We start from the raw sequence: 72,089 nt of genomic DNA, 5'->3' as shown, positions 1-72,089 counted from the left end.
CTGAGTCTGAATCTGATCCAGCTTCTGAAGTTGCTGTTGCTACCAACCCAACAGCTACCTTTGCATCTTCATCAGCTTCCTCTTTATCAGATCCAGATTCACTACCCAAATCATCCCAGGTTGCCATTAAACTCTGCTTAATCTGCTTCTTGAATTTGCTTGGTTTGAATGTAGACCTCTTTGATTTGTCCTTTGACTTTTCTCTTTGAAGATCAGGGCATTCAGCAATGAAGTGTCCAGGCTTCTTACAGTTGAAGCATCCCTTCTGATCTTCTTTCTTTGAGCTTCTGGAGTTACCCCTTTTGGCGAGAAACTTTCTGTTCTTCTTGGCCAGATATTGAAGTCTGTTTGAGAGCATGGCCATTTCAGCAGCATCTGGTTCAGAATCTGAACTTGACTGTTCTTCCTCTTCAGATTCAACCACTTTGAGAGCTTTTGATGACTTGCCTTTGGATGGAAGAGCTATTGATTTACTCTTCTTAGTAGACTCATGTTCATTAAGACTTAACTCATGAACTTTGAGAGAACTAACAAGATCTTCGACACTTAAAGTGTTTAAATCTTTAGCTTCCTCAATGGCAGTCACTTTTGGTCTCCATCTGGCAGGTAAGCTTCTGAGAATCTTGCTTACATGATCAGAAGCAACATAGCTCTTCTTTAGAATCTGTAGCCCAGAAACTAAGGTTTGAAACCTTGAGTACATCTCCTCAATAGTTTCATCATCCTTCATCTTGAATAACTCATACTGATGTACAAGCAGGAGAGCCTTTGCTTCTTTGACCTTCATGCTCCCTTCATAATTTGAACAGAGAGAAGCAAACATAGCTTTAGCAGTGGATTTGTCACTCATCTTCATGTACTCTGCTTTGGGTATGGCAGTGACAAGAGCTCCTCTGATAATATGATGCTTCTTGTAAAGTTTCCTCAGTTCTGGAGTATGTTTCTTTCTATCCACAGCAGCTCCTTCTTCATCAAGGACTAAATCACCAACACCATCTTCCAGAATATCCCATAATTCTTCATCAAGGCTCATGATGTAACTGTAAAAGTTGGTCTTCCACCAAGAGAACTCTTCAGCATCTCCATTGAACTTTGGAACTTTTCCAACACTGGTTTTCTTACTATCACTATAATCATGTGAGACATTTTTATAGCTAGTATCACTAGAACCAGAACCATTAGGAGGAGGAGTAGTCATGTTTTTCTCAGATCTTTGACTGTTGCACGGTTAAGTGTTATACAACAGACCAGGGCTCTAGATACCAATTGAAGGTGAGAAAAACACAAGAAGGGGGGTTGAATTGTGTTTTGAAAAATTCTTCGTTTCTCTAAACAACTGAATACACTGATCAGAAGCTAAGTGAGACAGCTTCTGAAGTGATGATCAGAATCTAAATGCAGCGGAATAAAACAGAGAGAGAGAAGAAGAACGACACAAAGCAATTATACTGGTTCCTTCCACAAACCGGAAGTAGTCCAGTCCCCCTTGCACTTCCAAGGAGATTTCACTATGAGTAATATCTGATTACAAATGCTCAAGCACACAAGCAAGAGACTTCCAATGCTCAAGCACACAAGCAAGAGACTTCCTTTGCTCAAGAACACAATCAAGAGACTTCCTGCTCAAGCACAACTGCAAGAGACTTCCTAACTAAACAAAATTACACAGAAAATTGTTTAAGGTTGAACACTTGATATACAATCAGAGGTGCTCACAATACAAATCAGATACAGACTCAATGGACTTAAGAATTTCTAAGATATGACTTTGAGACACAGAAATTCTAAGTGAATGTAGAACAATTTCAGCAGAGGTTTGGTACTTGTGAAAATCTTGTGAGTCTTTCGTTCAGCGTTCTTGCATTACCAATTCTCTAGGTCTTCATTCCTTTATATAGAGGTGTGAAAGAGACGTTGTGAAATTGCCAGCACACCAAAGAGTCGTTGTTGAAGCTTGATCTTTCACCAATGATCTTTTGCCTGATTTGGTTGTTGTCCTATGAAGAACAAATTTGAAATCCATTCCTTATCCAAAGGAACATCTATGCAGGCGAAACCATATTCTGGAGCTGTTTTCTTGTCCTGTAGCGCGGACACAAAACAGAGTAGTGGAGAACGTGGTTGTACAATTCGTACAAAGTACAATGTCAACGCTTTCGTCCAAATTGCAAACACACGCCTTCAAACACCTTTGAAATGACCGTTGCAAACTCCACTAATCCTTTGTTTGTGTTTTCGAATCCAATAGACAGCTTTTGCATTGATAATTCTTCAATTCTTGATTCTTTGCAAATCCAGTTGATATTCAGCTTCTGGTGAAATGGCTTCTGATGAGGCAGCTTCTGATGATGCAGCTTCTGATGATGCAGCTTCTGATGAGATGACTTCTGCAGCTTCTGATGATGTGGCTTCTGGACCTCTTGTCTTCAGAAGCACTATTCTTCAGGAGCAGCTTACTTCAGGAGCGCTATTTCTTCAGGAGCAGCTTGACTTCAGGAGCGCTTTTTCTCTTCAGTAGCAAGTTGCCTTCAGGAGCGTCCAAGCTTCAAATTTTTGTTGTTTCCATAGCTCTTTATTTGCTCATTCAGAACCAATGATGATGTAACTTTATAATTATGGTCCTGTACACTTGAACAAATATTAGCTAGTCCAATTTACAATTTTTAATACCTTGTTATCATCAAAACTCTTTAAGGTTCATTGTTAAACACATTTTGTTCCAACATTCACATGGAAATCCTCTTTGGAGAGACCGTCGTTGAAAGACGTATCAAAACCGTGGCTGAGGGAAATAAAACTTGTAGATGAGGGACCCTTGGAAGATTCTTGGATACAGGTTGCCGTTGTTAGGCGTGTCAGTGCTGGGTAAACGTTGGATGTTCGCATCTGTGATCAATGCTTTTATATCATTTTCATTCTTTCATTCTTTCATTTTTCAATCCCATTTTTGCCTGAACCGCCCTTAAGGGTTTTCGATTCACCGGGAATAAATTCTTTTCATTGCCCCATTTTTGCCTGAATTGCCTTCATAGGTTGTCAATCAGCGGGGTGCTCATTTTTGCCTAAGCCGCCCTTCCGGGTTTTCAACTTAGCGAGCTTTTTATTTTCATTTTTCATTCTGTTTTTTCATTCTGTTTTTCATTCTTGCCATTGACCACAGATCATCCTGGGGAGTAACCTTCTCGTAACATGTATTGAAATAGACATTGACACTCATTTATTCATGCATGTTTCACTGGAATGTACCCTATTGCTCAGGTTTGCTTTCAAAATAGATGGAAAAAAGATTTTTTTTTTAATTTTCAAAAATGTTTGCTTCAGACATTGACATTATCAAATAGAAAGAAAATGTTTTGTGTATAGCATTGAAAGTAGAAAGAAGAAGTAGAGTTTCAAACAAAAGCACAGGCTCACATTGATGTAGAAGAGTGAAAGTCAGCCAAAGGCCTAACTTCACGGATTTACAAAGCTTGGAAAATGGTAACTTTATTGGTTGGTGGTGCATTGAACACGATGACCGCTACATTTCATAGAAATTTTGAATTCGGAAGTACAGAAGCTTCTGATGAAGATGATCATTGACAGTTGCAGATGCCCCAAGGAGTGATGGTGATTTGCCAGATATAGTTACTTGTCTTTTATTGTCAACCTCATTTTTGCATGAACCGCCCTTTCGGGTTTTTGGTTCATCGAGGTGCTCATTCTTGCCTGAGTTGCGTACAATCTCAGCGAGCTTTTTCATATTCATTTTTTTTGTCCCTAACTTTTGCCTGGATCGCCCTTTCGGGTTTTCGATCCACCGGGAAGCGCATTTTTGCCTAGGCCGCCCTTTCGGGTTTTCGGCCTACCACGCTGTTCTTTTCTTTCTAGACAAAGTATTTCTTGACTATATCGGCATTAACAGGATTTGGGAGTTCAACACCATCCATGTGTGTAAGAATCAAAGCACCACCAGAGAAAGCCTTCTTGACAACATAAGGACCTTCATAGTTAGGTGTCCACTTGCCCCTTGGGTCGGGTTGCTGGCTTATCCTTCTTTTCAATACAAGTTCGCCTTCCCTGAATTCTCGAGGTCGGACTTTCTTGTCAAAAGCATTCTTCATTCGTACTTGATACAACTATCCATGAGCCATAGCATCCATACATTTCTCCTCAATCAAATTCAATTGATCATACCGACTTTGACACCATTCAGCCTCAGTTAATTTTGCTTCCATGATCACTCGAAGAGATGGAATCTCCACTTCCAGAGGGAGAACTGCTTCCATACCATATACCAGAGAGAAGGGAGTTGCCTCGGTTGAACTGTGCACTGTAGTACGGTAACCATGCAAGGCAAACGGTAGCATCTCATGCCAGTCTTTGTAAGTAGTGACCATCTTCTGAACAATCTTCTTGATGTTCTTGTTAGCGGCCTCAACTGCACCATTCATCTGAGGTCTATAAGGAGAAGAGTTGTGATTTTCGATTTTGAATTCTACACATAAAGCTTGCATCATGCTATTGTTCAGATTGGAACCATTGTCAGTGATGATCTTGTTGGGAACACCGTATCGACAGATGATGTTATTCTTGATAAACTTCACTACCACTTGCTTGGTCACATTTGCATAGGAAGCAGCTTCAACCCACTTGGTGAAGTAATCAATTGCCACTAGAACAAAATGATGTCCATTGGAAGCCTTTGGTTCAATTCTTCCGATCATGTCAATGCCCCACATGGAGAAAGGCCATGGGGAAGATATAACATTGAGGGCATGTGGAGGCAAATGAATCTTGTCAGCATAGATTTGACATTTGTGGCATCTCTTGGCAAGTCTGTGGCAGTCACGCTCCATAGTTATCCAGTAATAGCCGGCTCTTAACAGTTTTCTTGACATGGTGTGACCTGTAGCATGGGTCCCAAAGGTACAGTCATGTACATCATGCATTAATTTCTCAGCTTCTTTCTCATCAACACATCTCAACAAGACCATGTCATAGTTCCTTTTGTATAGGATTTCTCCGTCCAGAAGGAATCTGCTAGCCCATCTTCTCAAGGTCTTTTTATCCCTGTTGGAAGCACCAGGTGGGTATTACTGATTCTGCAAGAATTGTTTGATGTTGTAATACCAAGGCTTTTTATCATTCACATCTTCATCCGCATGATCTGGCATATTTTCAATAGTAAACACATGAGCGGGTCTATCAAGACGCTGCACTTTGATCACGGGCACATCATTCCAATGGTTCACGAGAAACATGGAAGACAAAGTAGCAAGAGCATCAGCCATCTGGTTCTCATCCTGAGGGATGTGGTGCAGCTCGACCTTGGTAAAATATGTCAACAGACGTCTTGCATAGTCACGGTAAGGGATCAGCTTCTCATGATGAGTCTCCCATTCACCCTTTATCTGATTAATAACAAGTGCAGAATCTCCATAGATGTCAAGATGCTTAATTCTCAGGTCAATGGCTTCTTCAATGCCCAAGATGCATGCTTCATATTCAGCTATGTTGTTTGTGCATTCAAAAGTTATTCGAGCCGTGAAAGGAATGTGGTGCCCCTGCGGAGTTACAATAATGGCCCCAATTCCTTTACCATAAGCATTGACAGCACCATCAAACACCAATCCCCATTTGCTATTGGGATCTGGTCCTTCATTGATCAGTGGTTCTTCACAGTCTTTTGCTTTCAGATACATAATCTCTTCGTCAGGGAAATCAAACTTAATCGACTGGTAATCATCAAGGGGTTGACAAGGAAGATGCTCAGCAAGGATGCTTCCTTTGATTGCTTTACGAGCTTTGTACACAATATCATATTCAGACAACAACATTTGCCAACGCGCAATCTTTCCAGTAACAGCAGGCTTCTCAAAGATGTACTTGATTGGATCCATTCGTGATATCAACCAAGTTGTATGATTCACCATATAATGACGCAGGCATTTGGCAGCCCAAGCTAAAGCACAACAAGTCTTTTCAAGCATTGTATATTGTTATACCCTAATTTTGGACCTAAAAATACTTGTTCAAATTTCCTTTCATCTTTGATATATGTCTATTACTCTTATTGCCAATTTACTATTGTTTACACTGACATTTTACTCTGCTTTATCTCTCAACTTAGCTTCACAATTCTTTTCAACTGTGTATTTGACCATGTTTTCTTGCATTTCAAGTCATCCAAAAACATCTTTCTTGCATTTTAAGTCATTTGAATTTGTCTCTGATCAATTACATCTTTCTCTGCATTTTATTTCAATATTACTTGCAAAATTCATGAAAAAGGGTATTTTAGTCATTTCCTGTATCCAAACTCATTTTAGTCCTTGAAAATTGTTTGAGTCCTTTCAAATAGTTTGAATAAGTCTTTGTTTCCATTCTATGTCAAAATCCATTTCAAAAATTGCATTTGAAGTCATTTTGAGTCAGTTTAGCCCCTAGGGGCATTTTAGTCTTTTCATGTGTTAAAACCCTATGTAATTTCTAAAATTTGTCTCTGAGTCTTTTAATGTTGCTTGCATAAACTCTTGCTTTAATTCCACGTCAAAACCCATTTTAAAATTGCATCTGAGTCATTTTAAGTCGTTTTAGTCCCTAGGGGCATTTTGGTCATTTCACACGAAATTTTGACAGAGAGAGGTTACTTTAAAGTACCTCATTTAAGTAGTTGGTTCGTTTTAGTCCGTTTTGTGTCTTTTATTGGTTTCACTTTACGTTGTTTTCCATTTACCAAATTTTAATTCAATTTTATTTTTAACTTTTTCATTTTAGTCCTAAAATTCCTAAAATTGCATTTTGGTCCATTTTTTTTTGTTTCTTTCCAGTCCTTTAAATCTTTTTATTCTTTACAATTAAGTCCTTTTAGTCCAAATTTGCAGTCCAGTCCACATGTCAATTTTTCATTTGTCCAGAAAGTTAGTTATGCCACGTGGCAGTCTATCATTGGTCCAGATATTCCAGTCATCAGCTATAAAAGCCAACTCATCAGTCAAGGTCAAAAGATCCATTCATTCAGTGCCAACTCACACAAACACATCACAATTTTCTCTCTCTTGTCAGTTAGATCAAGGTTCAAGAATCTGAATAATTTCTTTGAAGTTCATCAAGAACTTCGCAGATCTTCATCTTCTCCAAACCCTAATCCTTTCAATTTTTCACCAAATCCTTCAAATCACACCAGAGTTCAACACCACAGAACTATCACAATCATCAAAATCGTTCCAATTCCACAGAAAACAAGAAATTCACAAAATCACGTATAAACCCTAGTTTTCCAGAAATTCAATTCCACAAAAAAATCCGTATCAATTCCACCATAAACAAACACGTTTAATCATAAAATTGCAACGAATTTGCAAGATTCTCAGAGATTCGTTACGAATCATCATCATCGAATCTGCTTCCCTGCAATTCGAGCTCAAATCCACCACTAAAGTAGTGAATCTGAACGATCACAGAAAGGCAAGAAGAAGAGAGATCGAAGTAAGAAAGAACCGGTTCGATACAATCACAAGGAAGAAGCAAAGAACGAAGGAAGAGTTCAATTTCTCCGACGTAATCACAAATCTCCGAACAGATCGAGGTAAAAGCTTCCTCTCCTTTCTATTTCTCTTTCGTTCCAAGTTTAATCGAATCAGAAACATGTAGATCTACTCCGATTCCGACCTTTCCTCAGAAAACTAGTTTCAAAATCATATAGAGGAGAGAAAGAGCTTTAAGATTATGTAATTAGGTTTTGAATCGGAGTAGTTTGAAGCTCCGACGCGGCGGCGCCACCACCGGCCACCACGTCGGAAAAGAGGAGAAGATGATCGGAGAAGATGAGTCTGTTGGAGACTCTCTCTCTCTAGGTTTCCATTAGAGAGAGAAATAGAGATGGAAAGTGAACCAAAACCGGTTCAAGGCCTTATATAGGCCAATGAACCGGTTCAACCCATGGTTTTGAAGGTGAGAAAAACACAAGAAGGGGGGTTGAATTGTGTTTTGAAAAATTCTTCGTTTCTCCTAAAAACTGAACACACTGATCAGAAGCTAAGCGTGACAGCTTCTGAAGTGATAATCAGAATCTAAATGCAGCGGAATAAAACAGAGAGAGAGAAGAAGAACGACACAAAGCAATTATACTGGTTCCTTCCACAATCCGGAAGTAGTCCAGTCCCCCTTGCACTTCCAAGGAGATTTCACTATGAGTAATATCTGATTACAAATGCTCAAGCACACAAGCAAGAGACTTCCAATGCTCAAGCACACAAGCAAGAGACTTCCTTTGCTCAAGAACACAATCAAGAGACTTCCTGCTCAAGCACAACTGCAAGAGACTTCCTAACTAAACAAAATTGCACAGAAAATTGTTTAAGGTTGAACACTTGATATACAATCAGAGGTGCTCACAATACAAATCAGATACAGACTCAATGGACTTAAGAATTTCTAAGATATGACTTTGAGACACAGAAATTCTAAGTGAATGCAGAACAATTTCAGCAGAGGTTTGGTACTTGTGAAAATCTTGTGAGTCTTTCGTTCAGCGTTCTTGCATTACCAATTCTCTAGGTCTTCACTCCTTTATATAGAGGTGTGAAAGAGACGTTGTGAAATTGCCAGCACACCAAAGAGTCGTTGTTGAAGCTTGATCTTTCACCAATGATCTTTTGCCTGATTTGGTTGTTGTCCTATGAAGAACAAATTTGAAATCCATTCCTTATCCAAAGGAACATCTATGCAGGCGAAACCGTATTCTGGAGCTGTTTTCTTGTCCTGTAGCGCGGACACAAAACAGAGTAGTGGAGAACGTGGTTGTACAATTCGTACAAAGTACAATGTCAACGCTTTCGTCCAAATTGCAAACACACGCCTTCAAACACCTTTGAAATGACCGTTGCAAACTCCACTAATCCTTTGTTTGTGTTTTCGAATCCAATAGACAGCTTTTGCATTGATAATTCTTCAATTCTTGATTCTTTGCAAATCCAGTTGATATTCAGCTTCTGGTGAAATGGCTTCTGATGAGGCAGCTTCTGATGATGCAGCTTCTGATGATGCAGCTTCTGATGAGATGACTTCTGCAGCTTCTGATGATGCAGCTTCTGATGATGTGGCTTCTGGACTTCTTGTCTTCAGAAGCACTATTCTTCAGGAGCAGCTTACTTCAGGAGCGCTATTTCTTCAGGAGCAGCTTGACTTCAGGAGCGCTTTTTCTCTTCAGTAGCAAGTTGCCTTCAGGAGCGTCCAAGCTTCAAATTTTTGTTGTTTCCATAGCTCTTTATTTGCTCATTCAGAACCAATGATGATGTAACTTTATAATTATGGTCCTGTACACTTGAACAAATATTAGCTAGTCCAATTTACAATTTTTAATACCTTGTTATCATCAAAACTCTTTAAGGTTCATTGTTAAACACATTTTGTTCCAACATTCACATGGAAATCCTCTTTGGAGAGACCGTCGTTGAAAGACGTATCAAAACCGTGGCTGAGGGAAATAAAACTTGTAGATGAGGGACCCTTGGAAGATTCTTGGATACAGGTTGCCGTTGTTAGGCGTGTCAGTGCTGGGTAAACGTTGGATGTTCGCATCTGTGATCAATGCTTTTATATCATTTTCATTCTTTCATTCTTTCATTTTTCAATCCCATTTTTGCCTGAACCGCCCTTAAGGGTTTTCGATTCACCGGAAATAAATTCTTTTCATTGCCCCATTTTTGCCTGAATTGCCTTCATAGGTTGTCAATCAGCGGGGTGCTCATTTTTGCCTAAGCCGCCCTTCCGGGTTTTCAACTTAGCGAGCTTTTTATTTTCATTTTTCATTCTGTTTTTTCATTCTGTTTTTCATTCTTGCCATTGACCACAGATCATCCTGGGGAGTAACCTTCTCGTAACATGTATTGAAATAGACATTGACACTCATTTATTCATGCATGTTTCACTGGAATGTACCCTATTGCTCAGGTTTGCTTTCAAAATAGATGGAAAAAAGATTTTTTTTTTAATTTTCAAAAATGTTTGCTTCAGACATTGACATTATCAAATAGAAAGAAAATGTTTTGTGTATAGCATTGAAAGTAGAAAGAAGAAGTAGAGTTTCAAACAAAAGCACAGGCTCACATTGATGTAGAAGAGTGAAAGTCAGCCAAAGGCCTAACTTCACGGATTTACAAAGCTTGGAAAATGGTAACTTTATTGGTTGGTGGTGCATTGAACACGATGACCGCTACATTTCATAGAAATTTTGAATTCGGAAGTACAGAAGCTTCTGATGAAGATGATCATTGACAGTTGCAGATGCCCCAAGGAGTGATGGTGATTTGCCAGATATAGTTACTTGTCTTTTATTGTCAACCTCATTTTTGCATGAACCGCCCTTTCGGGTTTTTGGTTCATCGAGGTGCTCATTCTTGCCTGAGTTGCGTACAATCTCAGCGAGCTTTTTCATATTCATTTTTTTTGTCCCTAACTTTTGCCTGGATCGCCCTTTCGGGTTTTCGATCCACCGGGAAGCGCATTTTTGCCTAGGCCGCCCTTTCGGGTTTTCGGCCTACCACGCTGTTCTTTTCTTTCTAGACAAAGTATTTCTTGACTATATCGGCATTAACAGGATTTGGGAGTTCAACACCATCCATGTGTGTAAGAATCAAAGCACCACCAGAGAAAGCCTTCTTGACAACATAAGGACCTTCATAGTTAGGTGTCCACTTGCCCCTTGGGTCGGGTTGCTGGCTTATCCTTCTTTTCAATACAAGTTCGCCTTCCCTGAATTCTCGAGGTCGGACTTTCTTGTCAAAAGCATTCTTCATTCGTACTTGATACAACTATCCATGAGCCATAGCATCCATACATTTCTCCTCAATCAAATTCAATTGATCATACCGACTTTGACACCATTCAGCCTCAGTTAATTTTGCTTCCATGATCACTCGAAGAGATGGAATCTCCACTTCCAGAGGGAGAACTGCTTCCATACCATATACCAGAGAGAAGGGAGTTGCCTCGGTTGAACTGTGCACTGTAGTACGGTAACCATGCAAGGCAAACGGTAGCATCTCATGCCAGTCTTTGTAAGTAGTGACCATCTTCTGAACAATCTTCTTGATGTTCTTGTTAGCGGCCTCAACTGCACCATTCATCTGAGGTCTATAAGGAGAAGAGTTGTGATTTTCGATTTTGAATTCTACACATAAAGCTTGCATCATGCTATTGTTCAGATTGGAACCATTGTCAGTGATGATCTTGTTGGGAACACCGTATCGACAGATGATGTTATTCTTGATAAACTTCACTACCACTTGCTTGGTCACATTTGCATAGGAAGCAGCTTCAACCCACTTGGTGAAGTAATCAATTGCCACTAGAACAAAATGATGTCCATTGGAAGCCTTTGGTTCAATTCTTCCGATCATGTCAATGCCCCACATGGAGAAAGGCCATGGGGAAGATATAACATTGAGGGCATGTGGAGGCACATGAATCTTGTCAGCATAGATTTGACATTTGTGGCATCTCTTGGCAAGTCTGTGGCAGTCACGCTCCATAGTTATCCAGTAATAGCCGGCTCTTAACAGTTTTCTTGACATGGTGTGACCTGTAGCATGGGTCCCAAAGGTACAGTCATGTACATCATGCATTAATTTCTCAGCTTCTTTCTCATCAACACATCTCAACAAGACCATGTCATAGTTCCTTTTGTATAGGATTTCTCCGTCCAGAAGGAATCTGCTAGCCCATCTTCTCAAGGTCTTTTTATCCCTGTTGGAAGCACCAGGTGGGTATTACTGATTCTGCAAGAATTGTTTGATGTTGTAATACCAAGGCTTTTTATCATTCACATCTTCATCCGCATGATCTGGCATATTTTCAATAGTAAACACATGAGCGGGTCTATCAAGACGCTGCACTTTGATCACGGGCACATCATTCCAATGGTTCACGAGAAACATGGAAGACAAAGTAGCAAGAGCATCAGCCATCTGGTTCTCATCCTGAGGGATGTGGTGCAGCTCGACCTTGGTAAAATATGTCAACAGACGTCTTGCATAGTCACGGTAAGGGATCAGCTTCTCATGATGAGTCTCCCATTCACCCTTTATCTGATTAATAACAAGTGCAGAATCTCCATAGATGTCAAGATGCTTAATTCTCAGGTCAATGGCTTCTTCAATGCCCAAGATGCATGCTTCATATTCAGCTATGTTGTTTGTGCATTCAAAAGTTATTCGAGCCGTGAAAGGAATGTGGTGCCCCTGCGGAGTTACAATAATGGCCCCAATTCCTTTACCATAAGCATTGACAGCACCATCAAACACCAATCCCCATTTGCTATTGGGATCTGGTCCTTCATTGATCAGTGGTTCTTCACAGTCTTTTGCTTTCAGATACATAATCTCTTCGTCAGGGAAATCAAACTTAATCGACTGGTAATCATCAAGGGGTTGACAAGGAAGATGCTCAGCAAGGATGCTTCCTTTGATTGCTTTACGAGCTTTGTACACAATATCATATTCAGACAACAACATTTGCCAACGCGCAATCTTTCCAGTAACAGCAGGCTTCTCAAAGATGTACTTGATTGGATCCATTCGTGATATCAACCAAGTTGTATGATTCACCATATAATGACGCAGGCATTTGGCAGCCCAAGCTAAAGCACAACAAGTCTTTTCAAGCATTGTATATTGTTATACCCTAATTTTGGACCTAAAAATACTTGTTCAAATTTCCTTTCATCTTTGATATATGTCTATTACTCTTATTGCCAATTTACTATTGTTTACACTGACATTTTACTCTGCTTTATCTCTCAACTTAGCTTCACAATTCTTTTCAACTGTGTATTTGACCATGTTTTCTTGCATTTCAAGTCATCCAAAAACATCTTTCTTGCATTTTAAGTCATTTGAATTTGTCTCTGATCAATTACATCTTTCTCTGCATTTTATTTCAATATTACTTGCAAAATTCATGAAAAAGGGTATTTTAGTCATTTCCTGTATCCAAACTCATTTTAGTCCTTGAAAATTGTTTGAGTCCTTTCAAATAGTTTGAATAAGTCTTTGTTTCCATTCTATGTCAAAATCCATTTCAAAAATTGCATTTGAAGTCATTTTGAGTCAGTTTAGCCCCTAGGGGCATTTTAGTCTTTTCATGTGTTAAAACCCTATGTAATTTCTAAAATTTGTCTCTGAGTCTTTTAATGTTGCTTGCATAAACTCTTGCTTTAATTCCACGTCAAAACCCATTTTAAAATTGCATCTGAGTCATTTTAAGTCGTTTTGGTCCCTAGGGGCATTTTGGTCATTTCACACGAAATTTTGACAGAGAGAGGTTACTTTAAAGTACCTCATTTAAGTAGTTGGTTCGTTTTAGTCCGTTTTGTGTCTTTTATTGGTTTCACTTTACGTTGTTTTCCATTTACCAAATTTTAATTCAATTTTATTTTTAACTTTTTCATTTTAGTCCTAAAATTCCTAAAATTGCATTTTGGTCCATTTTTTTTTGTTTCTTTCCAGTCCTTTAAATCTTTTTATTCTTTACAATTAAGTCCTTTTAGTCCAAATTTGCAGTCCAGTCCACATGTCAATTTTTCATTTGTCCAGAAAGTTAGTTATGCCACGTGGCAGTCTATCATTGGTCCAGATATTCCAGTCATCAGCTATAAAAGCCAACTCATCAGTCAAGGTCAAAAGATCCATTCATTCAGTGCCAACTCACACAAACACATCACAATTTTCTCTCTCTTGTCAGTTAGATCAAGGTTCAAGAATCTGAATAATTTCTTTGAAGTTCATCAAGAACTTCGCAGATCTTCATCTTCTCCAAACCCTAATCCTTTCAATTTTTCACCAAATCCTTCAAATCACACCAGAGTTCAACACCACAGAACTATCACAATCATCAAAATCGTTCCAATTCCACAGAAAACAAGAAATTCACAAAATCACGTATAAACCCTAGTTTTCCAGAAATTCAATTCCACAAAAAAATCCGTATCAATTCCACCATAAACAAACACGTTTAATCATAAAATTGCAACGAATTTGCAAGATTCTCAGAGATTCGTTACGAATCATCATCATCGAATCCGCTTCCCTGTAATTCGAGCTCAAATCCACCACTAAAGTAGTGAATCTGAACGATCACAGAAAGGCAAGAAGAAGAGAGATCGAAGTAAGAAAGAACCGGTTCGATACAATCACAAGGAAGAAGCAAAGAACGAAGGAAGAGTTCAATTTCTCCGACGTAATCACAAATCTCCGAACAGATCGAGGTAAAAGCTTCCTCTCCTTTCTATTTCTCTTTCGTTCCAAGTTTAATCGAATCAGAAACATGTAGATCTACTCCGATTCCGACCTTTCCTCAGAAAACTAGTTTCAAAATCATATAGAGGAGAGAAAGAGCTTTAAGATTATGTAATTAGGTTTTGAATCGGAGTAGTTTGAAGCTCCGACGCGGCGGCGCCACCACCGGCCACCACGTCGGAAAAGAGGAGAAGATGATCGGAGAAGATGAGTCTGTTGGAGACTCTCTCTCTCTAGGTTTCCATTAGAGAGAGAAATAGAGATGGAAAGTGAACCAAAACCGGTTCAAGGCCTTATATAGGCCAATGAACCGGTTCAACCCATGGTTTTGAAGGTGAGAAAAACACAAGAAGGGGGGTTGAATTGTGTTTTGAAAAATTCTTCGTTTCTCCTAAAAACTGAACACACTGATCAGAAGCTAAGCGTGACAGCTTCTGAAGTGATAATCAGAATCTAAATGCAGCGGAATAAAACAGAGAGAGAGAAGAAGAACGACACAAAGCAATTATACTGGTTCCTTCCACAATCCGGAAGTAGTCCAGTCCCCCTTGCACTTCCAAGGAGATTTCACTATGAGTAATATCTGATTACAAATGCTCAAGCACACAAGCAAGAGACTTCCAATGCTCAAGCACACAAGCAAGAGACTTCCTTTGCTCAAGAACACAATCAAGAGACTTCCTGCTCAAGCACAACTGCAAGAGACTTCCTAACTAAACAAAATTACACAGAAAATTGTTTAAGGTTGAACACTTGATATACAATCAGAGGTGCTCACAATACAAATCAGATACAGACTCAATGGACTTAAGAATTTCTAAGATATGACTTTGAGACACAGAAATTCTAAGTGAATGCAGAACAATTTCAGCAGAGGTTTGGTACTTGTGAAAATCTTGTGAGTCTTTCGTTCAGCGTTCTTGCATTACCAATTCTCTAGGTCTTCACTCCTTTATATAGAGGTGTGAAAGAGACGTTGTGAAATTGCCAGCACACCAAAGAGTCGTTGTTGAAGCTTGATCTTTCACCAATGATCTTTTGCCTGATTTGGTTGTTGTCCTATGAAGAACAAATTTGAAATCCATTCCTTATCCAAAGGAACATCTATGCAGGCGAAACCGTATTCTGGAGCTGTTTTCTTGTCCTGTAGCGCGGACACAAAACAGAGTAGTGGAGAACGTGGTTGTACAATTCGTACAAAGTACAATGTCAACGCTTTCGTCCAAATTGCAAACACACGCCTTCAAACACCTTTGAAATGACCGTTGCAAACTCCACTAATCCTTTGTTTGTGTTTTCGAATCCAATAGACAGCTTTTGCATTGATAATTCTTCAATTCTTGATTCTTTGCAAATCCAGTTGATATTCAGCTTCTGGTGAAATGGCTTCTGATGAGGCAGCTTCTGATGATGCAGCTTCTGATGATGCAGCTTCTGATGAGATGACTTCTGCAGCTTCTGATGATGCAGCTTCTGATGATGTGGCTTCTGGACCTCTTGTCTTCAGAAGCACTATTCTTCAGGAGCAGCTTACTTCAGGAGCGCTATTTCTTCAGGAGCAGCTTGACTTCAGGAGCGCTTTTTCTCTTCAGTAGCAAGTTGCCTTCAGGAGCGTCCAAGCTTCAAATTTTTGTTGTTTCCATAGCTCTTTATTTGCTCATTCAGAACCAATGATGATGTAACTTTATAATTATGGTCCTGTACACTTGAACAAATATTAGCTAGTCCAATTTACAATTTTTAATACCTTGTTATCATCAAAACTCTTTAAGGTTCATTGTTAAACACATTTTGTTCCAACAATCTCCCCCTTTTTGATGATGACAAACAAAAGTATTTAAAATTGATCAATTGTTGTTAATCTAATTAACAAGTTGACTTTGGGGTTCTGAGGTTTGTAAGCTCAGAATCTGAGGTTTGTAAGCTCAAACTCCCCCTGAGTCTGATAGTCTTTAAGGTGAGGTTTGTAAGCTCCCCCTAAGTTCTATCCAGGTTAATTAAATTCATTTTTCGCGCAATGATATTATCAGAGCTTAAAAACAAAATTGAATCATTGAAAGAATTAACTTATAGATAAGAAGAATAGTTCAATTAATTTTACTTGAATTTTGATACTCCTTCTTTCGTTCATAGCTTATACCAATAAGGTAAAAAATGATAGAAGTTTTTCAAAAATTTCAAATGTCATTAATGGGGCTCAGAGCCTTTAAATACTTGTCACATATACTCCCCCTTTTTGTCATTATAAAAAAAAATTGAAATAATTTTAAGCACAAAAGACAAAAAGATATGAGAAAAACTCAAACGTGAGAGAGTATACTAAGCAATGAACTAAATAAATCAGAGCAAAAATCATGTATATTCAATTGTCAGAAGCAGCTAAACAGTCAGAATCAGTAAGCATTCAGAAGCAAACGAAATAAGACAAGATGATTTCAGAAGCAAGGACTAAGAAAATAAAACAAACAACAATCAAAAAGTAAAACACAAGGGTGTGCAACTAAGGGTTGGTTTGTTGTTGTTTCTTCATTTCTTCCATTTCTTCAATCTTCTTCTTCAACAGTTCTTCAAGTTGTTGTTGCCTCTGAAGAAGAGCTTGTTCCCTTTCTCTAGCTTCTTGCTGCTGCTGTGCCATCTGTTTCTTCAGAAGCTTACACAGCCTTGCTTCTCTGGTCAAGTAATCCGTTTCAAAGAAGAAAGGCTGGTTTGCCAGGATCAGTGTAGAGCTTCTTACTCTAAGACTCTGATTCACATGCTCCATTACCCTTCTGACTGATGCTTGCTTGACTCTGATGCATTTAGCCTTGATTTCTTCAATAAGCCCAGCTGCCCGGTTCTGAAGAGATGCCCAGGAGTCTTCATATGCACCTGTGAGATCAATTGTCCTTCTTTGATCCACCAGATTATGCATCTGACTCAAGATTGTGAGAAGCTCAGAATTAATATATCCAGATTCCAGGATGTTTGTGGGTGGATGATCAAGGGTTTCAAGATCAGAATCACTGATTTCTAAATCTTGAATAGGATTAGGAACTGGAATGGTAAGGAGTGTTTGTGTGTTAGAAGATGAAGGCTGGTCAGAATCAATGTGTGTGGTGGAGGTTGAGGCTTGAACATTGACTAGAGAGATGTCAACATCCATGGGAGTTGGTTCAGGGGAGTGTTCAGGTAAAGGTTGAAATTCAGTTTCAGTTGATGGTTGTTGTGGTGAAGATGATGTTTGAGTGTTGAGTTGGGGGTCAATAGTAGCTATTGGTGATTGTGGGGGTGTTGTGGGTTTTTGTGGTTCAGGTGTTTGTTGATGGGGGTTTTCTGAAACAACATTTTCAGAAGCAGCTGCTTCTGGAGTTGTTTCAGAGGCCTTTTCTGAAGTAGATTCAACATTTTCTGGAGGAATCATGTTGAGAGGTTGAATGTTAAGTGGTTGAGGATGAAGGCGAAAAATAGTATCAATGACTCTTTCTCTCTGCTCAGCCAATTCAGCCAACTTCTCATTAATTATGTGACCAACTGGTTCATAAGTAGTTGACTGAGAGGGCTTATCGTTGGTTTTGGTTGATGTTGATTGGCTTTTTACTGGTTTTCGAAACAGTTGAGCTAAGGGTATATCATCATCAGAATCATCAGAATCTGATAATGATTTGGATGCGGAATCTGATGATATATTAATTACCTTTTCTGGTTCAGGATCAGAATCCTCCTTAGCAGGCTCACTGGACATCTGCAACAGTTGCTTGGCTTCTGATACTACAGACTCTTGTAGCTCAGCAGCAATTTCCAAGACTTTTTCAGCTGCTGCCTTCTTCTCTTGTAACTCTTTTAACTCTAGATCAGAAGCAGCTAGAGCTGTTAAGGTGATATGAGGAAAATCCTTGGTTCTCTTCAAGGCTGGCTTCCTCTTCCTCTTTGGTATAGCAGGTTGATCAAGAGAAATGCCAACACCCATGATCATCCTGGAATCCATGTCTTCAATGGCTTCTTCAATAGAAGGTACTGATGAACTACCAATTTTGAGCTTGTCAGAAGCAACTTTTGCCTTTTTAGCAGGTTGTTCAACCTCTAGATATTCCTCTGCAGTCATCTTCCTTTTTGACTTTCTGCCTCTGGCTCGTGGCAGAGCACCACCATACATTTCCTCTGGAATATCTTCCAATCTGATTCTCTCATTGGTTGCCTCAAAATGTTCCTTGATATAGTACATCTGCACTTCAATGGGATCCTTCTTGCAGATGGGTGGAAAGTCCTTCATAAGATCAGACTTAACAAAAGATTCACTTAAATCAGTTTGAAGTTTGGTGACTTCACTGATTAGCTTCATATTCAAGAGAGTATGAGCATTAATGAATTTTCCAGTTTTTGTGTCAAGTAGCTGATCTGTGAAGCCTTGAGATTGACTGAGACTATCCAAGATACCTCCTTGATAGAATATCTCTGAGAGGAGTCTTCCATAAGGAACCCAGGGTTTATCCAGTAGCTGACTCTGTTTTAAACACTCTACCAAATACTTGAACATGTATTTGGGCACATTCACCTTTTCCTTCTTGATGAAGTGCTGGAGAAGGACCTTCTGAGCTAGATTTGGTTTCACACAGTCACCACTTGGAAACAGGTTCTCATTCTGAATCTTCAGAAGCATCTTAGTTTCCATGCTCAATTCAGCATATTTCTTCTCCTTCTCAGAATTGTATATCACCAAGTTGGCTTGCTTCTTCCAAATGCGTTTTTCAGCAGCATCTGAAAGATCAATTCCAGAGTAGTATCCAGAGGCTGCAGCCTTGAGAACATACTCTATGTGCCATTGTGCAATTCTTATTGGAATACCACAGATGCTGGACCTGATTTCATCTTCAATAAATGGCGCAAGACCCATTTCCTCCCTTGTTTTCCCTTCCAATTCAGGATACATTAGCACCATCTGACTTTCCTCAGCTAAGGATGCCGCCTTGTTGTAAAATTTTGCTCTTACCCAGAAGTGTCTAACCAGAGCTTCATATGTTGGTCCATTCAACATTTTGAAATAATCCATGAGTCCTTGCTCTTCATAGTAGCTTCTGATAGAACACCTATGAAAATTCAGAGAATCAAAGTCCACTGGATTCTCTATCTGAACCTGCAAATCCCATTCTTCCAATTTCATGCTTCTTCCTCTGTAGTCATATTCAGGGAACATTCGTGAAGTAGATACTGAATCTTCTCGTTGCGAGCTTGATGATGCCATTTGATGATTGACGAAGATTTGAAGAAGATGAAGATTTTAGGGTTCTAAGGTTGAGAGAATGCGCTTACTTCGCAAAAGGTTTGAGAGCAAATGTGTTTGTTGTGAGTGAGTAGTGTGTGAATTGACAAAGTGTTAAAAGTAAAACGATTGCAATTCAAAAGAGACAAACAAACATAACATTAATGACAAAATTGGGGGCGCGTGAAAAGTACTTTCAAAGCTTTTAAATCATCATTGCCCTTTTTAGTTATACACCAACACATACAGGCCACGTAAGAAGTTCACAGAGTAACTACCAAGTTAGTGGGCCAGAAGTTACTTTTTAAAAGGTAACTTCCAACGTTTCCACTAATTCAACTATTCAGAAGCAACAAATCCAGCTTCTGGACTTCAGATGCTGACGTCATCATCAGAAGCGAGTTTTCCTCAGAACCTCAATAAAGAGCTTCTGATGGACTACCGCTTCTGAACTAACTTCAGAACCTAAAATCCTATTCAGGAGCAAGCAAGCATTTAATCAGATACAAAGTGCATGTTCAAATTTTTCTTTATAAAATCAAATCTTTCAACAGTTAAAGGCTTAGTAAATATATCAGCCCATTGATTTTCAGTATCAATGAATTGTATATCTAAAATTCCTTTTTGAACATAATCTCTGATAAAATGGTGTTTGATTTCAATGTGCTTCGCTCTTGAATGCAAAATTGGATTTTTAGACAAACAAATAGCAGCAGTATTATCACAATAAATGGGAATACTGTTAGCAGTTATCTGATAATCTTCCAACTGATGTTTCATCCAAAGTAGTTGTGTACAACAACTTGCAGCTGAAATGTATTCTGCTTCTGCTGTAGACATAGCAATAGTTGTTTGTCTTTTGCTAGCCCAGGATATAAGATTATCACCCAGAAATTGACAATTGCCACTGGTTGATTTTCTTTCAATCCTATCACCAGCATAATCAGCATCACAGAATCCAATTAGCTTATAATCTAAGGATTTCCTATAAAGGAGTCCAAGATTAGTTGTTCCCTTCAAATACCTGAAGATTCTCTTGACAGCAGTCATATGAGATTCTCTAGGATCTGATTGGAATCTTGCACACAAGCATACACTGAATAAAATATCTGGCCTAGATGCAGTGAGGTATAACAAAGAACCAATCATACCTCTATACAGCTTCTGATCTACTTTAGTTCCTTCATCTTCTTTGCTCAGGTTGCACGTAGGATGCATTGGAGTGTTCATCACTTTACAATCTTCAAGTTTGAACTTCTTCAGAAGCTCCTTTGTGTACTTTGATTGATGAACATAGACTCCATCTTTGCATTGATTGATTTGAATGCCAAGGAAGAACTTCAGCTCTCCCATCATGCTCATTTCAAATTCATCCTGCATTAACTCAGAAAATTCCTTGCAAAGAGATGCATTAGTAGAACCAAATATTATATCATCAACATATATTTGCACAACAAGAATATCTTTCCCAAGGGTCCTTCTGAAGAGTGTAGTGTCAACCTGTCCTCTCTTAAAATCATTCTTGATTAAGAAATTACTTAGTCTATCATACCAAGCTCTGGGAGCTTGTTTCAAGCCATATAGTGATTTCTTCAGTTTAAAAACATGGTCAGGATATTTAATATCCTCAAATCCAGGAGGTTGCTTAACATACACTTCTTCTTCTATGACACCATTGAGAAATGCACTCTTGACGTCCATCTGATATAATATTATGCCATGATTAACTGCATAGGAAAGAAGTAACCTGATTGCTTCCAATCTTGCAACTGGAGCAAACGTTTCAGTGTAATCAATGCCTTCTTGTTGACTATACCCTTGTGCAACAAGTCTGGCTTTGTTTCTTGTTACTTCACCTTGCTCATTCAGCTTGTTTCTGAATACCCATTTTGTTCCAATAATGTTCTTGTGCTGAGGTTTGGGTACCAGATCCCACACATCATTTCTTTGAAATTGATTCAACTATTCTTGCATAGCTAGGATCCATCCATCATCTGAAAGTGCTTCATCAACTGTTGTAGGTTCAATCATTGAGATTAGTCCAATCATTGACTCTTCTTGTCTGAAATGTGATCTTGTTCTTCTTGGACTATCTTTGTTTCCAATGATTAGCTCCTCAGGATGTGAAGACTTGTGTTTGAATGTGTTTCTGGAAGGATCTTCTTGATGTGAGCCATCTTGTGCTTCATCAGAAGCAGTTTCATCTTGCGCTTCTGATGTGGGTTCAGCTTCTGGACTATCTTCAGACTCAGCTATCTGATCAGGTTCTGGAGTAGCTTCAGGAACCTGTATCTCTGCAAAACTTTCACCTTGCTTTGAAGTTTTATCTTCAAGCTCCTTGTCATCAAATTTAACGTGCATAGATTCTTCAACACAGAGTGTTTCTGAATTATACACTCTGTATGCCTTTGACCTTTCAGAGTAACCTAAAAAGATTCCTCTTTGGGCCTTGGCATCAAATTTCTTTAGGTAGAGCTTGTTGTTCAGAATGTAACAAGTACATCCAAATTGATGAAAGTAAGAGATATTGGGTTTTCTTCCTTTAAAGAGTTCATATGCTGTTTTCTCCAAAATAGGTCTAATATAGATCCTGTTTTGAACATAGCATGCTGTATTCACTGCTTCTGCCCAAAAATGTTTTGGTAAATTGTTTTCATGAATCATGGTTCTGGCCATTTCTTGTAAAGTTCTATTCTTTCTCTCTACAACCCCATTTTGTTGTGGTGTTCTAGGAGAAGAGAATTCATGGAAAATTCCATGTTTTTCACAAAAAGCTTCAAATGGCTCATTTTCAAATTCTCCACCATGATCACTTCTGACTTTCAAAATTTTTGATTCTTTTTCAGATTGAATTTGAGTGCAGAAGCTACTGAATACATCACACGCAACATCTTTACTCTTTATGAATTTCACCCAAGTCCATCTGCTGTAATCATCAACAATGACTAATCCATATCTACTTCCATATAAGGATGCAGTACTCACTGGTCCAAATAAATCAATATGGAGTAATTCTAAAGGTCTTGAGGTTGAAACAATGTCTTTGGTTTTAAAAGATGATTTCACAATTTTCCCTCTCTGACATGCACCACAGAGTGCATCTGAATGATAGTCAATGTCTGGTAGCCCTTTCACAAGTTGTAACTTACTAAGCTTAGAGATTAATCTCCAGTTAGCATGTCCCAACCTTCTGTGCCACATCCATTTCTTATCATTCACTGATAGTAGGCAAATCACCTTCTGATCAGCCAGTTCAGAAAAATTGATTTTATAGACATTGTCAACTCTCTTTCCCTTGAACACAATGGATTTGTCTTCCTTGTTGATTACTGTACAGTTGGGTTTTTCAAAAAGCACATCATAACCATTATCACAAAATTGACTAATGCTCAAAAGGTTATGTTCAAGACCATCTACCAACCATACATTATTAATTGAGGTAGAGGAATTACCAATAGTTCCTGTACCTATGATCTTGCCTGACTGGTTGCCTCCAAATTTCACATTTCCTCCCTCTTTCATTGTTAGGCTGAGGAACATGGACTTGTCTCCTGTCATGTGTCTTGAGCAACCACTGTCTAGGTACCATGATCTTTGCTTTGGCACTGCTCTTAGACATACCTGCATCATTGACATTTTTAGATTTAGGTACCCATTGTTCTATGGGTCCTGGAAGGTTAGTACTTAAGGCTTTACTCTTCACTTCTTGTACCTTGTGCTGTGAGTTGGGTTGCTTCTGATTAACCATCACCTTAGGTTTTGGTACTTCAGAAGCAGTAACTGTCTTCTTCTGAAACTTAGACTTCAGAACCCCAGATTTTGGTTTCACCAGACTCTGAGGAATAGGTTCTGATCTTTTCAGGATCCTAACCTTTGAAGTTTTGGAATCAGATTTGATCATAGCCTTTGACTTAGAGTTCTTTGGCTTTGAAGTAATCTTAGCCTTAGAACTAGAAGCTTCAGGTTCTGATTGAACAACAGTTTCCAACTCAGCCCCTTCTGGTACAAAGAATGTTTTCAGACCTTCCTTGATGCATTCACAACAAGACTTTAGATTGGTTTTCTCCAGTTTCACCTCTGGAAAACCAATTCCTCTGCCATTGTTCTTGTAAATGCTATAAATCATAGAAGCTACTCTGCTTCTGTCAATGCCAGATATAATGAAATCTTCAAGAGCAATTTCATGATTACTTAAAGGTTTTTCATTACACTTTTCTTGTAGCTTCTGACATAAGAACCTGAGCTGATCTTCATATGTTTTACACATGAAGTCAAAGCCCCTGAGTCCTTGTTCAGAAGCTTTCAGATCCAATAGAGTTGATTTTTGCTGTTGTACCAAATCAGCATATTTTTCTTTTAAATCCTTCAACTCATTGGTTCTTACTTCAAAATGTGTAAGAAGTTCTTTAAGTGACTCAACAAGTTCATCTCTGGGAATTTTGGAATATACCTCATTTTCATCTTCTGAGTCTGAATCTGATCCAGCTTCTGAAGTTGCTGTTGCTACCAACCCAACAGCTACCTTTGCATCTTCATCAGCTTCCTCTTTATCAGATCCAGATTCACTACCCAAATCATCCCAGGTTGCCATTAAACTCTGCTTAATCTGCTTCTTGAATTTGCTTGGTTTGAATGTAGACCTCTTTGATTTGTCCTTTGACTTTTCTCTTTGAAGATCAGGGCATTCAACAATGAAGTGTCCAGGCTTCTTACAGTTGAAGCATCCCTTCTGATCTTCTTTCTTTGAGCTTCTGGAGTTACCCCTTTTGGCGAGAAACTTTCTGTTCTTCTTGGCCAGATATTGAAGTCTGTTTGAGAGCATGGCCATTTCAGCAGCATCTGGTTCAGAATCTGAACTTGACTGTTCTTCCTCTTCAGATTCAACCACTTTGAGAGCTTTTGATGACTTGCCTTTGGATGGAAGAGCTATTGATTTACTCTTCTTAGTAGACTCATGTTCATTAAGACTTAACTCATGAACTTTGAGAGAACTAACAAGATCTTCGACACTTAAAGTGTTTAAATCTTTAGCTTCCTCAATGGCAGTCACTTTTGGTCTCCATCTGGCAGGTAAACTTCTGAGAATCTTGCTTACATGATCAGAAGCAACATAGCTCTTCTTTAGAATCTGTAGCCCAGAAACTAAGGTTTGAAACCTTGAGTACATCTCCTCAATAGTTTCATCATCCTTCATCTTGAATAACTCATACTGATGTACAAGCAGGAGAGCCTTTGCTTCTTTGACCTTCTTGCTCCCTTCATAATTTGAACAGAGAGAAGCAAACATAGCTTTAGCAGTGGATTTGTCACTCATCTTCATGTATTCTGCTTTGGGTATGGCAGTGACAAGAGCTCCTCTGATAATATGATGCTTCTTGTAAAGTTTCCTCAGTTCTGGAGTATGTTTCTTTCTATCCACAGCAGCTCCTTCTTCATCAAGGACCAAATCACCAACACCATCTTCCAGAATATCCCATAATTCTTCATCCAGGCTCATGATGTAACTGTAAAAGTTGGTCTTCCACCAAGAGAACTCTTCAGCATCTCCATTGAACTTTGGAACTTTTCCAACACTGGTTTTCTTACTATCACTATAATCATGTGAGACATGTTTATAGCTAGTATCACTAGAACCAGAACCAGGAGTAGTCATGTTTTTCTCAGATCTTTGACTGTTGCACGGTTAAGTGATACACAACAGACCAAGGCTCTAGATACCAATTGAAGGTGAGAAAAACACAAGAAGGGGGGTTGAATTGTGTTTTGAAAAATTCTTCGTTTCTCCTAAAAACTGAACACACTGATCAGAAGCTAAGCGTGACAGCTTCTGAAGTGATAATCAGAATCTAAATGCAGCGGAATAAAACAGAGAGAGAGAAGAAGAACGACACAAAGCAATTATACTGGTTCCTTCCACAATCCGGAAGTAGTCCAGTCCCCCTTGCACTTCCAAGGAGATTTCACTATGAGTAATATCTGATTACAAATGCTCAAGCACACAAGCAAGAGACTTCCAATGCTCAAGCACACAAGCAAGAGACTTCCTTTGCTCAAGAACACAATCAAGAGACTTCCTGCTCAAGCACAACTGCAAGAGACTTCCTAACTAAACAAAATTACACAGAAAATTGTTTAAGGTTGAACACTTGATATACAATCAGAGGTGCTCACAATACAAATCAGATACAGACTCAATGGACTTAAGAATTTCTAAGATATGACTTTGAGACACAGAAATTCTAAGTGAATGCAGAACAATTTCAGCAGAGGTTTGATACTTGTGAAAATCTTGTGAGTCTTTCGTTCAGCGTTCTTGCATTACCAATTCTCTAGGTCTTCACTCCTTTATATAGAGGTGTGAAAGAGACGTTGTGAAATTGCCAGCACACCAAAGAGTCGTTGTTGAAGCTTGATCTTTCACCAATGATCTTTTGCCTGATTTGGTTGTTGTCCTATGAAGAACAAATTTGAAATCCATTCCTTATCCAAAGGAACATCTATGCAGGCGAAACCGTATTCTGGAGCTGTTTTCTTGTCCTGTAGCGCGGACACAAAACAGAGTAGTGGAGAACGTGGTTGTACAATTCGTACAAAGTACAATGTCAACGCTTTCGTCCAAATTGCAAACACACGCCTTCAAACACCTTTGAAATGACCGTTGCAAACTCCACTAATCCTTTGTTTGTGTTTTCGAATCCAATAGACAGCTTTTGCATTGATAATTCTTCAATTCTTGATTCTTTGCAAATCCAGTTGATATTCAGCTTCTGGTGAAATGGCTTCTGATGAGGCAGCTTCTGATGATGCAGCTTCTGATGATGCAGCTTCTGATGAGATGACTTCTGCAGCTTCTGATGATGCAGCTTCTGATGATGTGGCTTCTGGACCTCTTGTCTTCAGAAGCACTATTCTTCAGGAGCAGCTTACTTCAGGAGCGCTATTTCTTCAGGAGCAGCTTGACTTCAGGAGCGCTTTTTCTCTTCAGTAGCAAGTTGCCTTCAGGAGCGTCCAAGCTTCAAATTTTTGTTGTTTCCATAGCTCTTTATTTGCTCATTCAGAACCAATGATGATGTAACTTTATAATTATGGTCCTGTACACTTGAACAAATATTAGCTAGTCCAATTTACAATTTTTAATACCTTGTTATCATCAAAACTCTTTAAGGTTCATTGTTAAACACATTTTGTTCCAACAGGTTTAACCCGCCTCCAAACCCTAACCCGTTGGATTCTTGCTTTTGGGCCCAGTTTCCATGTTTTGCTATGCCCCCCCCCCTTTCCTGCATGTTCTTACTGTTTTCTTGCTATTTGCACCCTTACCTGTCCAAATTTCTTCATAAAAAAATTCCTAAATATTTTTTGATGCATTTGTGATGTTTTTGTAGTGTTTTTGCATGAAAAAAAATTGATAAAAATGTGTGTAATAGTTTCTTGCTTATGTGATGTGTTTGTGTCAAATTTGTGAAAAGTTTTGTACATTTTTTGAGTCTAAAAGTCCTTGAAAAATTCTATAAAAAATCATACATGTTTCTTTATTTTTTTTGTGGTCCTTTTGTGATATTTGTTGTGTTGGAAAATTGGCAAGAAAATAACATGGTGTTTTAGGGTTTTAATTGTGAAACTTTGTGTAAAAAAGCCTATTAAAATTGTGTGATTCCAATCCCAATTCTTGATGGATGTCTTGATTCATGATATATGATTTGTGAAGGTCTTGTTGCTGTTTGAATGTGTTTTTACCATGTGTGTGTGCCTTGTGTTTAGTTACTTGCTTTGAAAGACTTGTTTGTGAATGAATAATGGAAAATATGCTTAAGTTCACCATTTAAATGCATGGTTTCTCATATCCCTTTGATCTCCACTTTTAAATCTGAGTTCATGTCTTTAAAATGTGTTAAAATGTGAGGATTATAAGTCATGTGAGCTTTGTATTTTGTGATGTAATTTTGGCTATGCTTTGCATCATTTTTTGCAATATTTGTGGTAGTTTCTTTGCTTTTGTTATAGTCACTTTTACTTGCTTTATTTCCTTGATATTATCATGTGCTACTAACTCCTTCATTTCATGTTTCATGCATTCCATAAGGCATCTCATTCTCCATCTTATATTCTTGGTCTCTATCTTTCTCACACTTTCAAATTCATGCAATACTTAGAATGTAAAGACTTAGGAATTTTGTAATATTGTTTCTTATGCTTTTCAACTTCTTGAAAAGACCATAGAATGTATCTAGGCCAATGATGTAAAGGACAATGGACTCTAATGATGTACACCGACACAAGCACCGACATATGAACACACATCACATAGATATTTTTAGATGTATGGCTAGGATATCCATGTTTAGATGTATGTTTAGGATTGTATGTTTAGATGAATGTTTAGGCTTTACACTTAGAAAAATCTCTTTTCCAAAAAATATGAACGATATCGCTCAAATCATTTTCACAATAAACCTTGGGATCAAAATCCCATTGTATTTTCCCCTTATTTTCTTAATCAAAATTTCAATGAAATTTAATCATACTTGACCTTTTTTCAAAGTAACTAATCAAACCCCACTTTTTCTTAAAGTCTCATGCCTTTGAGGCCTCTCAATCTCCATTCTTCGAAATTCCAATTTTCAAACTTAAAATCAACCAACAAAAACAAAAACACTTTTGGAAGAGAACTACGGTGGATTGGATCCCTTAAAAGGGTACGTAGGCAAGGAACCAATATTCCTTCAATTCAAATAAAATAAAAATTCAAACACTTTCTCCTCCCTCCAATTCTTGACTTAGAAAACTCTTAGGCTTAAATAAACACTTTCAAATAGCATTTAAAAATAAAGCGTGCGCGTAGAAAGTAAAGACGGTTCCTGTAGGATACTATAGTCGTTATGGGTGCCTAACACCTTCCCGTAGCGAAAACAACTCCCGGACCTCGATTCTCAAGGGTTTTGCTTATTTTTTCCCTTCCCAAGAAAAAATGAGATATCACCGGTTAAAAAGGTTCAAACTTAATCAATGTTTGACACCCGAAAACTAAGATAAAACATATACCAAGTCTCACAGTCAGTGAATTTCTTGCTCAGATAATAGATAGCATGTTCTTTCTTTCCAGTCTCATCTTGTTGACCGAGAACACAACCCACAGAATCATCTAACACTGACAGATACATAATCAAAGGCCTTCCTTCCACTGGTGGGACAAGGATAGGTGGTTCCAACAAGTATTCTTTAATGCTATCAAAAGCTTCCTGGCATTCATCATTCCATACAACAGGCTGATTCTTTCTGAGCAATTTGAAAATTGGTCCACAGGTAGTAGTCATGTGAGATATGAATCTTGAAATATAATTCAGGCGTCCGAGGAAACCTCTGACTTGCTTTTTAGTTTGAGGGGCCATCATTTCTCTGATAGCTCGGACTTTGTCAGGATCAACTTCGATGCCTCTTTGGCTGACAATGAAGCCTAGCAACTTTCCAGACTATACACCAAATGTGCACTTGTTAGGATTCAACCGCAGCTTGTACTTTCTTTGTCTTTCGAACATCTTTTTCAAATACACAACATGCTGCTCTTCATCACTTGATTTCACAATCATGTCATCAACATATACTTCAATCTCTTTGTGAATCATATCATGAAACAGAGTTGTCATACCTCTTTGATAGGTGGCACCAGCATTTATCAAGCCAAACGGCATCACTTTATAACAGAATGTTCCCCACGGAGTAATGAAGGACCTCTTTTCTCTATCTTCAGGAGACATTCGTATCTGGTTATAGCCAGAGAAACCATCCATAAAAGAGAACACTTTAGACTGAGCAGTACTGTCAACAAGCACATCAATATGAGGCAGTGGGAAGTTATCTTTTGGACTGGCTTTGTTCAGATCTCTGTAATCAACACACATTCGAACTTTCCCATCTTTCTTTGGTACTGGTACAATGTTGGCAATCCATTCAGGATATTCAGCTGTCATGAGGAAACCCGCATCAATTTGCTTTTGCACTTCAGCCTTGATCTTAAGAGCCATGTCTGGACGAGACCTTCTCAATTTCTGTTTGATAGGAGGACATTTAAGTCTTGTCGGTATCCGATGTTCCACAATCTTGGGATCTAGACCCGGCATATCTTCATAGGACCATGCAAAGACATCTGGATAATCATGGAGAAGCTGAGTAATCTTCTTTTTCACTTCTGGCTCAAGCGCAGCACCAATCTTGATCTCTCGCTTGTTCTCTTCAGTACCCAGGTTGATGAGCTCAATCTCTTCTTGGTGAGGCTGAATGGCTCTCCTTTCTTGTTCAAGCAGTCGAGTGATCTCATACGGTATCTCTTCATCATCCTCCTCATCTTCAGCTTCATATACAGGGAATTCAAAATTTGGAGGAACCATAGGGTCACTGTGTTCAACGGGTTTATTGTGGTTCAATCTGCATAATATGATTGTGATGATTTTAGAAAAATGTTTTTCATGCAGATTTTTGAAATTAATAAGAAAATACAGATGTTTTGGTTTTTTCTGGCATTACCATTATTTCCAAGAAAAAGGTACTAAAAAGTATAAAAACAAAGAGTCGCGGAAAAGACGACAACTTTTATTGATAACGGCAATGCCGAAACAAACATGCCCTTACAATGATATCACTTTCGCCTCGGGCAGAGCGAAAGGATTGTTATTTTGAAAACAAAGAAAAACATGAGCAACACGACACATTACATGGAAGCATGCATGACTAAAGGAACATCAATGGCCTCCCAATTTCTCACGGTGCCTCCTGGTACAACAAATGTAGGCACATAACTACTTTCAGCAGCATCTTCAGCAATAGCATTGATAAACCCAGCACTGTAGAAAGTTCCTGTTGAAACGCCTGAGGTCGGGGAGAATCCAAGGCCCTCTTTACGCTTGTTTTCCAAAAATCTGAATCACTTTGCCCCAGCCAGCAGCTTGCCCTTCTTGAACAGCCTTCTGGGCGTCTTTCAATGAAGCCATACTAGCACTAGCCCTCCGGGGTTTTGCACCTTCAACAGTCAAGCCTTGAAATGACGTCCCTTCAGCGGACCCTGCTTCAACACAAGAGAAAGATGACACTTGGCTAACCAGATATGCTTCTTCACCATGTACAGTGACAAGCTTATCATTCCTCATAAACTTGAGTTTCTGATGCAGAGTAGAAGTTACTACCCCAGCATCGTGAATCCACGGTCTTCCGAGGAGACAACTGTAAGAAGCATTGATGTCCATGACCTGGAAAGTAATCTGAAATGTCTCAGGACCAATGGTAATTGGCAAGTCTACTTCCCCAAGAACATCCTTGCGAGATCCGTCGAAAGCCTTAACCAAATAGCTGCTTCCCCTCAGAGAAATTCCATGATGACTCAATTGTCTTAGTGTAGACTCAGGCATTACATTTAAAGATGATCCAGTGTCCACCAGCACATTGGATATCATGTTAGACTTGCAGTGTACTGAGATATGCAGAGCCAAGTTGTGGTGTTTTCCGGCTTCGGGAAGCTCATCGTCACCAAACCCCAAGTTATTGCAAGCAGTAATGTTACCCACTATTCCATTGAACTGATCCACGGAGACTTCATGATCAACATAGGCCTGTTCCAGCACTTTCATCAACACTTTCCTGTGAGTGTAACGCCCCGGATTTTTGGTCCAAGACATTACGTCTAAATCATTTTCATTACTAAAAAAACGACTTTATTTTTATTTCATCAATAATAAATTATTCACAAAAACCTATACAAAATTCTTTACATAATTTAATAAAAATTCTTAAACTAAATGTCCTTCAAAATTACATCTAAAATTACAATTCAAGCAAAAACCCAATTTATGTCCCCGTACGCACTTCAAGCAAAAACTTCAAGGCATAAACCATCTTCTCTTTGGTACCTAAAATGTTGGTTGTAAGGGTCAATTTCCTTACTCATAAAATAAAATATTGAATAAATAATAAATCAAGAAAAATCATTAAGAACTACATATATAAAATATCGGGATGTTACAGTGAGCTTCTGAGCTTAGGAGCAGAGACAGGATGGATATTTTTGACGGAGTTTGCAGCAGCTGGTCTACAATCTTATAGTCGCTCTTTTTGATAAGCCTCAGAATTTCGTCCAAATTAGACTCTTCAATAGATTGGCCTAATGGGCTGGTGTTCTTGTCAACAGGAGGAGCAACTGGTGGAGTTATTGTAGCAACAGGTGTAACCACCTTCTTTTGGAACAAGGGTGGACGGACTTTTCCGCTTCTCAGAGCTGTAATCTCACTAGCAACGTTGTCAACCGTAGCTGGGGATACTAGAGGCACTTCTACTCCATTCTCAATCATAGTCGCATCGTACTTGTAAGGGATTGCTTTTGTAGAGGCATAAGATACCGGACCAGGTAGCCTGATCACCAAAGGTTCAACATTCCTTGTCTGGGATGCACTTCCAGCAGGAGAATCATGAAACACTGGCACAATCACACAAACATCACTGGCAGTCAAGTGTTTATCATCCATTAGGCCCTGTATATCTTCTTGCACCACACAACAACCCATAGGGTTTTGAAGACATTCTGAACATGAAGCATGATCGTCATTGAACAAAGAAGCCTGACAAAGCTTGACATGTAACGGTACCAAGGGAGTAGCAACATTGCGGACATCCAACATGGGATCCTTTTGAGGAACAGGAACTCCTTCGAAAGCCTTGATCATGTTGACAGCGGCATGGTTTGGAAGTGGATTATCGAGAACATGAGGAACACTATTTTCAAAAGTCAACCGTCCTATGTCCATCAGGTCTTTTACAATATACTTTAGAGCATAGCAACCCTCAACATCGTGGCCTTGAGCGCCCTGATGGAATTCACATGTGAGATCTTGTCGGAACCTGGGAGGCAATGGTGTAGGCGGAGGCTTGCCTGGTCTGGTGACACAGTGGCCCTTAGCAAGTAGAGTTGGGAGCAGATCAGCATACCGCATTGGTATTGGTGGAAAATAAGTCTTAGGCCGCGGACCCTGTTGCGGCTGCTGTTGCTGTTGAGCAGGAGGCTGTTGTTGTACTTGTTGAGCAATGGCATTAACGGGCACTGGTGGTTGACCCGGTGGCAGAGGATATTGCTGGTAGAATGGCGGGAAGAAAGGATGTTGAGAGTACTGCATGTATTGGTAGGGTAGAGGTGACTGAGCAGCAGCTTTAGGCTGGTTACTAGATACCATCCCTACTTCGGATTCTTTCCTCTTATGGTGGCCATTACCATACTTCTTAGGTGCGCTAGCTGAAGACTCACCTTTTTCAAGAACAATGATACCCTCTCTGACAGCCTCCTCTAGACGAGTTCCCATAGTAACCATGTCGGAGAAGTTATTTGGAGCAGAGACTATCATTCTTTCAACATATTCCTTCTTCAAAGTCTTCAGGAATGTCTGTGTTAATTCTTCCTCATCAAGCCGAGGAGACACACGGGCAGCTACCCCTCTCCATCTCTGAGCATATTCACGGAAGGTTTCATCTGACTTCTGAGACAAAGATTTAAGAGAATCCCTATTAGGCTTCAAGCGGGTGTTGAACTCATAGTGATTTTCAAAGGCAGCAGCAAGTTCTTCAAAAGTATGGATATTGTCTTTGCTCAAACCAGTGTACCAGTCTGCCGCATCTTCCATCAAGCTATCCTGGAAGCAGTGGATCATCAGCGCATCATTATCTGCGTAGTTGGCCATCTTTCGGACATACCGAATGACATGGCTATGTGGACAAAAAGATCCATTGTATTTGTCAAAATCTGGCACTTTGAACTTCTTAGGAATCTCAAATCGGGATACCAAGCATAGATCACGAGACTTAGCAGAAACACCATTCCCACGGCTAGCTTTGACCTTGCGGAGTTCTCCAGCCAATTCTCTTAACTGTCTCCTCATAGCTTCCATTATAGGGTCTTGTCCGCGCGGAGTATCAACATCAATTACCTGTTGCACAGTGTGTACAACAGGGTCGGTAACAATAGTAGTCACTTGAGGCATAGAAGTAGGTGTAGTAGCAAAAGTTGTCACAGGGATCTGCCCTTGATTGCCAATACCAGAAATACCAGCCGCAGTATTAGGAGCATAGAAAGCTGGGAGTCCATAAGGGTGTCCATTTGGCATAACAAACCGAGCATCAGACATCACAGTAGATAGTGGAATAGATGGAATCACTTCAGTAGAAGCTGGGACAGATGTGGCTGGTTGTTCTTGTGCAGCCATCATGGTAGACAAAGCGTCATGAGCCTTAGCCAAATCTTCCTTCATAGCAGCCAGTTCGGCACGGAGCTGAGCATTTTCTTCTTCAAAGTTAGCCATGTTTCTTCTCTTGTATAATCTTGTTTGATGAACTCTATCTGGTTGGTAAACCTTACGAGCACGAGCCACTTTTCAGACTACGGCGGACAAAACCAGGAGGCAATGAGCACGAGAGAAGTCTTTTGTGACCAATGAATGCATATGATGCATGAGATGTGTTAATGCATATGCAAAAAGACTCTTTTTTTGTGTTATCGAAGGGTTTTAGACAAATTAGGAATTTATAAACATTACTAAACAATTGAAAACATCAAAACCAGACAAAACAATCAAACATCACAGAGTTTTACAAGATAATTCCCTTTGAAATACTAAGCCAAGGGATAGACTTTGAAATGTAAAACAACATGACCAAATGGAAATAACAACAAGAAATGGAAATCCTCAAGCATAGGAAGTGGAAGCATCATCCTCAGTCTCGGACCCAGACTTATAGCTACAGTATCGGGCATAGAAGTCACGGGCACCCCTAGCCCTCTTGGAGTCCCTCATAAGCATCTTATCCTTTTCTTCAATTTCTTTCCTAGCTTTAGCCAACTCTTTCTTCAGTTTCAAGACCTCATGAGTCTTCTGCTCATCCTTTCCATCCAAAGTCATAATCAAGTTCTCAGCCTCATAGTATCTAGACCTCCACTGATGCTTCTCCCGACTCTCCATAGCTAGATGCTCCTGATACATCTCCTGAGTAGGTGGTAATAGAGGCAAAGGCATGGTAGGAATAGATGCAGACACATATCTCATAGAGGGGTAAGGCATACCAATCTTCTCAGCTTGGTTTATCACCCACTGAGTATAGGCCTCATGAGCAATACCGGACCTCACACCCATGTGTTTCACCTCTTTCTTCCGAAGCTTGGACCAAGCCTCTATGAAATCCTCTCTTATTCCTGTGGGTGCATTGGAGTAGTGGAAGAAGTAAGGAGATGTGGCAAGATTGATGGGCTTTTCTTTCATCGGGAAACCAAATTGTCGCAAGGCGAGCTCCGGGTTACAGTTGATTCCACCCCGGGTACCAAGAAGAGGTACATTAAGAAACTTCCCACCACCGAAGATGATTTCCTTGACTCTAGAAGCTGGAGTGAGCCAAACCACTTCATTAGGGGTGAGAGCCATGATCCTCTGTGAAATAGACCAATTCTCTGGATTATCATGGAAAGACTTTGGAAGGTGCGAAATAAACCACCTATAGAGAAGAGGTACACAACAAAGAATGTATCCACGACCCTTGCCGGATCAATCGTGAATAGCATGGTATGTGTCAGCTAGCAAAGTAGGAACCGGATTCTTGGAGTGGAAGATCATAATAGCATTCATGTCCACGAAGTCATCAAGATTCGGAAAGAGAATAAGCCCATAGATGAGGAGTGCAAGAATAGCCTCAAGAGTGTCTTGACAAGTGGTGTTGAGGTTAGCTTTCTCAAGTAGATACTTCGAAGTGAACCCTCGGATGCGAGCCTTAGTGACAAGATTCTTGGAGACATCGGTGGTCTTGAGATAGAGATCTTTAGCAATAACCAACGGAGTAGGAGGATTCTCAAGTCCCGCGAAGGGTACCCCCTTAGCAATAGATAGACCCAACAAGCAAGAATAAGCCTCTAAAGTAGGCATCAACTGAAAGTCGGGAAAAGTAAAGCACCGATACTCCCGATCATAGAATTGCACTAGAGTGTGCACAAGCTTCTCAACCACATTAGTCTGGAGAAGAGTAAGTAAGGCCCCGTAACGATGTCGGAAACCAGTCGGATCCTCAATCTTGAGTGCCAAATCTCTCAAACTAGCCAAATCTACTTCCTTGAACTTGTATGACTTAGTCTTCCCCATTCCTACAATGTTTACAAATTCAATTTGTCTTAGCCCTTCGATAACAATGCATGCAAAAAAGGTTTATGCATGTATGCATGTATGCATGATTATGTTCAAGTTCGGAGAAAACATGGTGGGTTGAAGTTCAAAGTCAAGGAGTCATGGGTGGACACGGTGTCCGGTGAAACTAGGGTTTTAGGAAATAGTAACCGGGTTCTAAAAAGGTTCCCAAGTTGCAACCTCTCCGACGTATATCACGGTGTCACGAGACAACACTCGCTCCATGATTATCCGTAAGAAGGTCTAACTTGAGTGTAGTATCGCGTGACGACTAAAATTCGAGACAACACTCGATTTAGCCTCTGCACTACATCCTAGAAAAATGGCCATGGATGGGTTCGGTTATCTACGGTTCATAGCGTCATAGAACAATTAGAAGTAAAGTGCCTAAACGCGACAACACGCGCCGACAACATCACCCCCAAAATGCCTCAGCTATGTGGGATTGATCGCATAATCCAAAACACGAGGCAACCCCCGGAATGAATTGTCGATTATATCCCTCCTAAATCCTAAGTTCACTCAGCCCGGGTGTAGGACTTTTGATATTCTCACCCCACACGTTTGCAAGAATTTAAACATTTATTCACATAAGAAAGCAAGTAAAAGAAGCAAGTAAAAACGAAAGCGCAAGCGTGGAACTAAAGACTAGGCGTAACTCTCGAATCTCCCCAGTGAAGTCGCCAGCTATTTTATCTTGGTTTTCGGGTGTCAAACATTGATTACGTTTGAACCTTTTTAACCGTTGATATCTCATTTTTTTCTTGGGAAGGGAAAAAACAAGCAAAACCCTTGAGAATCGAGGTCCGGGAGTTGTTTTCGCTACGGGAAGGTGTTAGGCACCCATAACGACTATAGTAACCTATAGGAACCGTCTTTACTTTCTACGCGCGCGCTTTATTTTTAAATGCTATTTTGAAAGGGTTTATTTATGCCTAAAGGTTTACTAAGTGAAGAATTGGAGGGAGAAGAAAGTGTTTGAATTTTTATTTTATTTGAATTGAAGGAATTTTGATTCCTTGCCTACGTACCCTTTTAAGGGATCAAATCCACCGTAGTTCTCTTCCAAAAAATGTTTTTGTTTTTGTTGGTTGATTTTAAGTTTGAAAATTGGAGTTTGAAGAATGAGAGAGAGAGGCCTCAAGGGCATAAGATTGTGAAATTGTGAAGTTGAATTAGTTATTTTGCAAAAGAAAGTCAAAGTATGATTAAAATTCATTAAAATTTTGTTTAAGAAAATAAAAGGAAAATCAATGGGATTTTGGTCCCAAAGTTTATTTAGAAAATGATTTGAGTGATATTGTTCATATTTTTTTGAAAAATAATTTTTCTAAGCATAAAACCTAAACATACATCTAAACATGCAATCCTAAACATACATCTAAACATGCATACCCTAGGCATACATCTAGAAATATCTATGTGATGTGTGTGCATGTGTCGGTGGTTGTGTCGGTGTACATCATTAGAGTCCATTGTCCTTTACATCATTGGCCTAGATACATTCTATGGTCTTGCAAAAATTTAAAGACATGAAAATAAAAAAGAATTACAAAGCCCTAACTTTACATTCTATTTGCTTGCAAGTGAAATATAGAAAGAAAAAAAAGAGAAATATGCAAAGTGAATATGCAAGATGCTATGGGATATGAGACATGAAACAAAAGGAGTTAGTAGCACAAGTGAAATAGAAACAACACACTAAAGGCATAGTAAAGTAAATGTAACTTGAAAATGAAGTAACAAGCAAAATTAACTAAAAGTGATAAAAGAGACTTGACATTTTAATACCATTCTAAGGTAAGGTTAAAGGCCTAAATCCTCATGATACTGGAGAAGTTTTGAGTGACTTAGTTCAAAAAAAAACATGAGAATTAAGGTCATTAACTATACCAAAGATCATAAGGGTTGCAAGTTCTTTATACACCTTATTTCACAAGATAGTTTCACATTATTTACTAACATAAAATTCACACAAAAAAACTATACCAAGACAGCAAGCACACACCACATTTAATAGGTAAACTCACTCCAAAGATTACATGGTCAAGGCCACATTTATGCACCAAAACTCAAGAATAAAATCACATCACAACTTTTACAAGAAACATAACAAAAAGTACACAAATTAACAAAACACGAACACATATATTTTGAAGCAATCTTCAACATGTAAAACAAACATTCAATGCCAATAATTGATCACAACAACTCCACACAAAAGCTTTGGAAATTTTATCAAGATTTGAACATGAATTGACACAAAGCATTAATCAAGAATTAAAATATTCTTCACATGTTGTGATCAAGATTTGGCATGGAAGATACATCAAAAAAATATCAAAAAGCATAAAAAACTACTAGAATTTTTGTGGAATTTTTAAAGGGTTTTTTGAGTGAACAGGGGTGTAAAAGCATTAGATGGTGTGGAAATAGCACAGAATTCACTTAAAACGAAAATTGCAAGGAAACCAAAACCCAAGCCCAATCCAAGAGGAGAAACGGGTTGGATTATGGGTCTGGATCGGGTCTGGACCGGGTCTATGGGTTATAGGCACATATATAAGGGTTTTCTTGTTGGTTTTCTTCATTTTAAACCTAATTCCTCTCTCTAAAAACAAAATAACACGACTCTCTCTCTAAGACCAGACCATCGAAGAAGAAGAAGAAAATGAACTCTGGCGCGGTGGCCGGCCACCCTAGGGTGGCGCCGCCGCCGCCGGAGTTATGAAAAATGCTCCGATTTGAAATTTTTTAACGGTTTTGAATATCCATTTTCTTCTTCTTCTCGAATCCACCTTTAAAATTTTGAAAACTAGCTTAGTTCGGTCTAGATCTAGAGAGTGATATTCGATTTTTTTTTTGTAAAAAAAAAAGATAAGAACACACACATGTATACGAACGCAGAGAGATAAAGCATGGTGATTTTACCACTTTCCTGAGACGTAATCAGATGTGCACACTAGTCTGTTCGTCGATCTGCAGAAATTGCCGTTCAAGAACTCGTCGTTTTGCTCGTTTCTGGATTTATGATCTGGATTGATTTTCTTGCGATTCGGCTTGGACTCATTCCTTCATCTTCTCTGTTCTTTGATTCCAGTTTGTTGCGATTTGCTTCAGATTTGGAATGTTAGGGTTTGGAAAAACTGTGAAGGATTTGAGACCAGTAACAGTAGAGGAAAGTGTGAGAGGGATTGGTGATGATCACGGTGGTGATTGATGAGCTTTCGACGGTGGTCGGAAGTTGTTACGGCGGTTAGGGTGGTTTTTGGGAATTCTGTTATGTTTGTGTGTGTGACGGTTATGGAGGATCTGGAAGGAGCTTGTTGAAGTTCTTGATGAACTTCAAGCAAGTTCTTCAGATTTTTTGGCTTTTGATCTGTTTTTGTGGAGAGAGAAAAGGTGAAAGTGTTTTTGATGAGTTGTAAAAAAGTGAATGGATCTGTGATGATTTGGCCTGTGACTGGGCTTTTATAGCTGACACATGTGATGTTCTGGACCAATAACAATCTGCCACGTGGACTGGACTTGTAACAAACTTTTGGACTAATCTGCAATTAACTAAAAATAAAGGACTAAAATGCAAAAATAGCAAAAGGACTAAAAATGTAATTAAAATAAAATTGGTAAAAAATGTAATTTGAAAATAACGTAAAGTGAAACGATTAAAAATGACAAAACGGACTAAAATGAACCAATTATTTAAATGAGGTACTTTAAAGTAACCTCTCTCTGTCGAAATTTCGTGTGAAATGACCAAAATGCCCCTGAGGACTAAAACGACTTCAAATGACTCAGATGCAATTTTTGAAATGGATTTTGACATAGAATTGAAATAAAGACTTATTCAAACCAATTGGAAAGACTCAAACAATTTTTAAAGGACTAAAATGAGTTTGGATACAGGAAATGACTAAAATACCCTTTTTCATGAATTTCGCAAACAATATTGAAATAAGATGCAGAGAAAGATGCAATTGATCAGAGACAAATTCAAATGACTTGAGGTGCAAGAAAGATGTTTTGGATGACTTGAAATGCAAGAAATCATGGACAAATACACAGTTGAAAAAGATTTTTAAAGCTAAATTGAGAGGTAAAGCAGAGTGAAATGTCAGTGTAAACAATAGCAAATTGGCAATTCTTCGAGGTAATAGACATATATCAAAGATGAAAGAAAATTTTGAACAAGTATTTTTAGGTCCAAAATTAGGGTATAACAGTGCTCCATTGGACCAAACTGTCGCCTACCCAGATTCATCTAAATTCTTATGCCTTCATGAGGGCTTTTGACCTGTTGTGCGATTATCTTCGCATCCCTGCCTCCAAGAACGTCTTTTTCTCCTTCTTCATCGTACAGCGGGGTACGGACTGGGTTTCTTTTCGTCAGACCCAGAAGATATTTGAGGCCTTTGTCGGGATGATCCGGAGTTTCAAAGAGCGCTTCTTTCTGGTTCGGCCAAAGAGTACGGCTGCTCTGGAGAATCTCTTGGAAGTTGCTAAGGAAGGCGAGCAGGAACGCCGTCCTTTTTTCCACCTGTGCTGGTCTCAGGACCATTTTGCTTACGAACTGAAGGATTTCGATCGAACTGTTGCCACTTTGACCAACGAAGAGAAAGGCCTTCGTCAACAACTCTGGGCTTTCATTGAGTCCCTTCCCCAAAAGGTTAAGACTAATCGACGGGGGAACCCTTTGATGAGTGCGGACGGGACCCCGGTAACAAAGCCCCGCTTCATCAATACTTATGAGTTGTTGACCTCTAATAATTTTGATGCCTGCCTGGGTAGTTTATTTTTCGTTCTTGTCTCCCTTATTGCCTTCTTGTTTGTTTCTCCTAACTGACGCAATTTCCTTTGTCTTTGTGTTTGCAGAGAAAATGAAGAAAGACTTGGGAGTCCTTGTGAATGCGGCGAGCAAAAAGATCTCGGCCAAGAAAAAGCGTAAAAATGTACAGTCTCTGGAGCATCTGATTTCCGGATCCGGTCCTAGCTCAATCCATGATCCTGTGGTGGATTTGGACGGGGAGGAGCCATCTGGGGAGCTGGTGCAGGATTCTGCCAAGAGGCAAAGGGTGAGGGTGCCTTCCGAGGATCCAATCACGCCGATCAAAGCGGTCCCTGTCCGTTCTGAGAAGGGAGACTTCCTCCAACTCCCCAAAGTCTGGTCCAACCAGAGCAGTGTGGTCCCCAGTCGACCCTTTTCTTGGATGATTCTGAGTTGAGGATTATCCAGGATCTGGGTCCAGCTGGCCGGAGTAAGGCAATAATTGATGGGGTTATTGCCACTACGAAGGATCTGGAGGTCGCCGCTGCTCTGAACAACGCTTCGCTGGATAGTGAAGTTCGGGTTGATGCTTTGGCGCAGGAGAGGGATGCCTTGTCCGCCATGGGTGGCCGCTTTAGAGGAGGACCAAAGGAGCAAGAGGTCTGTTGCTGAGGAGCGTGACCGTCAACTTGCTTCTCTGAAGGAGCAGTTGTCAGATGCTCAGGCTGCCCTGGAGCAGGCGACCGCATCTTCTCAGAAACTGGCAGAGGAGAAGGTTTCCTTGGAGGAAACTCTGAAGAAGGCGGACCTCCCAGGGGAGCACAAAGCGGAAGACCTTGCTGTCCTGCGGCTTACCGGCCTTGTGGACAGGATTGGTGAGCTGGAAGGAAGCTTGGTGGAGGCCCTCCAACTTGGCTTTGATCGGGCGGTGGCCCAGTTGAAGGTGACGAACCCTGGCATTGGGCTGAATGTCGAAGGAATTCACCCTCTTAGCGAGGTGAAAGACGGGGTGATCGTTCCGCCTCCTGATCCTGAGGAAGACGACGGGCATGTTGAAGGAGCCCATGCCTGATGAGGCCTTGTAATTAATATCTTCTTCAAAATCTTCTAATGACATTGTGCGCCCTTAGTGGTTTTAGCACCTTTATAACATGATTGTTTTATTCTCAATTATACTTGTTTCTGAAATGCGTGATTTACTTTCAAGTATAATGTTTTGAATTTGAATGCTCGTCGTGTGAGGCTTTTTATACTGTTTGAAGTACCTGCTGAGAGCGAATTATCTATCTATCTATCTTGTATGTTTGACAGATTGCAATAATTCGAATTATCTATCTATCTTGTATGTTTTGACAGATTGCAATAATTCATGCGCTCTTAGTTGTTCAACTTGCGAACTTGTCTGCTTTCGAATTGCGTAGTTCTTAAGTCGAACTGTGGGTGGGATGGACTACCCCCCGCATTCATTATTTCGACGAAGTGACTTAATGACTGGAGAGTCTTGCACGCCCGCCCAATGTTTTGTTTCTTTGACTTGATGAAATCAAAGTTTTGCCTTTTGCTTTCCAGGTAATAAGTTACTTTGCTTGGAAAGTTTTTACCTTTGCGTAGTTTTGCAAGGAAGAGCTTCAGGCAGGAAGTTTCTAATTGTTTACCCGGAGTATTAGTCAAAAGTGTTGCACATCTAAGAGATTGCTTATCTGAATGTGTGTCCAAAGTTATGGACGTGTAACAGCGGGTGAACGAGAGAATTTTATCTAAGTCCATTCCACTGAGGCGTGAAACACCCATCGCGAGCTGGGGTTCTACCTAACATGCCGAGAAGTGATGTCGCAGCGGTAAGCATACATACTGAGGAGTAAGAGAATGTGTAGATTCTTCCCATCCTTTTTCTTTTTGGATTCAGAGTGGCACGACTTTCCTCTTCCGTTTATTTGCTCGACGGAGAGCTATGAGTTCGTTTTGTAGAACTAAGTATGTACATTAGAGTAAATTGGCGTTGTTTGCCGTCTAAGTGTAATAATTTTTGAGTTTTTCTGCATTCCAAGTTCTTAGAATTGCGTTTTGATGGAGGTCTTCGAGTCCGTAAGCTCCCGTTCCGGTCTTCATTCGGACCCTGAAGGGGCCGTCCCAGTTGGCGGCGAGTTTCCCTTCTTCGGAGTCATTCTGGTTTCGCCAGAGGAGGAGATCGCCCACTTCGAATTCCCTTCTTATGACCTTTTTGCTGTGTCGAGCGGCTATTTTTTGTTTTAGCGCTGCTTCTCGCAAGGTCGCCTTGATCCTGACTTCGTCGACAAATTCGAGCTCTTCACGCAGATTCGCCGTGTTGGCGGGAAGTCAGTGATGTAGTCAGTGCGCCATGTGAGCTCGGTTAACTCAATGGGCAAGACCGCTTATGTCTCATACGTGAGTCGAAGGGGTGACTCGCCAGTTGTAGAATGGGGAGTAGTTCTGTAGGCCCAGAGGACTGCGTGTAATTCCTCCGCCCATTGTGTTTTGGCCGCATCTAGCCTCCTTCGTATCCCTCTTAGAACTACCCTGTTTGCAGCCTCGGCGAGGCCGTTGGCTTGAGGGTGTTCGACGGAGGTGAAGCTTTGTTTGATGCTGATATTCCTTAGGTAGTCCTGGAACCTTTGGTCCGTGAACTGTGTACCATTGTCGGATATCACTAATGCTGGCACTCCAAATCTTGCTAAGATGTTTCTTTTGAAGAAACGGAGTACGTTTTTAGCTGTGATTTTGGCTAATGGTTCTGCTTCGATCCATTTGGTTGTGTAGTCGATCGCGACGACCAGATATTTGAGTTGCCCGTAGGCTTTGGGGAATGGTCCCAAAAGGTCGATGCCCCACCATGCGAAAGGCCAAGGAGAAACCAAGGATGTCAGCTCAGCAGGGGGTGCTAGGTGCATGTCCCCATGTTGGTGGCATTTATCGCATAGGTTCACGTAATCTTGGCGTCTTTCAACATAGTGGGCCAGTAGTAACCTGCTCGTAGGACCTTTTTTGCGAGAGCTTTTGCACCAAGGTGTTGTCTGCAAATGCCGTCGTGGACGTCGGCAAGGACTTCTTGGGTCTCGTTAGGTCCCAGGCACTTGATGAGTGGAATGGTGAAGCCACTCTTATACATGGTTCCTTCCACTAATGTGAATGAGCAAGCCCTTCGTTTCAACCTTGTTCTTTCTTGCGAATTGGTAGGGAGTTCGCCATTCTCTTTGTATCGAGATATGAGTCCTCTCCAGTCTTCCATCCCGATGATCGAGTTGATCTCTTGATGCAGAGTTTTGATGTTTTGGATGCTTGGCTCACCGAGGACCTCTTGTATTACTGTTTTGTTTCCGTTTGCAGTTCGCGTACTTACGAGTTTTGATGGGTTGGTCTGTCCGGACTATCACCGTGTGCGCTAGGAAGTACTGCCTTAGTCTTATGGCTGCGGTGAGGAGTGCGAGTGCCACTTTTTCAATCCTCTGGTACCTTGTTTCAGGTCCCATTAATGCTTTGCTGGTGAAGTATACTGGTTTATGCCCCTCCGTCGTTTCTCTGATGAGGACGGCGCTTACCGGGTCAGATGAAACGGAGAGATATAGGTATAGTACTTCACCTTGATCTGGTCGCGATAACATTGGTGGTGCAGAGAGTGTTACTTTGAGGTGTTGCAAGGCAATTTCGCACTCGTCTGTCCATTCGAGCTGCGTTTCTTTCCTCAAGAGTTTGAAGAAAGGAAGTGCGTGTTGAGCGGACTTGGCCACGAACATAGAGAGCGGTCAGCATTCCGTTGAACGTTTGGATGCATTTCTTGGAGTGGGGCGTTGGGAGCTCAGTAAATGCTTGGCATTTATATGGATTCGCTTCGATTCCTCTCTCTGTTAGATAGAAACAGAGGAACTTACCCGCTTGGACTTCAAAGGTGCATTTTTCTGGATTAAGTCTCATATTGTATTTCCGAGTTTGCTCGAACACTCTTTTGAGATGGGTGGCATGATCCACCTCTTGTTGGGATTTTATGATCATGTCGTCCATGTAAACCTCAAGAATGTCGCCCAGAAGTGTCTTGTCATAAACTCTGTTCATCATACGTTGATAAGTAGCCCCCACGTTTCGTAGACCGAAGGGCATTACGTTGTAGTAATAGTTCCCTGATTCGGTCATGAAGGCAGTTTTCATTTTATCTTCTTCAGCCATGGGTATTTGATTGTACCCAGAATAAGCGTCCATGAAGGATAAAAGTTTATAGCCAGAGGATTTATCAACGAGTTTGTCGATGTTAGGAAGAGGATATGTGTATTTAAGGCAGGCCCTATTAAGATCGGTATAGTCAACACACATACGCCATTTTCCATTAGATTTTTTTACAAGTATAACATTGGAAAGCCAGGTAGTGTATTTGGCCTCGGAAATAAACTTTTCCTCTAGGAGGTCTTTTACAGCTTTTTCTGCAGCCTCTGACTTTTCAGGAGACTGCTTCCTACGACGCTGGGCTACAGCGCTAACTCCGGGATCCACTGTCAGTTGGTGACAGGCAACGCTAGGGTTGATTCTGGGCATGTCCATTGCGCTCCAGGCGAACAGGTCAGCGTTTTCACTGAGGCAGGCGATTAGCTGGTTCTTGACAAATTCAGAAGATCCTTGCCAATCTTGAAGTTCTTCGAGGGGTCGTTTCCGAAGAAGTTTTGGAGTTGTGCGGATCAAAGAAGTTTCGCGTTGTGCGGATCCTTCTTCTCCCGTTTTTGTTCCTTCAGGTCTTCTTTGGTGAACCTGGGGTCAAGTTCGAACAAATTGGCGTCCAGGGTAGTCGCAGCAGCTTTCCCTTTGTCCTCAGCAGGTTTGCTGGGTTGGGAAACCGAGTTCTGGGTTTTATTAGCTTGGAGGAAACATCTTCTTGCAGCTTCGATGTCCCCGCTGAGTGAGGCGATGATGCCATCCTTAGCATGGTATTTCAACTTCAGTTGAGCGGTTGAACATGCGGCCCCTAGTTGGGCGAGCCCGGTTCTCCCTATAATGCAATTGTAGAGAGACTGGCAGTCGATCACCAAGAATGAGATCTTTATTGTCTTTTTGGCCTCCTCTTCGCCGAAGGTGACCAGTAGCTCGACGTACCCCCATGGTTGAGTGGATGAGCCGTTGAAGCCATAGAGTTCATCCCCAACATAGGGAGAAAGGTTTTTCTCTGTCAGTTGGAGAGTTCTGAACAGGCTGGTGTACATGATGTCGCATGAGGCCCCTGTGTCTATCAGGACTCGTCTGACATCCGCGTTGGCCATCGATGCTCGCACGAGCAAAGGGATGGCATAATTTGAAGCTCCACCAGGCAGTTCGGAGTCGTAAAATGCCAAAGGTGGCCTTCCCCCTCGATTGAAGGGGGCCATGGCATTGACGTCCATGAGCTCCTGAAATTTCCTCTTCATGCTGCCCATGGATATGTTAAGCGTTCCTCCAGTGATGATGTTGGCGGTAGGGAACTGCTCCAAGGTGCATGAATAGGGGGTGATGTCCATGTTGTCATGGAAATCTCCTAGATGCTCCACGGACATGGCGATGGTTCTGCTAGGTTTAGGACCGTCACCGACAAGTTCGACAGCTTTCCTTTCCAATTCTGGATTTTTCACGTATTGTTTGAGCCGACCCCTTTGGATGAGGAGTTCGATGGCGTCCTTCAGATGGATGCAGTCGTCGGTGGTGTGTCCGTGGCACTTGTGGAACCGACAATATCCCTTCCTCTCCTGAGATGGAGCTTTTGGCAGTTTGATGCCGACTTCTGCTAGATCGGCTACAAAGATCTCAGCGAGGATTTTCTCCCTTGACATAGCCAATGGAGTGTACTCGGTGAAGTAGCCGTTGGGCCTCTTGCCTTCACGAGCAGCTTTGCCTTCCTTCTTTTTTTCCTGGAAGGGCTTTCTGGAGGGTTCAGCAGCAGGCTCCTCCTTCCCGACTTTGTTGAGGCTGTCAGCATACAAAGCCTCTTCATAGGCAATGTAGATCTTGGCGATCGCTGAGAACTCGTTGAGAGTCCTCGGGCGATCTAGAAGAACAGCCTTTTTAACGTCCGTCTCTTCGCGCAGACCTTTGGCAATGAGGTACAACTTCATTGTCTCGTTTACGCCTCGGACCTAGACGGCTTCTTTGTTGAACCTCTCGATGTAGTCTCGGAGAGGCTCGCTTCTTCCTTGGACGATGGCTTCGAGAGAAGCCACCGTTTTTGGTTGCGTCCTGGACGCGGTGAAATTGGTTGTGAACTCGTTGCAGAGGTCGCTCCAAGAGTCGATGGAGTTTCTCCTCAAGTTCTTGAACCATGTGACTGCTCCTCGTCTCAGCGTGGTGACGAAGAGCTTGCATTTGACGGCGCCCCGCACCGACCGGTATGTGAGAACTGCTTTGATGTTCTCGATGTGCTCATCCGGATCGGAAGTCCCGTCGTATGAGCCCATTTGTGGCGGTTTTTCCAGTCCGCGAGGGATAGGAGCTTCCCAAATACGCCGTGTGAACGGACCGTAAGCGCTCGTTCAGGTATCGCCGGTGTCCAACAAACTGGAAGACGACCTGTTGCGTTTGGGCGGGGATCTTCTCGATGGGGCCCGTCTCGGAGAGGATCTCTTGGGAGGAGACCGTCGAGGGGACCTCCTTGTTGACCTCCGGGTGTAGGACGGAGATCCGATGCTCACCGAATGCCTAGGGGATCTGGAATGTGACTGACTGGGGCTCTCTCCTCTTCTGTTACGTATTGGGGAGAGAGATCGTCGGGTTTGGACGGTTGGACGCGCTTGCTCCAGATCCATCAGCCGCCGGTTCTGTTCCTTGAGTAACGATGTTTGTCGTTGAACTGTGCGGATCAGGTTACTGATGAGTATGCCGGTTGATGCTGCATCTTCTGGCATCTCTTTTGGACGACTGGGACCTAGCAGAGGCCTTTGTTGGATAGGAAGTACTTGAACTGGTTCCTCCCTGGGTGTATCCGCAGGTGAAGGTGAAGATGTCACGCCATCCTATTGAGGAATGCGCACCTCACTTCGTAGTTGGGATTTGGCACCGTTGGCAGCCATTGTAGTTTTTTGAGAAAAGCTTTGGTTTTTAGTGATAAAAACGCGGAAGCTTATAGATTTCCCACAGACGGCGCCACTGATCGTACCTGATCAGAAGGAGACTACCGGTGCTTTGAATGCGGTGGTGATGACGGTGGTGGAATACGTCAGAATGCTTCTTGGAGCGGATGGGGGTATGTACCTGCAGGCACTCCGACGCTCAAGTCAGTAGAGATCAGAGAGTGAGGGTTTAGAGGGAGAAAAGAATTCTACCTTGGGGACTGCAGTGAGTCCCCTATTTATAGAGGTGGAGAGCTGCATAGCCGTTGGAGAGGCACACCTGGCTACGGCGGTTACAAAATCGTGGGAAGTGTAACCGCCGGAGAGTTTATTGCGGGAAACGTGCAGAATGTGCAAAGAGACGTTGGGGTTCGTTTGAACCAGTCTCGTTTGCTTCGTGCACCCCCCTCGCGGAGAGGGGGTAAGTTGTGAGCAATAATGCCAACGTGGAGTTTGGGCTTTGTAAGGTATTGGGCCAAAGTAAATGGGCCAAGAATCCTTTGGGCCGGTCCAGAACAGACCTTTTGGCGGCGTTGGACCACCACGAGGCCCTTTAACCTAAACTACGAAGCATAAAAAGTAACGCATACACGCACACGCACACATGCACCTAAAGCTATTACATAAAAACCAATTGTACATGCTACGGTCTGCGAAAGTAAATGCGAAAGTAAATGACAGAAAAAATAAATAAATTACATTTAAACCTATTATACATTCTAAATTCCATGCAATAATTATAAACTAAATTAAAGTAGGAAATGTGAAAACTAAACTAAAAAATGCATGAATTATTTACATTCAAACCTAATATACAATCTAAATCATATGCGATTATAAAAAAGACATAAACTAAGTATACACAATGGAATAAACAATAAATTATGCATCCTAAACTAATAAACACAAGAAATGAAAATGATAAAGTGCAGAGAAATAAAATATACACAAGGGAAATTAAAATGCATGAAGAAAAAGAAATAACATGATATGATGCGAGGCAGAGTGTGTAGGAATTAATCAGGGGATGCAGAGAATAAAAAAACAAATTGGGTCTCAGATAGGGTGCAGGCATGTTGGGCTTAGATGGGTTAAAGAGGGACACTTGATCATGATCGTACAACTTTGATCAGATCACAGAATGAAGCAACATGGACCATTGGATTAAAATCGAACGCGCAGGAGGCGAGGCTGCATGGTAGAACATGCACCCACGCACATAGGATTACACAAGCATATAAAAAGGCAGTAGGCTTCAGAATCTTCATTTTCTCAACTTCGTTCTCTCTCCTCTCTCCCACAGCTCTCTCGTCTTCCTCTCTTACTGTTCTCTCTCGTCTCAGTTCTTCATCTTATAAAACTCCGGTGGGAGGTAAGTGGCAGCGCGGCGGCCGACCGTCGCAGGTGGCGGCGCCGCTGGTGTATACTCCTTTTTTTGAAATTTTTTTGTGTCCTATCTCCTTCTACTCCTTTTTATTTTTGATTTATTTTTACTTTAAGATGAGAAAGGTTTAAACTTTACCCTATATCTAATGAAAAGAGAAATAAGTACTACCTTTGAAAAGGATTGAATCCTGTTGCTTGCTGTTTGTAACGACGTTATGGGTTGAGTTTGATTGGCGCCGGTTTGGACTCGATCTTGTGTCTGGACTCAACTGGATTTGTGTTGTGCTGCTGTTGTTGTTGGTTCGGCCACCAGTGCTGTTGCGTCGCGGTTTTGCTGTTGTACGGTGCGACAGATTCGCGGTTGGATTTGCTTTGGATCGGTCACTAGGATATTTGCAATGGGGTTTAAGGGTATGACACTGACGGGTTGTTGATTGGTTTAGACTTGTAGGTACGGATTTGTGTTGAGGATTATGGGTTTGGGTGATTGCGGTTGAGCTGGTTTGGTGTTGGATTAGTGACGGATTGTGCAGTGGTTATACGTGTGCATGTGTGAAAATTGGTGTGAAATTTGGGGTTAAATTGTGCGTTTTTGGCTGTGTATGTTACTGGATTTTTTGCAGGTTTAAGTGGTGAATTTCGGCCCTTGGGATTTTGATTTTTGTCTATGAAAGTCGGCCCTCTTTGTGTAGTGATTGCAGGTTATATATATAGTGTTTGGATTCTAGGTTAGGGTTTGTTGAATGTCTGCTGAAAATTTGTGGCTTGGGGAGGAGAATAAGCAGTGTTATTGCTGGATCGATAAGGCCGAGAATTGGATTGGGATGGAGGAAGGAAGAAGCGCGTATATGTTGTGTTATTTGGATGGAAATTTGGACTTATCATGAGACAAAAGAAATAACATAAAAGAAAAAAGAAAAAAAAAAGATAAAGGTTAACCGTAATAAAAAAGATGAGGTTAAAAAAAATGAAGACTGATAATAATAAAATTAGAAATAGAAAAGAAAAAAAAACTAGTAATAATAAAAAATATTTTTAAAAGCAAAATTAAAGTTAATTTGAAAATTGGATAAAAGATGGAAATTAGAAAAATAAAATAAAAAGTGAGAAGAGGGCTCAACTCAGAACCAAAAAATGAGGAACTTTAAAATACCTCTCTGTCGAATTTTGCCGAAAATCGAAAACTAGTCAGGGTTAAACGACGCGTGTCAGTGGTACCTTCGGTCAAAAATTGGGTATGACAGATGCCCCTATTTAAGTTTCTTCGTCCGGAGATTTGAAGATGAAATCTTTGATTCGATCGGAGCGAAGAGACTTAAATACAAAGTACACCAATTTTGGACCTAAGATACTATGAATGCTCGTGAAATGCTTGTATGAATGCAGGACGACAAAGATGACTTGACTGGAATGAGAAAAAACAACGGGATACCCAAATCGTTAAAGAAAGGGATCCGACACAGCAGGGGAATGTAGTTTTACTGGGGAAAAGATTGTCTACTACTGTATTGGTTTGGAACGATAGCTTAATGAAGACAAAACTTTTTAGTGACATCACTAGATCAGCGAAGCTGGGGATGACACTATTGAAATTGAAATTGATTAGTGACATCACTAGAACAGATTAACTGGGGATGACACCATTGAAATTGATTTGAATTGAAATTGATTTGATTAGTGACATCACTAGAACAGATTAACTGGGGATGACACCATTGAAATTGATTTGATTAGTGACATCTCTTGAACAGATAAACTGGGGATGACACTGGAGAAAATAAAATGTGATTTCGAACTGTTCATTGGCTGGAACTGACCGTTTGAAATGTGACGAAGGGTAACCTCAAGCAGTCTGTTGTTTAGGACTGGCAGCTTGAAATAAGACAGAAAGGTAAACTCAAGCGGTCCGTTGTTAGGGACTGGCAGCTTGAAACAAGACAAAAAGCAAACTCAAGCGATCCTTTGTTAGGGACTGTCAGCTTGAAACAAGATAAAAGGTAAAGTCAAACGGTCCGTTATTTAGGACTGGCAGTTTGAAATAAGATCAAAAGGTAAACTCAAGCGGTCCGTTAATTAGGACTGGCAGCTTAAAACAAGGTGAAAAGGTAAACTCAAGTGGTCCGTTGATTAGGACTAACAGCTTGAAACAAGACAAAATGGTAAACTCAAGTGGTCCGTTGTTTAAGACTAGCAGCTTGAAGCAACATGAAAAGTAAACTCAAACGATCTGTTGTTTAGGACTAGCAGCTTGAAACAAGACAAAAAGGTAAACTCAAGCGGTCAGTTGTTTAGGACTGGCAGCTTGAAACAAGATAAGATGTAGACTCAAGCGGTCCGTTGTTTAAGACTAGCAGCTTGAAGCAACATGAAAAGTAAACTCAAACGATCTGTTGTTTAGGACTAGCAGCTTGAAACAAGACTAGAAGGAAACTCAAGCGGTCCGTTGTTTGGGACTGGCAGCTTGAAACAAGATAAAAATTAGACTCAAGCGGCCCGTTGTTTAGGACTAGCAGCTTGAAACGATTGAGGACTGAGATGAAAGAACACGACCAAACAAGACTTTGGGTGACTGATGCAACCATGTATGAATTGATATTATGTATATGTTGTGTATGAATTAATGTGTGAAAGTATTAATGTATGAATGTATAATTGTATGAATGTATGAATGTACAACTGTATAAATTGGATATGACAGGCGACTCGATGAAACGAGACAAGACAGGTAAGATGGGAGGCAGACTGACATCGCAATACAAACACTCGGCAAACTTCCTTGGAGATGATAATATTGTGAGCAAATCGAGCCGTTGACATGGTAAAACCTGGCACAAGAAGTTGCCATTTGTATATCGACACAAAGTGCTCTTCCTCTGGCATGCTTCAACAGTCATGTTTTTTTTGTTTTTGTTTTTTTTTTAAATCCCTAACTTTTGCCTGGACCGTCCTTTCAGGTGTTCAGTCCACCAGGAGTATATTCCTTTTTTGTGCCCCTAATTTTTGTCTGGACCGCCCTTTCGGGTTTTCAGTCCACTGGGACGCTCTCTATTGCCTAAGCCACTCTTTCGTGTTTTCAACTTAGCGAGCTTTGTATATTTTTTTTATTTTTGGACTATGATAGCATCTTGCTCAAAGCAGAGGACCTCTCCACATTGCTTAGCCATGTTTCACTTCCGGAATGTAACCGTTCTCGAGGCTGATGTTGACGTACGCTTCATCTACTCACGAGTTCAAATGGAGTGTGTTTGTTGTTCACACTTGTCAAAAGATAAAAAGTTTTTGTATTTTGAAATTTTTTGCTTCAAGTATCGCCATCAAAAATAGAAAAAACTTTGCAAATAGAATAAATGAGAGTTCCAAATAAATGGGCTCAGGCTCAAATTTGATGAATTGAGTGGTGACCTGCCAATGGCATGGCTCCACAGATCTTTGAAAAATTTGGAAAATGGTAAATATATGGAAAGGTACATTGAACACAATAACCGTTACACTCCATAACAACTTTGAATGTCCCAGTTTCGAGTCTTTGATTTGTAGATGCTTTGAATCGGAGGTTCTTTTGATGACTGGATGCCCCATGTAGACTATGCTGACTGATGCAGTTACTTGTCATGATCCTTAAATTTTGCATAGATTGCCCTTATCGGGTTTTCAATCTATCAGGAGAATCATTTTTTGTTCATGTCTCTAACTTTTGCTTGGACCGCCCTTTTGGTTTTCAGTCCACCGAGACACTCATTTTTGCCTAAGCTGCCTTTTCAGGTTTGCGACTTATCGAGCTTTTTATTTTTGACAGAGTATTTCTTGACTGCATCAGCGTTCATATGACGCGTGAGTTTGTCACCATCCGTAGTTGCGAAAGTCATTGCACATGGGCCTTCTTATTTAGGCGTCCACTTGCCCCTGGAGTCTGGTTAGAAAGTAGTACAAAGTCTCTTTCTTAAATTTCACGGGGATGAACCTTCTTGTTGGAAGCTTGTTTCAAACCTCTTTTGATATATTTGTACAAGATCATCATATGTTTAAATTCGATCAATCTTGGGCTTTAGCAGAACTCCTATTGGCAGGACTTCGACCTTGATGAGTCATAATTTAGTCTAATTTAATGCATTATTTAGTTTAGTTTTATTTAGATTTGATTTTATTTTATTGCATATTTATTTCCTTTTTGAATATTTTACTTTAAATTGCTTTTTATTTTATTTTAGTAACGAATATATGGTGGAAGGTGTCTTGGAGCAAAAGAAAGAGGACTAGAGCAAATACAGTGCGAAAATACGAAGATACGAGACAAAAATATGTCTCTATCAAGTCAGAAGCTTGGCACGACCCGTGCCAATATGTGGCACGGCCGTGCCACCCTCCAGGATGCTCTTTTGCTTCTTTTCTTCAAGCCCAAGTTACCCTGTTGCAGCTTTACTGATTTGCCCTTATAGTTGCTTAGTTTTTAAGTCAATTGTAAAACTATAAATAGAGTAGATCTCCATCATAAACATTCACCTTTCCTTAGAATATTTTAGTGAATTATTTCAATAAAGTTCTTTTATTTCCTTTACTTTCTTTCTCGCAATTTATTTTATTGCTTTCTCTCTTCTTCCCCCATGTCTACGATGAACATGAGTGAGTAGACTTCTTTGTCTTGGGATTGTTGGATAAGTCTAATGACGTAATCTGAATCAATCCAAGCCTTATACCCTAATTATATGTTACCTAATTCCTAATCTAAATTCACCGCTTTAACATGAATTAACTATTATCAAACTGTGGAAGCGAACACGGAGGGTTTGATAATCGTTAATTCATCATTTCAAATATCAATTCATAAAGCGAACGCGGAGCTTTGATATTCGAACAAGTGAATTTAGACAAGGTTTGTGAAACATGAGAATAGTCTAGTAAACCTTGAGACATATAAAGTTTCGATCTTCAAGGGTCCCAAAGGCAATCACCCATGAGAATAGGTGTGGTTGCTGGAGGGATACACTCACTGACTTCGAGAGAAGCTTTGATACGCTAAAGAGAAACTTGTCTTTAGAAATTAAGAATAATGTAGAATTATAAGTTTAAGGCTTGATTGTGAAGGATTCGTTGTTATGACGAACCAATGATCCCAAGGCTCTTTTATTATTATTGTTATTTACCTTCAGCAACTAAACCTCCCTTTTTATAACTTTTCTTCTCTTCTAATCATTCTTTTAAAGTTAGTTAAATTGAACAACTCCCTAGCGGAACGATACTCACTCTTACTACTATTACTTCGATAGACCGTGCACTTGCGATTTGGCTCTATCAAGTTTTTGGCGCCGTTGCCGGGGAGTTAACTAATTTAATTAACTTTTCTTTAGTGATTAGAATCCTCTCTTCTTCTTTTTATTCTCTTTTTCTTTTCTTTTTATTTTTCTGTTATCGTTAACTTCTTGGGTTCTCAACCTTTTATGCGAAGAACTAGAAATCGAGTGGTATTAATACCCGAGATCGAAAGGTTTTTACATAAAAGGAGGAGAGAGGCACAAAATAATACCGCCATGGCCAATCGCACTCTCAAAGAGTATGCAACGCCGTCTACGGCTGAGCCACAAGCTATTATAGTGTACCCAACGGTTGAGGATGGCAACTTTGAAATCAAGCATGACCTACTTAACTTGGTGCAGCAAAACCAATTTTCGGGATCCCACACCGAGGATCCCAATCTTCACATCGATGTTTTCCTACAAATTAGTGGAACCATGAAGGAGAACCAAGAGGCCGTAAGACTTCATCTCTTTCCCTTTTCCTTAAGGGATAGAGCTAGCGCTTTGTTCCATTCCCTCGAAGTCGGTTCCATTACTTCATGGGATCAGATGAGGCAATCATTCCTTGCCCGTTTCTTTCCCCCATACAAAACTGCTAAACAAAGGGACCAAATTACTCGGTTCAATCAAAAAGATGGGGAGTCTCTCTATGATGCGTGGGAGCGTTTCAAAGAAATGCTTAGACTTTGTCCCCACCATGGTCTAGAGAGTTGGCTCATAGTCCACACCTTTTATAATGGCTTATCTTATACCACTAAGTTGTCTGTTGATGCAGCTGCAGGTGGAGCTCTAATGAACAAGAACTACACGGAGGCATACGCCTTGATTGAAGACATGGCTCAGAATCATTACAAATGGACCGACGAGAGAGCCATCACTAGTTCTTCATCCTCCAAGAAGGAGGCAGGTATGTATGAAGTCTCTAACTATGATCACCTTGCTTCTAAAATTGATGCATTAATGGAGAAATTTGAAAAATTCAATGTTAGTGCCATCAATCTGTTTCTACTCCTTCTTCTTGTGAAATATGTGGTATAACTGGTCTTGTTAGTGTAGATTGCCAACTAGGTAGTGTTATTAATGGTGTCGAGCAAATGAATTATGCTCAATACAACCAAGGGATGAGACAAAATCAAAATTTTTACAAAAATCAAAATCCCTATGGACAAGTAGCACCACCTGGCTATGCAAACAACCAGAGATTCACTCAGAAATCTAATTTGGAAATTTTGTTGGAAAATTCTATTGCCAACCACAACAAACAACTTCAAGAACTTAAAAACCAAACTGGATTTCTGAACGATGCTCTTTCCAAACTTAATACCAAAGTTGATTCTATCTCTACTCGTTCTAAAATGCTTGAAACACAAATCTCCCAAATAGCCCAACAAGTGTCCACTCTTTCTCAATCACCGGGAGTCTTTCCTGGCCAACCCGAAGCCAACCCTAAAGCTCATGTCAATGTCATATCTTTTGGGAGTAATAAGTTAGGAGATACTATTGCTAAGGTTCAAAACATTGAGAAGGACAATGTCAAGCTTTTAGGTGAGAAGACTGTGATAGAAAGTGAGAAACCGCTTGATAAGACCCAAACTCTATCCCCATTAGATGTTGCTAAGCTTAAATTGGAAGGTAAGTTTGAAAAATTTGTTAACATACTTAGGAAGATTTGCATTAAACTTCCTTTTGTTGAAGCTTTGTCTAGAATGCCTCTATATGCCAAGTTTTTAAAGGAAATTTTTTCAAAGAAAAGGGCTATAGAGCATAGTGAGACAATAGTTTTGGCTAAAGACACTAGTGCAACCATTCAAGAAGCACCTCATAAGCTTAGAGATCCAAGTAGCTTTGCCATACCTTGTGAAATTGGGAATGAAACCATAAACAAAGCCTTGTGTGACTTAGGAGCTAGTGTTAGTTTGTTGCCTTTGTCTCTCTTTAAAAGGATAGGTAGGGATAGGAGAGTTGAAACCTACCGAAGTAGAATTGAAGTTAGCTGATCATTCTACCATGAAACTAGTAGGATTTGTTGAGGACATACATGTTAAGATAGAAGGGACACACATCCCAACTGATTTTGTAGTCGTTGACATTGATGAGGATGATAACGTCCCTATAATCCTATAGGTAGACATTTCCTCGCAACTGCGGGAGCTCTTATTGATGTTAAACTTGGTAGGATAGTTTTTCAAGTGAGTGATAAAAAGATAGGATTTGAGTTGGAAGGTGTTATGAAAGGTCTCGCTCTTTACTCTTGTTGCATGATTAAAGATCATGATGTGAAAGAACGTTTTATAGCGTCATCTACACAACATGATCTCTTTGATCCATTTTAAGGACTTTTTCTAACCGTTAAGCTAATGACATTAAAAGAGCGCTTCGCGGGAGGCAACCCGTGCATTTATTTGCTTTATTTTGCTTGTTTTCCTTTGTTTTAAGTGTTTTGTAGGTAATTGTCCGATTATGATTCGAGAAAAACTGAAAATTTTGAAGCCCCCAGGACCAGAAGGTTGGCACGGCCCGTGCTAAGGATGGCACGGCCGTGCCAGATGTTACAATACAAAAAGTGGCCAAAGTCTAGAAAGTTGGCACGACCCGTGCCAATAGGTGGCACGGCCGTGCCCGATTTCTACACACTATAACCTTAAAAAAAAATCTTTCTTCTTCCTCATTCTAAACCACAACCCTTTTTCATCTCTCAAACTTCTCTCTAAACCTCCATAACCATCCACCTTCAAACCTCCATATCTCCCTTAAAACTTCATCAATCCACTCAATTCTTTCACCAATCAATCACAAACTTCATTCTAAACACAAACCACTAATTAAAAACAACTTTCATCCACCCAATCCCAAAATTCACCAAAACCCTCATTCCATTAACCCTAACCTAAAACCCACAAAACCATCATCAATCTCCACCACCAAACTCCTAAAACTTACTCAAACATCAAACACAAACCAAAACCAACCTTTTCCACCAAAACTCTTTCAAAACCCTAAACCTTCACCAAACCATACAAAGTCAAACCAAGGTCAAAGATCAAATGGCTTCAAGGAGAAGTGGTAAGGAACCAGCAAGCTCTTCTGGTCCTCCCTCGAAGAAGCAAGCACAAGTCAATAATCATGGGATCAAGTTTAAGGACAACTCACAAAGGGACAGGTATAAAATTCTTATCTCTAAACCCTTGCATCCTTCTAGATATCCTGATTTTTATGATTTAAATGTGCTAGAGCTTAGAGATGATGTTTATAGGCTGATAGGAAGGCTAGGTTGGACTGATATGTTAGAACCTATGCGGGGTTATGAGAATTTCACTTATGAATTCCTAAGCTCAATTATTTTTACTAAAGATAAGTTAAATTTTGATAACCCCAACCATAGAGTTTCTTTTAGGCTAATGAACATTGATTACGATATGTTTCTACATCACTTTTGTGATGCCTTAGGCTTTGCAAACGAGGGGTATATCCATGATTCTTGGGATCCTAGCCTAAAGCCGGTTGACTATCAACCCGCTGCCTTTTGGGAACGTATCATCGGCCTTCACAACTATGTCCCTAGAGCCAACGAAGCTAGCAACATTCACAACCCCGTACTTAGGTACCTTCAGAGGGTAATGGCTTGCACTATTTGGGGTAGAACCGAGCTTGGGAACACTAGAACCGATGAGTTGTTCATGTTATGGGCAATGCTCTACAACCACCCATTAAACACTTTTTTTTTTATTTGATCGATTACCTAGACTTCGTCTGCACTAGACCGGCCGGTAAGGGAGACATAGTGGTGGGTGACATCATTACATACATAGCTAGGTGTTTCGGTGTGAGTGAGGATGAGGGGATCAAACCAATTGAGGGAAATAATAGGCTTAACCGGGAAACCCTTATTGTTATGAACTTCCTTAAACGTCGTCCACCACTCCATTACCAACTCAAGCTAAATGTGCCAATAATGTTTTTACTTCCTAACCCATCTCAGACAACCACCGAGGTGGAAGAGAATTTGTTGTATGTTGATGATGTGCAGGTTTCTGGTGATGATGATGAGGGAGATGGTGCTAACTTGCACTACGATGTTGGAGAAGGTGCTAACTTGCACCCAGAGGATGAGCACCATGACCACGAAGCCGACGAGCTTAATGAAGACCAAAGATGGGCATGGATGCATAATGAGATCGAGAGGATGAGCACCGAGCAACAAAGGCAAGGTGTTGAAATCTCTGGGCTTCGAAATGAAGTTCAAAGGGGCAACCGAGTAAATAATGAAAATAATGAGATGCTCTGTCGAATGATGCAACACCTTCATCTCCAAGGTCCTCCTTATGGACCTCAAGGATAAATTGTGAGCTTTCCTCTTCCTCCCTTCCCTTCTTCTCCTTCTTCTCTCCCTAATTCTTCTTCTACTCCTTCTTCTTCTTTTTCTTCTTCTTCTTCTTCTATTTTTAATTTCTTTTCTTTTGAATCATTGAGGACAATGCGTCCCCTAAGTGTGGGGGGGCCTAATAAAGTGTCTAGAGTCGTAGTGTTTCCAAACTCCCTTGAACTTTATTCTTTTGTTTTATTTTTGTAGCGAAAGGCATGATTAAGTAGCTTGTTTTTAATGTAAAATATGGCATAAAATTTTTGTTTTTGTCTCTTCTTTAAAAGTTGTTTCTTGTACATGAAAATGGTTTCTTGTGTTTCTTGTGTTCTTACTATACCCACATCTTGTTTTATTGTGAAAAATCTCCAATGAGAAAAGCACCCGGTTGCAATCTTTGAGCAAGTGTATGAGTAGGTATTTTAAGGAGCACATTCTATCTTTAGGGTTAACTTAGACCCTTTAAAGTCTTTAGAGTAAAAGTAATATAAGTTTGTGTGGGAAAATAATTAATTATGCTTTATTGTTATATTCTCTTAATTGTTAAAGTTATAATGGGGCGGGAGAATGGCACCGACATGTGGAGGAAAGGATAATCCCTAACTTCCTAATTGTGGTGATGACTCCTTAATTTGAACTTAAGTTCCAAATCCCTCAAATGAGGAAAATAAATTCATCAATGCTAGGGGGAAAGGACAACTCATCCAAAAAGACTTCCTACGCGGAGATGAAATAAAAATTTTGCAGCACTGCTTAGGGTGATTTTGAATCTAGGGGGAAAGGACAATTACATCCAAAAAGACTTCCTATGAGGATAGATAGCCCCTAAGCATCTGCAGCCCCTTGTGCTTAATTTGTTCATCTTAAAAGTAATTTTAACTAAATTCTCATCACTCTTATATGAAATGAAGAAAGGACTTTTCTCGGTTACTTTAGCATTAAGGATAGAACCTGTTCCTCATAATATTTGTCTTATACAGGAGCAAGAAAAGGGTTGGACTGCACACACACTCACTTAAGACTTGATGTTAGGTTGAATAGGTTCACAAGGAATGTCTGAAATTGTGATTAGTGTACTTGAAACAAAACCTTCAAAGAGACTTGTGTTTTCAATTGCATTGCCATAATTAATCTTTTTGTTGCTGCTATGTCCATTGCCTTTTGCTTGAGGACAAGCAAAGATTCAAGTGTGGGGGAGTTTGATGAGTCATAATTTAGTCTAATTTAATGCATTATTTAGTTTAGTTTTATTTAGATTTTATTTTATTTTATTGCATATTTATTTCCTTTTTGAATATTTTACTTTAAATTGCTTTTTATTGTATTTTAGGAACGAATATATGGTGGAAGGTGTCTTGGAGCAAAAGAAAGAGGACTGGAGCAAATACAGTGCGAAAATACGAAGATACGAGACAAAAATATGTCTCTACCAAGTCAGAAGCTTGGCACGGCCTGTGCCAATATGTGGCACGGCCGTGCCACCCTCCAGGATGCTCTTTTGCTGCTTTTCTTCAAGCCCAAGTTACCCTGTTGAAGCTTTACTGATTTGCCCTTATAGTTGCTTAGTTTTTAAGTCAATTGTAAAGCTATAAATAGAGTAGCTCTCCATCATAAACATTCACCTTTCCTTAGAATATTTTAGTAAATTATTTCAATAAAGTTCTTTTATTTCCTTTACTTTCTTTCTCGCAATTTATTTTATTGATTTCTCTCTTCTTCCCCCATGTCTACGATGAACATGAGTGAGTAGACTTCTTTGTCTTGGGATTGTTGGATAAGTCTAATGACGTAATCCAATTCAATCCAAGCCTTAAACCCTAATTATATGTTACCTTAATTCCTAATCTAAATTCACCGCTTTAACATGAATTAACTATTATCAAACTGTGGAAGCGAACGCGGAGGGTTTGATAATCGTTAATTCATCATCTCAAATATCAATTCATAAAGCGAACGCGGAGCTTTGACATTCGAACAAGTGAATTTAGATAAGTTTTGCGAAACATGAGAATAGTCTAGCAAACCTTGAGACATATAAAGTTTCGATCTTCAAGGGTCCCAAAGGCAATCACCCATGAGAATAGGTGTGGTTGTTGGAGGGATACACTCACTGACTTCGAGAGAAGCTTTGATATGCTAAAGAGAAACTTGTCTTTAGAAATTAAGAATAATGTAGAATTATAAGTTTAAGGCTTGATTGTGAAGGATTCGTTGTTATGACGAACCAATGATCCCAAGGCTCTTTTATTATTATTGTTATTTACCTTCAGCAACTAAACCTCCCTTTTTATAACTTTTCTTCTCTACTAATCATTCTTTTAAAGTTAGTTAAATTGAACAACTCCCTAGCGGAACGATACTCTCTTACTATTATTACTTCGATAGACCGTGCACTTGCGATTTGGCTCTATCAGACCTCCACGGGAAGCACGACCTCCATGTTGTATATTGGGAAGGAGGGGGGTTGCTCCTGTTGAAATGTGTAATGAAGCACGATACTCCTTTGAGGCAACGGTAACATCTCATGCCATTTTCTGACAATCTTCTTGATATTTTGTTTTGTAGCTTCGATGGCTAAGATGCCCCAGTATGCGAGAGATCTTGTCGAGAGTCACTTCGTTCTTCCCTTCTTCAGCTTCGGACAAAGGGAATTCAAAATTGGAAAAGAGTACATGGTTAATGTGTTCAACTGGTTTGTTAATGCATGATTTGATTATTGATTTTGACAAGTGAGTATAATTTATGATTATGCAGATATTTGAGAATGATTAAAGAATTTTTTTGGTTTTTTGTATTAGCATTTTTTCAGAATAAGCACAAAATAAAATCAAAGTCGGGATCAAAACGACCTTTTTTTTAATGATGAAAATATATGAAGCAAAAAGCCCTAAACAAGTTCACTTCCATCTCGGGTGGGACGAAAGGATTTTTTGAAAGACATGAAGCAACAAACAAACATATTAATTGAACAAAAGAGTAGTAGAAATAAACATCAGCAAAGACCCAATTGCAGCTAAACATTCCATGTATCAACATCATGTTCCAAGATCCGATAGGGGATTAACTTGCACATTCAAATTCAAAACTCTTCAAAAGGTATGAGATCTTTTTGGATCAACTTCTGAACTACCTTCTGCAATGCAAAACAGTGCTCAATATCATGACCTGGTGCCCCTTGATGGAAAGCATAAAATAGGTCAGGCCTGTACTGGGATGTCAATTTTGCTGGCACTGGAAAAGGTGCGTTGGTGTATATCAAATTCCTTTCAAGCAATGTTGGAAACAACTCTACATACGTCTTGGGAATAGGATCAATCTGCGTCCTTGGAGCCCGTTGTTGAGGCTGCTGTTGGTATTGCTGAAACTGGGGTTGATAATCCGGATTTAGAACAGCATTGGTGATGGGCTTAACAACAGCAACATAATGAGAAGCCAGACATTGTTGTTGAAGTAGCACTTTTATATCTGGGTCTTCAAAGAACCCGGTGTTATTTTCAATCAATTTCTGAACTTCTTCTTTTAAAGCATAACACTGCTCAATGTCATGACCTGGTGCCCTTTGATGGAAATCACATTTGAGGTCAGGGCGATACCAAGATGGCAGCGGATTCGGAACCTGAGGAGATGGTCTGGTTTGAACAAGTTTCTTCTTAAGCAAGATAGGAAGCAAATCCGCATATTTCCCAGGAATTGGGTCACACTGCGATGCTTTCTGGACTCAGTCCTGAGGAATGAGCTACTGAGGAGCCTGACTTTGAGGAATAAGTCGTTGAGGAGCCTGATCTTGAGGGATAAGCCGTTGAGGAACCTGTTGTCGAGGTCGTTTCATGCACGGCTGAGGCCTTTGTTGAACAAGTGGTGGATCCTTTGTAGCCATCAATGAAGATACCAGCCTAGTTAACTTCTCTACCTTAGCCCGAAGTGTTGTTACCTCTCCACGAAGTTCATGGACTTCTTGCTCAAGATGATCAATCTTTTGTGTTTGTACAAGAATTTGCATGTGCGAGCTGAACTTGGATGAAGACATCGGACCATTTTACTAACGGATTAACCTCTTTTAGACAGAAACAGAGTATGAGACACATACTATAAACTATGAATGCACATGATGCATGAAATGCTTATGCAAATAAAAAAAATTTGTTATCGAAGGATTTGTCAAAGTGAATTGTAGGCATCGCATATTAACATGGTTTCATTTGAAAATTTGTAAAGATATTGCAATTGGTTAACTTTTCAAAAGGTAAGAACGAAGCCAAGGAAGAAGTTCTTAACAAAAGCAAAGGCTTAAGTAAGATTTTGAAGTTGTATTTCTTGGTGTTCATTCTTACAAGGTCCATACCTTTGATGTTTACAAAAACTTGTCTAAATCCTTCGATATTTTGATGAAAAAAGATGTTTATGAATGCATGTATGCATGGTTATGCTAAAGAACATAGAATACATGGTAAGGTTAGGTTCACAATGTTGGAGTTAAGGGTAACAATGACATTTGGTAAGGACTACGTTTTTCAAATGTACATGTATCACAGGTTCTACCAAGTTCTCAGAGTTATCAACCACTTTCGAACATCAGCAGGTTAAGGAAATACTTCCGATCCAACAATATGTTGGATATTTGTATGTTGGCTTCACTTTTGCCTAAAACAAATATTCACTTCAGATGTGGAACACTGATAGGGCCAAACCGCAAGTGCATGGCCTATCGAAGTAATAGTAGTAAGTAGAGTTATCGTTCCGCTAGGGAGTTGTTCAACTTAATTAACTTTTAGTGAATGATTAGAGGAGAGAAAGTTAATAAAAGAGAGTTTGATTGCTGAAGGTAAAAACAATAATAATAAAGGGCCTTAGGATCATTGGTTCATCATAATGACTAATCCTTCACTAGACAAAACCTAAACATCTAATTTCATGATTTACACACTAATTTCTAAAGACCGGTTTCCCTTAGCCCCTCACCTTTCCGATGAAAGTCCAGTGAGAGTTTACTTCTAGTAACCAAGCCTATTTCACTGACATGATTACTAGAAGATGCATAGAGGATTGAAACTACTCTTTGTCTCAATAATTGCAAAGACTATTTCACTGTTTTGCAATTATTGTCTAGATTCACTTGTTACAACATCAAGACTCCTCTCTCGCTTTATGAATTGATGTTTGGGATGATGGATTAACGATTATCAAACCCTCCGCTTTCGCTTCCACAGTTTGATAATTGTTAATCCACGTTAAGACGGTGAATCTAGATTAGAAATTAAGGTTACTTAGAAATTAGGGTTTAGACATGTTTTGTTTAGGATTGAGTCATTAGACTCCCCAATAATCCCAAGACGAAGAAGTCTACTCACTCATGTTCATCGTAGACATGGGGGAAGAAGAGAGAAAATAAAAGTAAAGTAAATTGCAAAGAAAGTAAAAGGGAAAATAAAGACTTTATTAAAATAGCAATTGAAATAAACAAAGTAAGGGATGATTGTTTATGGTGGAGAGCTACTCTATTTATAGCTTTACATCTAACTTAGAAACTAAGCAACTAAAAGGATAAAACGGTAAAGCCGCAACAGGGTAACTTGGGCTTGAAGAAAAGCAGCAAAAGTGGATTCTGGGACGGGCACGGTCGTGCCAAGCTTCTGACTTTGGGGGAACATATTTTTGTCCCGTATCTTCGTATTCTTTTGCTCCAAGGCACCTTCCACCATATATTTATTCCTAAAATAAAATAAAACACAATTTGAAGTAAAATATTCTAAACTAAAATAAAATGCAATAAAATAAAATCAAATCTAAAATAAAACTAAACTAAATAAGGCAATAAATAAGACTATCTATGACTCATCAAACTCCCCCACACTTGAATCTTTACTTGTCCTCAAGCAAAAGGCAGCAAACATAGCAGCAACAAAAGATTTGATTATGGCAATATTAAGAACAAATGTCTCAAAAGAAAGGCTTTGCTTCAAGTACACTAATTACAATTTCAAATACTTCTCATGAACCTATTCTACCCAACATCAAGTCTCAAGTGAGTGTGTGTGTGTGCAGTCCAACCCTTTTATTGCTCCTGTATAAGACAGATATTATGAGGAATAGGTTCTATCCTTAGTGCTAAAGTAACCGAGAAAAGTCCTTTCTTCATTTCATATAAGAGTGATGGGAATTTAAGTTAAGATTGAATTAATTTAACAATTAAGCACAAGGGGCTGCAGATGCTTAGGGGCTATCTATCCTCGTAGGAAGTCTTCTCAGATGTAATTGTCCTTTCCCCCTAGATTCAAAATCACCCTAAGCAGTGCTGCAAAATTATTTATTTGTTTCATCTCCGCGTAGGAAGTCTTTTTGGATGTAATTGTCCTTTCCCCCTAGCATTGATGAATTTGTTTCACTTTAAGTTCAAATTAGGGAGTCACCACCACAATTAGGAAGTTAGGATGTAATTGTCCTTTCCCCCACATGTTGGTGCCATTCTCCCGCCCCATTTAACATTAACAAATTAAAAAGAATATAACAATTAAGAACAATTTGATTAATTTTCCCACACAAACTTATGCTACTTTTACTCTTAAGACTTTAAAGGGTTTAAGTTAACACTAAAGATAGAACGTGTTCCTTAAAATACCTATTCATACATTTGCTCAAGGATTGCAACCGGGTGCTTTTCTCATTGGAGAATTTCACAATAAAACATGACATGGGTATAGCAAGAACATAAGAAACACAAGAAACTACTTTCATGTACAAGAAGCAACCTTTAAAGAACAGACAAAACAAAAAAATTTATGTCATATTTTACATTAAAAACAAGCTACTAGTCATGCCTCTTGCTATAAAAACAAAACAAAAGAATAAAGTTCAAGGGAGTTTGGGAACACTACGACTCTGGACACTTTATTAGGAACACTACGACTCTGGACACTTTATTAGGCCCCCCCCCCCCCACACTTAGGGGAAGCATTGTCCTTAATGATTCAAAAAGAAAAAGAAGAATAAATAGAAGGGGAAGAAGAAGAAGAAAGAAGGAGTAGAAGAAGAGTAGGAGAAAGAGTGAAGAGAAAGGAAGAGAGGGAATAGGAAAGCTCTCAATTTATTGAGGTCCGTAAGGAGGACCTTGGAGTTGGAGGTGTTGCATCATCCGGCGGAGCATCTCATTATTTTCATCATTATTCTCAACACCTTGCCTTTGTTGCTCGGTGCTTATCCTCTCCACCTCGGTTCGCATCCATGCCCATCTTTCATCATTAGTAAGTTCTCTGGCATCATGATCATGGTGCTCCTCCTCATGGTGCAAGTTAGCACCTTCTCCTTCGTCATGTTGCTCATGTACCTGTTCATTATCAACATACAACCAATTCTCCTCCACCGCGGTGTTAGTCCGAGATGGGTTAGGAAGCAAAAATAGAATAGGCACATTGAGTTTAAGGGCATAGTGCATGGGTGGATGATGTGTAATGAATTTCATAGAGATTAATGTCTCTATGTTAAGCCTATTGTTGCCCTGAATTTCATTTATCCCCTCCTCCTCGCTTACTCCAAACTTCCTAGCAATGAACGTGATAACACCTCCCACCACTATGTCAGCTACAAGATTAGGCTTAGTTCCTATTGATGCAAGGTAGTCAAGTATGTAAAAACAAGTATTCACAGGATTATTAGTAAGCATAGCCCAAAGCATAAAGATTTCATCCGTCCTACATGTTCCTACTTCTTTCCTACCCCAAATGGTACAAGCCATTACTCTCTGAAGGTACCTAAGAACTGGGTTGTGGATGTTACTAGCCTTGTTGGATCATGGAACATATTGGTTTCTATCGGTGATGCGTGTCCAAAAGCTAGCAGGGTTATAGTCTTCCGGCTTTAGAGCTTGATTCCAAGAGTCATGGATGAACCCCGCATTTGCGAAGCCCATTTCATTGCAAAAGTTTTCAAGAGACATCTCGAAATCAATATTCAAAAGCCGGAAGGAGACTCTATGATCGGGGTCCTCTAAATTCAACTTATCTTTCGTAAATTGGATAGAACTTAAAAACTCATAAGTAAAATTTTCATACCCCCTCATAGGACTAAGCAGCTCACCCCATCCTAATCTATTCAGCAATTCAAAAGCATTGTCCCTAATCCCTAAAGTAGTCATAGTATGAGGATGAGGGTACCTACAAGGATGCAAAGGTTTAGAGATAAGGATTTTATACCTTTCTTTTTGGTTGTTATCCTTGAAGGTGATGCCATGATTCTTTGCCGGTGCTCTTTTCTTTGACGGTGGTCCTCCGGAAGATGTTGCCGGTTCCTTGCCACTCCTTCGTGAAGCCATTAGACCTTTGACCTTGGTTTGACTTTGGGGTTTTGGTGAAGGTTAGGGTTTTGATGAGAATTTGAGTAGAAAGGGTTGGTTTTGGATTGGGGTTGATGTTTAAGTGAGGTTTATGGTTTTAGATGTGGAGATTGGATAAGGTTTGGTAGTTTTGGGGTTAGGGTTAATGGAGATAAGGGTTTGGTGAATTATGTGGTTGAGTGGGTGAAAGATGTTTTTGATTGGTGGTTTGTGTTTGGAATGAGGTTTAGAATTGATTGGGTGGAAGAATTGAGTGATTTGGTTGAGTTTTGAAGGAGATATGAAGGTTTGAAAATGGATGGTTATGAAGGTTTAGAGAGAAGTTTGAAAGATGAAAGAGGGTTGTTGTTTGTGAATGAGGAAGAAGAAAGAAAAATTTGTATATATGGGGTGTAGAGCTCGGGCACGGCCGTGCCACCTATTGGCACGGGCCGTGCCATCTTTCTGACTTCATCCATCATTTTTTTGCTTCAAAACTTGGCACGGCCGTGCCATACCGAGCACGAAACGTGCCTCTTCTCTGGTCCTGGGGCTTCAAAAATTTTCCATTTTTTTCGAATCAACTTGGACAATTACCTACAAAAATACTTAAAATAAAGAAAAACAAAACGAAAGCGATTAAATGCGTGGGTCGCCTCCCACGAAGCGCTCTTTTAATGTCATTAGCTTGACGGTTAGAAACAGTCCTTAGAATGGATCAAAGATATCATATTGTGTAGATGACGCTATAAAACGTTCTTTCACAACATGATCGTTAAGCATGCAACAAGAGTAAAGAGCGGGACCCTTCATAACATTTTCCAACTCGTATCCTACCATTTGATCACTCACTTGAAAGACTATCCTACCAAGTTTAACATCAATGAGAGCTCCCGCAGTTGCGAGGAAAGGTCTACCTAGGATTATAGGGACGTCGTCGTCCTCTTCAATGTCAACGACTACAAAATCAGTGGGGATGTATATCCCCTCTATCTTAACAGGTATGTCCTTGACAAATCCTACAAGTTTCATGGTAGAACGGTCAGCTAACTTTAATTCCATTTCGGTAGGTTTCAACTCTCCTATCCCTATCCTTTTAAGAAGAGACAAAGGCAGCAAACTAACACTAGCTCCTAAGTCACATAAGGCTTTGTTTATGGTTTCATTCCCAATTTCACACGGTATGGCAAAGCTACCTGGATCTCTAAGCTTAGGGGGTGCTTCTTGGATGATTGCACTAGTTTCCTTAGCCAAGGCTATTGTCTCATTATGCTCTATAGCCCTTTTCTTTGAAAAAATTTCCTTTAAAAACTTGGCATATAGAGGCATCCTAGACAAAGCTTCAGCAAAGGGAAGTTTAATGCAAATCTTCCTAAGTATGTTAACAAATTTTTCAAACTTACCATCTAGTTTAAGCTTTTCAAGATTTAAGGGGGATGGAGTTTTGTTTTCTTCAAGTGGTTTTGCTTCTTCTATCACAACTTTATCACCTAAGGGCTTGACATTTTCTTTCCCAATGTTTTTAACCTTAGCAAAAGTTTCGCCTAACTTACTACCCCCAAAAGATATGACATTAACTTGGGCTTTGGGATTGGCTTCGGTTTGACCAGGAAAGACTCCCGGTGTTTGGGAAGATGTAGCCACTTGTTGGGCTATTTGGGCGATTTGTGTTTCAAGCATTTTAGAGTGAGTAGCAATAGAATCAACCTTGGTATTGAGCTTGGAAAGAGAATCATTCAGAAATTCAGTTTGGTTTTTAAGTTCTTGAAGTTGTTTGTTTTGGTTGGCAATAGAATTTTCCAACAAAATTTCCAAATTGGATTTCTGAGTGAACCTTTGGTTGTTTGCATAACCGGGTGGTGCTACTTGTCCATAGGGATTTTGGTTTATATAAAAATTTTGATTTTGTCGCATCCCTTGGTTGTATTGAGCATAATTCATTTGCTCAACACCATTAATAGCACTACCTAGTTGGCAATCAACACCAGCATAACCGGTTATACCACATATTTCACAAGAAGGAGTAGAAGCAGAATTGATAGCACTAACATTGAGTTTTTCAAGTTTTTCGGTTAGTGTATCAATTTTAGAAGCGAGGTGGTCATAGTTAGAGACTTCGTACATACCTGCCTCCTTTTTGGAGGATGAAGAACTAGTGGTGGCTCTCTCGTCGGTCCATTTGTAATGATTTTGAGCCATGTCTTCAATCAAGGCATACGCCTCCGTGTAGTTCTTATTCATAAGTGCTCCACCTGCAGCTGCATCAACAGACATCTTAGTGGTATAAGACAAGCCATTATAAAAAGTGTGGACTATAAGCCACTTCTCTAGGCCATGGTGGGGACAAAGTCTTAGCATTTCTTTGAAACGCTCCCACGCATCATAGAGAGATTCCCCATCTTTTTGGTTGAACCGCGTGATTTGGTCTCTAAGTTTAGCGGTTTTAGATGGTGGAAAGAAACGGGCAAGGAATGCTTGCCTCATCTAATCCCATGAAGTAATGGAACCGACTTCGAGGGAATGGAACCAAGCGCTAGCTCTATCCCTTAAGGAAAAGGGAAAGAGATAAAGTTTTACGGCTTCTTGGTTCTCCTTCATGGTTCCACTAATTCGTAGGAAAACAGAGATGTGAAGATTGGAATCCTCAGTGGGGGATCCCGAGAATTGGTTTTGCTGCACCAAGTTAAGTAGGGTAGGCTTAATTTCAAAATTGTCATCCTCAAGCATTGGGTACACAATAACAGCTTGTGGCTCAGCCGTAGACGGCGTTGCATACTCTTTGAGAGTGCGATTGGCCATGGCGGTGTTATTTTGTGCTGCTCTCCTTCTTCTATGTAAGAACCTTTCGATCTCGGGTATGAATACCGCTTGATTTCTAGTTCTTCGCATAAAAGGTTGAGAACCCAAGAAGTTAACGATAACAGAAAAATAAAAAGTTAAAAATAAAAAGAAAAGAGAAAGAAGAGAGAATTCTAATCACTAAGAAAAAGCTAATTAAATTAGTTGACTCCCCGGCAACGGCGCCAAAAACTTGATAGGGCCAAACCGCAAGTGCACGGCCTATCGAAGTAATAGTAGTAAGTAGAGTTATCGTTCCGCTAGGGAGTTGTTCAACTTAATTAACTTTTAGTGAATGATTAGAGGAGAGAAAGTTAATAAAAGAGTTTGATTGCTGAAGGTAAAAACAATAATAATAAAGGGCCTTAGGATCATTGGTTCATCATAATGACTAATCCTTCACTAGACAAAACCTAAACATCTAATTTCATGATTTACACACTAATTTCTAAAGACCGGTTTCCCTTAGCCCCTCACCTTTCCGATGAAATTCCAGTGAGAGTTTACTTCTAGTAACCAAGCCTATTTCACTGACATGATTACTAGAAGATGCATAGAGGATTGAAACTACTATTTGTCTCAATAATTGCAAAGACTATTTCACTGTTTTGCAATTATTGTCTAGATTCACTTGTTCCAACATCAAGACTCCGCTCTCGCTTTATGAATTGATGTTTGGGATAATTGTCTCGATTATCAAACCCTCCGCTTTCGCTTCCACAGTTTGATAATTGTTAATCCACGTTAAGACGGTGAATCTAGATTAGAAATTAGGGTTACATAGAAATTAGGGTTTAGACATGTTTTGTTTAGGATTGAGTCATTAGACTCCCCAACAATCCCAAGACGAAGAAGTCTACTCACTCATGTTCATCGTAGACATGGGGGAAGAAGAGAGAAAATAACAGTAAAGTAAATTGCAAAGAAAGTAAAAGGGAAAATAAAGACTTTATTAAAATAGCAATTGAAATAAACAAAGTAAGGGATGATTGTTTATGGTGGAGAGCTACTCTATTTATAGCTTTACATCTAACTTAGAAACTAAGCAACTAAAAGGATAAAACGGTAAAGCCGCAACAGGGTAACTTGGGCTTGAAGAAAAGCAGCAAAAGTGGATTCTGGGACGGGCACGGCCGTGCCACATGTTGGCACGGGCCGTGCCAAGCTTCTGACTTTGGGGGAACATATTTTTGTCCCGTATATTCGTATTCTTGCGCTGTATTTGTTCCAGTCCTCTTTCTTTTGCTCCAAGGCACCTTCCACCATATATTTATTCCTAAAATAAAATAAAACACAATTTGAAGTAAAATATTCTAAACTAAAATAAAATGCAATAAAATAAAATCAAATCTAAAATAAAACTAAACTAAATAAGGCAATAAATAAGGCTATCTATGACTCATCAAACACAATGTTCCAACATCCAGGCTTGGTCTATACGTTCTGTGCCTTGTCTATATTCACGCACGTGTTCGCTTGATTGAAGGAATCCACGCCAGCTTGAGTTGGTCTAAACCGTATGCAATGTGATTTCTTAAGGAATTGTTAAAACGACTTAGGAAAGTATTTTTAAGGTGATGATAATGTGACTTTTAATGAGCCTACTTTCTAGGAGTTTCCTTATCCTGCCTTGTTGATTGAGCAATGAGTCACAGGTTTGATCTGAAGCTTGATTGAAGGGATGACACACTTTGCTTCAGTATATAAAGGAGGCTGCAAGACCTGAAAAATTATCGAATACAATATTTTACAAATTAGAGTTTGTTTAGGTTTTGAGTCTTTTGATTGTGAGCCTTTCGTGTATCATCTTGATGCATGTTTAGGACTGTACTTTGAGTTGTAAAACTGTGCACTACTTCGAAGCTTTTAAGCAAGGAGCTAGGTAGATTGTGAACTGCATCTAAGCTTTTAAGCAAGGTTGCATGTTGTTATTTTTTAGGGTAACCTCATTCTATTTGAGTTTGTAATTTGCGAATCACAGGGATTTGTGATCAGTTGTAAGTGAGTGAGATGGGATCTCAGATCTAGGAGTTCCTAGGTTGAAGTCTTGTTGGGGTAGGTCCTAGGTCATAAGTGCAAATGAGGTTTGCTGATAGCTTTTGAATACGAACTACACTAGTGGATTTCCTTCCTAGCTTGGAGCCCCCAGAGTAGGTGACGTGCACCGAAGTGGGTTAATAATTTCTCTGTGCCTCTTTTACTTTCCTGTCTGTTATTTTGTTTTACTATGTTTATGTTTGTTAGCTTAATCTTCTAAACATCGTATACAACATCTGTTTACTGTGTTTTGTGTTGGAACATCGTTTATAACATCTTAAGTCTAACGTGCCAGAATTTCAATTGGCATCAGAGCAGGCACCCTG

The 72,089-nt window shown here is 39.9% G+C and overlaps 1 protein-coding gene and 2 non-coding genes across 3 annotated transcripts; 1 reads left to right on the top strand and 2 right to left on the bottom strand.

The window, feature by feature from the left end:
- Positions 1–45,155: 45,155 nt before the first annotated feature.
- Positions 45,156–46,556, bottom strand: LOC146953751 (uncharacterized). Its single transcript, XM_085742577.1, has one exon. It carries the CDS (start codon positions 46,554–46,556, stop codon positions 45,156–45,158), a length of 1,401 nt encoding a protein of 466 aa, XP_085598703.1.
- Positions 46,557–54,820: 8,264 nt separating this feature from the next.
- Positions 54,821–54,927, bottom strand: LOC146953750 (small nucleolar RNA R71). Its single transcript, XR_015025161.1, has one exon. It is a non-coding gene; the product is annotated as a small nucleolar RNA R71 (small nucleolar RNA).
- A 14,290-nt stretch (positions 54,928–69,217) lies between these two features.
- On the top strand, positions 69,218–69,324 carry LOC146953749 (small nucleolar RNA R71). The gene has a single exon (XR_015025128.1). It is a non-coding gene; the product is annotated as a small nucleolar RNA R71 (small nucleolar RNA).
- The last annotated feature ends 2,765 nt before the right edge of the window (positions 69,325–72,089 follow it).

Source organism: Medicago sativa, chromosome 1, assembly GCF_051527215.1.
Source record: "Medicago sativa cultivar Bolivia chromosome 1, Bolivia_mono, whole genome shotgun sequence".
NCBI classification, from domain to species: Eukaryota; Viridiplantae; Streptophyta; class Magnoliopsida; order Fabales; family Fabaceae; genus Medicago; species Medicago sativa.
Note: the sequence above shows the minus strand (reverse complement) of the source record. Positions and strands in the feature narration are given on the sequence as shown.

What these genes read in the sequence shown, in the direction of transcription:
- LOC146953751 (XM_085742577.1), bottom strand. Translation starts at nt 46,556, where the DNA reads ATGAAGTTGTACCTCATTGCCAAAGGTCTGCGCGAAGAGACGGACGTT.